Below are 72,089 nucleotides of genomic sequence, written 5' to 3'. Positions count from 1 at the left end.
GTTCGCCGTGACGTAACTAATAACGCTGATGTGGACATTTTTTCCTTGGTGTCAGCGCTTGTCAATACTACGATGTATCTTTGAATCATGTAACATGAATCAGTTTTGCAACATTGTTAAAGCTGATTCCATAATATTGAAAACGTTAAGGAAACACTAAATATCCATGGTTTAAAACCGTCAATTAATCGGATAATGATTTTTGTATTTTACTTTTTAAAAAAGCAGTTCACTTCCATTGAACTCTAGTCTAGGGCTCTAGGCTATATAACGAATGGGTAAATTTCAGCTACAGCGTTTTTGTTTTCATTTTTATGAGAAGTCATAGACATTGGAAAAGTGACTAGCAACCGTCGACGAATTTCATTAAAAAATGTATTCCTAATTTTGGTGATGAAAATATGGTGACCCTTCAAATATTCTTTTTACAAAACTGAGTTTCGACCAGGCAAGTCAGCTGCGCTGAGCTATACATCAACATTTATAGAAGATTGGAGAATGAGAAATAACATTTTTGAACGTTGGTGAACTAATTATGTGTTGCAAGTCGCACTGCGCGTGCTGTTTGTGTTATATTATAAACAACAATCATCATTCTCTGGTAACAGCTTGTATTGCTTCTAATTGTCTAGAAACACATCATTAACTCAAACAGTGTGAAATCTCCCACGCCTACACTGCTTTCTTTAAATGTTTAATTACAGTTTAAAAGCAAATTATTTGTCTTAGTTTATCATCAGATAGATTATGACGTTGCTGAAAGCGTGACGTCAGGTCAGTCATGGTTCAATGGTTATCACAAGGAGGTTGACAAAATGATTCACTATCGACCAAATTTTTACCTTTGTAAAGGCGTAGAATTTTGTAAAGAGACAACTTGGATAGAGGACAAAATCACGTTTAATAGTGAGCTGAATGTACAGATTTGGCCCATATTTGCTTATAGGATATTTAGCGTCCAAAGAGAGGCATGTGTGTAGGTGGCCAATAGGCTTCTTGGGGCTAAGCATATATTTCAATCTGCCACAAACTCCAAATTCATGACGCTGTTCTATGTTACCCTAATTTCAAGCTCAAAACCTCGTGCGTACAATATTGCCGCGGAGAATCTCATGTAAGCTGTTTTTATTCTTCATGTTTAGACATTGAGTTACATAGTAGCTTTAGTTGAAATGAATCTCCATAATGTAACCTTATGCTTGGATATCTGCATGGGAAATGGCTTACCAATTTTCAAACGATTGGGAGTTTCGCTTTAACACGATCAAAGCAGCCAATTGCGTATTTGCCATTGGTTTCGTTATTCACATATCCGGGCTCAACTCAGGTTTGGTGACTCTCGTAGTTTTTGAATCGAATCCAACTGCATATGTGGCACAAAAATAAATATATATATATATACAACTGCAGACAGACTTATATCAAATATAGTTGTCGTAATTCGCTTTGTTTGGCTTTTTGCTTGGCATTGAGCTCTTTTTGTAGCATTAATAGTATTTATTGTAGAACTGCAGACACACTTATATGTATGGTGTGAAAGTTCATCCACTGCCCAGTGCCCAGTGGCCTTCGATACTTTTTCTTTTTTACGGCTAATTTGCATTTTAGTTTTGAGGTAGGCAATGTAAAAATTTTCTTTGTTAATGCTTCTGCTTGCCGACAATAGTCTTACGCTTATTCAAAGTACGCTATCTTTCATTTTTCCAAGGATTTTAAAATTTAGACTTTTTAGATCTCAGGAAAAAAACTACGATGGCACAAAATTATAAAAGCTGTTCAATCGGTAAAACTCCCGATTAGAAACTACTAACTTGGAAAATACCTATCAGGAAAATATCCATTCAGAAAATATCCCTTCTAGAAAAATAATACTTTTCAATTGGAATATATTCTGTATGGATTTTTATCTACATTTGTTTGATTTGGTTGAATTCACATGGCTCAAAAAACCAATTTCGTCAGAAGAAACTGTATCGTGAACAGGGCTGTGGATTTGGGTAAAAAATATGCGACTCTGATTCCTCGATTTATGACTGTTCGGCTCCGACTTTAGTGTTGCCAGATTTTTGGGGTATCAGATTTTTTTAAATTTTTGCCATTTTCAGTTTTTTTCAAAATTAATTTTACTTTACAAACGGCAAATTTCACAAAAACTGACAAAAACAAACACTTCAATTTTCTGACAAAGTGTCAAAGCACAGTACAGAGAACAAAAAATAACATTCTGAAACAAGATTGTGAAATTTTTTTTTTATTGTTTATTGTTTTGTATCAAGCCAGCCACTTTTTAACGACCCCGGACATGCCAAAATTCTTCTCCCTATACTCCACAGCCCTGATCGTGAGTCATCAGATAACGCTGACATTTGATTTTTGGTAGAGAAACGAGTTCCCTCACATAACAGCATTCTAACCAGCGAACCAGTTGGTTGCAGCGTTGAATCAACATAAAGTGAAGTAATTTGCAGATTAGGTTGAAATGGCTCAATTTGTTAAAAACGACCAGAGATATAATTTCAATAGTAATCACATTTGCCAATACTGTAATTAATTGATAATGAAAGTATAAAATTTATTGACTACCTTCAAATAAAACTCTTTTATGTTTTCATGGCTGACATTGAGTGACCTAGCTTATAGGTTATCAATTCTGACAAACAAAATAAACTCTAGCAACAGGGGACATTCTCGATGACCTCTGAAAACACTCCTTGCGGAAGTGTTCTTGAAACATGACTTGGAAACTAAAAACTTTATTGTTTCTATTTGACTGCTGAGTTGACAAAAATGTAATGCTGCAAAGACGTTTTTGTAAATCTAGCCGTAACGTTTCGCGGCCGATCGTGTGAAAATACGTCTTGATTCGGATTTAAAAAGTAAAAGTCCTATCGAGGTTTGTCTTTCACAGGAGTGTGGATATTTAATATCACACGAATGCCAAGATGGTCCATTCCCACGCCCCAATCGCCGAAGTTCGTCCAACGAAGTGATACATTATCCACTCGGGTAGATTTAAACTTTGAAAAACACGTTTAATCTTCGACAATCTTGAGTTCTTATCTCTACAGCTGTAAGCTTACCTACGTCAAGATACGAAGCAATCACTGCCTAGAAAATACTTACATTTCCAATGGATCATTTGCTCATTCTGATAAAATCCTTTTTCAGAATTCTGCTGATGTGACTCTTAAAAATTTATTCAACACTAGAGATGCAAATATAACTATACACTACAGTATTTGTATACACTCAATAAATACATACAACGAGAAATTACGAATGGTTATGACAATCGTTTATGTATTAATACCGGAACAACGAATGTCTCTTGCATGCGGCAACAAGTAAAATGGCAAATCAGGAAAGCATTCTTCTAGCGTTCAAAAACTCAAAATTCAATTTCACGATCATCTGAAGCATTTAGCTCAAACATCATGGAACTAAATTGTTTTGAGTATACAACTGACGGGCACATGCTAAAATGGTGGAGTTTGTTTCAACTCCAGGGGGTCCGTATAATAGTAAACGAGGCCACCTGTCTTCATTCATGAAACGCTAGATAGTTTTCAAAATATCTTCATGAGATATAAGCTTTCAAGCTTTTTAGATTTTTTTTTTAAACTCCAAATTCAAACGTGGCGTGTTGTCAAAAACTTTTTACGGAGCCTAATTGAACACTTGTAACATGGTTGTTCTATGGCAGGCAACTGTATCACTGGGTCCACTTGCCAATATAAGTCATTAATTACTGGACATAACTAACACTAAAAAGTAACGCATTTTAAATAAACTTACAACACTTGGTGGCAGAAGGTTAGCAGATACAGTACTACAAATGTATTTTACATCAAGATCTATTTGCGGAAAAATTAAAATACAATAAACCTCTTGACAAAGTTTATTAGAACTACAAATGAAATGGAATTTCTCCATGCAGAAAAGTTTCCAAGACCACATCGACTGCTTGCAGACTCAACACTGCCCACTTGTGACGATCCTTTCAACGACTCTGCTGAAAATAAAGGTAATGTTACTCTCGGAACATTGCACGTGTTAATGTATTGTGCTAGTGGCCGCAATTTTTGACAGGGCATGTAGGTTATTAACGTGCTACTGCGACTGTTTATCGATATCTTCCGTAGAGACTATGATTAAGTCTAACAAAAACGATCAAGATTTCATGTTCAAAAATGTGTGCATCAAATGCTAACTTTGTTAACTGAATACTGAAAAGTTTGGGGGTTCATCAGAACAATTATCGCTTCTAGCACTAGTAGCAACGTTCATCTGATGAAAGTAAAAGCAATGACAAGCAGGCTGATTTATTCCTTCACACACGTTTTGCGCACCATGACAATGCAAACTTGTTTGTTTTGTTTTTCAAAAATTTTGTTTCTGACCAGTTAGTTCTGTGATCTTCTTTTAGCTTTTAGCTTCGTTATTGTCTTGACACGCAGCCTTCATTTGTATTTGAACATAGTTGGAAACGTTCTTGTAATTTAATTTTGTCTCGAAGTTTTGTTGGTCTCCACTGCTTTGAATTAATGTTTAATGTTGGAATTTTTTACATAATATAACGTGGAAAGTAACCGCTCACAGGTCTTTTGGCCAACCTTTACGATAATGTGTGTTTCATTTTTTTCTTGCCTTCAACCGGTTCATAACTTTGTAAATTTTATATCGTTTGTTTTTCGCTCTGAGAATGCATATTGTCATGGTGCGTGAAACGTCAGTGAAGCAATACGTCAACTTCTTTGTCGTTGCTTTTACTTTCACTTTCATCAGATGAACGTTGCAACTAGTGCTAGAGACTTTGTTAACTGATAATGCTTTTTGTTATTTTTTTTTTTCTGAAAAAAAGGCGATGATTTGCATTCACACAAAACTGTATTTCAAACTAATAAAGGATAAAATAGTCTGCGGCGTGCTTTGGCGAAGTGGCGTCCATGTGCAAAGAATACACACTGAACACTTGCAAGTGGCAGCTTAGTGTGAAGCAGTTTTTGATTGAAAACCTACAGTAGATCAAATGTTTTCGCCTAACATCTCAGTTTTATGAATTGCTTTTTAACAGTAAATAGCGAAAATTAATGCAAAACAAACAAGTGAAGAAATATATTTCTAACAGCGCTTCAAAACCACAAGAAAAAATAAATGCTTAAACCCACAAAAATATTATAAAATAATGATGAAACCACATAAAATAAGAGTAGCTACATTTTTTTAAGTTTTTGGCTAACCCATGGAATTAGTTTGATGATAAGCGCAAGGATCGCGCTCCAACGAGATGTCATCAATAGCTATGTCACTTTGAAATCCATTGTCTTCAGTCATGATCGCTTCAAACATAATCTAAAAGCAACATGAGACAGTGAAACAACCTTCAAATGCTGTCGTTATTGAAAATGTTGGCTGGTTTTGAATCTTTATCCTCGGACTGACAAAGCTTCTGATAGGTTATTCCTGGTAGTTTCGCATACTTGCAGAGGCTTTTGACGCAGGGCCAGTTACCGACATTGATGGAGTGCTGAAGTTTCCGATTGTTGTTGAAGTGTTCTAGTCTGTAAACTATTCCATTTACTTTGGAGCCGCTGAATGGAGACTAGATGTCGCTAAAGAAAGTACGATCAGCCTAAATATTGAAAAAAATTGTTGAAATTCTTCTGTTTCACAAATTAATAAATGTCAACTTGTTTGGTTGGGACACAGAAAACGACTTAAACCTACTTTTTAATGATAGTGTTTTATGTTAATTGATGAATAGCAAACAAATAAAACAAAGACGGTACTAAAAATAATAAAAAGAACAAAACACAACCCAAGGAACAGAGAAAATTGAACTAAAATCGGCAGTGGTGAATATTTTTTATTGACGTTATTTACAACCAATTGTTGCAAAAAATATTATTTTTCCGAAAGACCTACGTTTTTTTATATTTTTACTCAAATTGCGTTTAATTAACGGAATATTATGCTGCAGTTGGCGCCTGCTGAGGAAACTTACCTGATAGTCAAATTGTGGAGCTAGATTGATCATGGCTGGCAACCAAGAGTCTCCTTGTTCTTTTTCTTTCATCCATAGCAAAACATCTTTTCCTGATTTTTCCCATAGCCAAACCTTTAGCGTCCCTTCAAAATCATCAAATCATACTTGATATTGTTCAACACGTCATTCCCCATTCAAAATATTAATTTGCTTCAACGTCTGCAAATGCTAAATGTTATTTAGATGTAGATCTATCACTGGAGTACCTACTCACCTATGTCACGACCCTTCATATGATAGAAGAACTTTAAACAACGCTGTTGAAATTCCTTATGTGGAAATGTAGGGCTAATAAGTTGTGCCCTGTCTCCCACATTTACATGTGACGATTCGATGTACATATATCCACCTGAAAAATAAAATTGTATTTTACCAGTTATTTTTGGCTTTGATATTACACTCTGCTACGTTTGAACATGTCGGGTAAATCATTTGTTCTTTTTAAAAACCCAGGTTGTGATGTTTTCCTGACACAGTAGCAACCTATGTTTGGCTTATGATGGGCTTCCATTATCCAGGACACACATACGTGTTGCTCCAGGCATGATATGAGCTCCAGTTTGTTCCTCAGTGCCACCATCGCAGGAAGAGAAAATCACTAGACCCTACTTTCTATTTGTTTGTGATTTAAACGCGTCAGTGATCGACTGCCCAAATGGGTGTCTTTCTTCAGGTTAATAGGCATATTCCTTTGGAGGGATGTAGAATTTGAAATGAAAAAGATGCCTTAGATTGTACATCCGTTGATACAACACCATAGTCGGTAGTAACAAGGTGTCGGTTACAATACTTAATTATCATTAAATGAATGGTTTTGTATAGTTTTAGTCATTATCGTAGTGGAGGAGCAATAAAGTACCAGTCAATGACTGACACAAACCCTGCGTCAATGGATAGAAATATGTGGAAAGACCACGTAAGCTATTTAGCTGAGGTTTAAAATGAAATTAGGCAATTAGGCTAGTTGCGTGTACATCGCCGCTACGAGCGTAAATGATATCAATACGAAGCAACGACTGAATACATAAGTTTATTTTCACCACACTTTTGCTTAAAGAATTTTTAGTTACTCGTCTTTTTCCCGTTGGTATGATCAACATCGGGTCCTGTGTTTTCGGTTTTTTTGAGTTGTGTTTTTGGTCCATTCAGCGTCCAATCTATTTCATCATTTGTAGATTGCACAAAGTTGCAATGTGTTGTTTCCTCAAAAGTGCAGACGAATATATTCTCTGGAATTTAAAAGTAAGTTATAAGCCAGAAATGCATCTATGAAAGAAGCAAGAAGATTCCGAAGCTAATTGCCTCGCTTGACAATAAGGTTCATTTGTTTTGAGAAATGCATAAAATACTTCAATGTACAACATCTTATAAAATTCAGTATCTATTTATTTACTCTTTACTGCATTTAAATAAACTATTCTTAAAAATTGAAGAAAAAAATGGTAAAAGACTAAAGACTGAACATACTGTAAATAATGTAAGGACTGTTTAGACTTGAGACATCAGTCCATCGCTTATGTTATTAAAGTTGCCTAGTAAAGAAGCAAGCATTTTGACTTACCAAGACCAAACAGCGCTAAATTGACTTGTCCATCTGCTGGCTCTGAAAGCAATGATAAAGCAATTGTTCTTAGGAAGGCTATTGCAACAGCTGCATCATTTTAATACCGTTTTGGTCATTAAAGTTTGCAGTAGCGTTAATAGGGGAGTCCAGGGGGGTAGTTTTAGACCCAGGCCGGGATGATTTCAGGGCCCTATAACCTTTCCACGGGGCCTGAGAACTTAAAGAAACCACATTTTCTTCCAACCGTTGGATGTAGTGAGTTTTTCTCAGAAGTGTCATTTTTTGTAGCTTGAGAATCTTATTCGTACTGGACCCAAATTATCATCTCAAAGACCCTGCATATTTGTTTGTTCATCAAACACGCACACAGAGCAACACGTTCCAGGGTAAAGTAATAACTAATATGCCAGTGCTACTTTTGTTGTAGTAGGCTACAGTAGATCAGTCTTGACGTCTCCGATTAGGAGGCAAGGTAACGACCTCATGATCTACAAGTCAGTGGCCACCGCATAATCAATTGCTTGCCAAAGATTTCCTTTCTCACTGGACACATGATGAATAAGGCTTGTTCGATTTTGCATAATCGCTAAAATCGTTTTAGGACTTGCAATGAGCTTACATTAACTGCTTTTAGTATTGGTGGTATATACTGTACAGACCATAAATTAAAAATGCACACGCATTTCCTCGGCTTGTTCGTAATTGCCAATACAGTGGAAATATCAGATTAAAAATTAGTCTTAAAACATCATCCTCTTTTTGATTCTTTTATCAAATTTACTTAATTACAAAAATTTAATGTAATTTACTTAAAAAATTTACTTAAAAATTTACTTAAAAAACAAAAATGTTAATGTAATTTACAAAAATTACATTAACAAATGAAAACGTCTTGTTTGGCACGGTGAGAGCGAACATTAGAAAGTTGTAAAGAAACACTGCGAGTTGCTTCAAAAGTTCACACAATACTTGGAAACACAAGAGCAATATAGAAACAATGCATCAAACATTTTAAAACAGTCTTTTACTTTTTGATTTGATTTGAATAGTTCTTGTTGATTTGCTGCCTTCCATAAATGCCGTCACAGGCAATATCTCCACTTCATATCTCCCAACCACCAGGTTGTTTATAGAATATGTAATCAATTCACCAGGCTTTGGTCCGCCTGTGAAGTCGCAAAACAGAGCTAACAACTCATAAAGCTAACAAGTTATAAAAAAATACATTAAATGAAAACACACGACTTTGAAGCAGAACAACTGTATCTTTGCTTCTTCGAACCACAAGTTATTTATGTGAAAACATAACAACTTAGACTACACAGCCCATTGGGTACAAATATAAGTTTGTGCATATACAAACAGTAGGCTAAAGTAGGGCTTTTTAAACTAAAGGTTGCGACTCCAAACTGGGTTACAAATCGTAATTGTGGGGTAGCCAAACAAATTAAAAATGGCCATACAGTGGGAAGTTTACACTAGAGACTGTCCTCAAAGAGCAGCATAGAAAATTATTTTCCGAAATGGGGTCGCAAAATTAAAAAAATTGAGAAGCCCTGGGCTAAAACATCACTTTTCTATTAGAGCCGGTTTATAGTATGTTCACTTGCAGGCAGGCTGTTAGTAGTATAGGTATATTTGTAATCGAAACATGACTTGCAAACGGTGAAGTGAAAGTTTTTCTTAATCTTACTTGGGATACGAACTGTGCCATTCGTCCACTTTAAACTAGTTTCAAGCTGGCGCCATCTTACTCTGTAAAAAAAAACAATTATTCACTCAAATAAAATTTTAGTTGTGATTATAATTCAGTCATGAATGCATTAAAAGTAAGTCATGTTAGTTGCCTCTTTTCGTTTGAACATTTTTTACCAAGGGTTGAGAGGCCACGGGAGAGGCTTGGAGGAGCAATCGTCCTGTCGAAATTTTATCTTGCCTTTTTTCCTCAAAAAAATAGGTTTTATTAATATTGCAACGTTTTAATACCATTGTGGTTCATGTTGAATGGCGTTTGCCTCCTAATTTTTCTTTCTACACTGCTTTGCTTGTCTTGCTAAAAAAAACATCGTTACATGCTCTCGAGCGGTGTCGAACTAGCGCTTTTTCGGACGTCGCACCTGGGCTCTCACCACTTGGCGATGCACTGTGAGCGTCGAGGAAACGCTTTCACCACTGATTCTATTTGAATAAGGCACTAATGATGCTCTACAGTTGTAGAGCGAAATTCATATGCCATAAATAGGACTATGCTGATTCTCCATGCATTTTTAATAATAAAATACTGATTTGATACTTGATGGACAATCGCTGGCCTGCTGCTTCTTGGTCAGAAGACCCCCTGTCCTTAATGGAACTCAATAAATACTTTCACCACTGAGCTATAGTCTACTCAAAGTAAATCAATCATTTGTATTGGTTTTGGTTTTGAAGCGTTCTCCTCGGACTGACAAAACCTTGATAGGCAATTCCTGGTAGTTTTTCGCATACTTGTAGAGGCTTTTGACACTAAGGCCAGTTACCGAGATTGACAGAGTGAAGCTTTCGATTGTTAAAGTGTTGTTGCCGGAGAATTATTTCATCCAATAGGTGCCGCTGAATGGAGAGCAGTCCTTAGAATGCGTTGCTCAAGCGCACACCCCGAGAGTCGAACCCAGCACCGCTTGATCATGAAGCTTCTTCATTCACGAAGTCACGCGCTAACCAACTGAGCTATCGTGGCGTATTGAGTGGCAGGGGTTGACAGTTGCACCCGATTAATGTAAAACAAACGTGATTTGACTTACTAAAGGCCTATACAACATTTTGATCAGAGCAAAGTTAAAACACATCAGAGTATAGACACTAAACAGAGCCTTCTTAAAAAAACGACTTAAAGGCCCAAGTCTGAATCTCTCGATCTAAAGCAAAAAGACAAAAAGATAAGAATAACAAATGCAATGAAACTAGCAAAGCGTTTAATGCAAAATTTGACGATTTGTAAACACATTTTCATGAATAAAATGTAGGTTTTGTATAAAAGAAATAAAATGCATATATTCCAAGTAATGCAATAAAATAACAAAACAGCAAGAGTGAAAACTTTAATTTTGGTATTAAACTACATACTACGTTTGTTTTCAAAGATTTTACTTACATGTATTGTAAAACAGGATCAACAGCTTTGGGGAGTTTTTGTGTCCATGACAACGAATAAGAATACACGTTTGGTGCTTCTTTGTCATAATGTTGTGACGCGTCATCATCAAGGTAGTAAATCTCTGGAGGGAACGCAGCACCAGTGACATTGATGACGCAATGACTCGTTCCAACTTTATTTGTAACCAAGCACATGTAAATCCCATAGTGGCTATCATTCATAATTGGAACGTACAATTGTCCACCTGTCTTGTGCTTTATTTCTGTGCCATCTTTGGTCCATTGGTAACTGATATAACTGTGAAGAAACAAAACGTATTGTAGGCTAGATCAAGTTAAAAAAATCTGTAATTTCAAACATTTGTTTGCTAAGTGATTTTCATAAAATAAAAAGATTCTGGTATCAAAATATTTCTGGAAGTGGCTGCTACAACATAGATGCGGTAACTTGTTGCAAATTAAATACAAACATTTAAGAAAAATGTTTTTATTAAACTTTTTATCAATCGTAATCTAGTCCAGATTGTCTATTGTATTGATTGAAATCTCTATTGCATTTGCCATATTTATTTTTATTCAAAGTAGTTTGCGCTTCACCTGTCACTCATCGAGTCCACCACAAAGCAAGTCAGGTTCAGTGTTGCCCTTATTGGTTTTCGCATTAAAACATACGTTGGCTCAACAGTTGGTGGATCTGTGAACATGGAAATGAGGCTGTTAGGAACCCAGGCTTGCTGGTAGCTACTTTCCAATTTAAGAACTCGTCTTAAGGGCTTAAAACCTTTTAGTAGTAGGCTACCATTGGATTATCTGAAGTGCACTGTGCCGTTTGAAATCACTCCATTGGTTGTAAACTTCAATTTTAAGAAGAATTTTTGTACATACCGCAAAAAAATTTACAATTAAACTTACATTCAACCTTCACATCAATGTAGGCATCCGATTGCTCCCTTGAACGTTTACTATATCCATTAAATCGTGCAGCAGAACATATATACATCCCAGCATCTTCTCTTTTAACGTTTGCCAATACGAGACGGCCAGTCTGAAATTAACAAGTAAGTTCCTGTCCAAAAAATACAATTCCATCCTTTAAATTTATTCTAACGTATTGGGTGTTAATTTACAGTACGCGGGTACTTGTGTAATCGTTGTAGAATTTAATTCATTCGCTGCAGTGCCAGATTATATCACAACAACCATAGCATAGAATCCATAGATAGTCCATGGTCGGACTCACTTGTACCGAAAACAAACAAAAATCTTTGAAAGGAAAGTGAGTAATTTGTTTAAAACGTTAACGTGGTTGCTCTGTTGCTCAGCTGGAAGTGGCTCTTTTTGTGTCGCTTCAATGGTTAGCATCTTTGCAGCGACGTGAAAAGAGACGCTTTTGAAAGCTGGTTTTATCTCTTATTAAATCAGCAAGCTGTTGTAATTACATTTTCAGATAACGACTGTAGTAATCTACACTTAAAGCGAGATTTCATTGTTATAGTGCTGTCAAGCGCTTTGTTTTATGATATCATGTTAAAAATGTCCAAATGTTAAGATTGGTTTACCTGGCATCACAGCATAGGCCTACTGCCTGTTGATACGGTAGCCACTTTAACAAGTCGAAATTCTGCCACTAAACTTGACTAGAATGAAACCGCCAACCAATCATAAGCTACGGTTTAAATGGCGTAAAAAATGGCGAAAAGAAGATGATATAAAGCAAATTAAGTGACGGATTTTTTGTCAGCTGGTTGGCTTAGGGGTTAAGGTTAAGGCTAGAAAGTAGTCATTTCATTGACGCGGGTTCGATTCCTACCACTGCTATTGCTCTTTTTCTTCTGTAATTACCAAATAAAGTTCAAAACCAGCATTAACTCTCTGGATGAGTGCTAGAAGGGTCACAATTGGACGGTAGCCTCTTATAACATGTTCTGTTTGGTTGACGGTTGCATTGTAGTCATTCGCAGTGGCAGAATTTCGACTTGTTAAAGTGGCTACCTGTTGATACAATCAATGTGCATATACGAAAATAAATGTTGGATTATCTTTCGCTTTAATTTATTTTAGTTCATTTTGATGACCGATTTACTGCACCCTTAGACTAAACATTAGGTCTATACTGACTTCTCTCTTTTCAGTGGGACAGTGATTCGTTATAGAGCTAGACCGATAAATCATTATAGGGATACAAAACAAGAAGGAAAATTTGTCACAATGCAAATCGGAGAAGAGAATGTTTTTTTGCAAAATGATTTCAGAGCTAAAACAGTTTACTAGAAATATTAACCGTGCTGAATTCTTCATCTTTTCCACTTGGCATGGACACATTATCTCCTCTTGAGAAGAGAAAGGTTGGCCGTGGCAGTTCACATGATGTGCACTCCAATGTGACATTTGATCCTTCCACAGCAACCCTTTCTTGTGGTTCTGGAGCAATTATTCTAGGTGGAGCTAAAAAAAAACTATTAATTATTAATTTTGTGTATGTACATCAGTTTTGTAATTTCAATTTATGTAAATAAACCTCAGTCGGTTGATTACTTGATAAGGGCTAACATGAGTATGGCCGAAAACGTTTGTAATTTTTAGTTTATTTCATTGTTATAATATTATGTTAAATGCCGTGTGGTTGTTAGGTTTTATTCGTCTATTTTTAAATGAGGCTACCAATAGGCCCACGCAGATTTCCTGCTTTCAGAAGTAGCCTAACTAACCTATTTTGACACCTTGAAAAATCTACTCCAAGACTTTAGCTTATTTCAATTTTTGCAATTCTAAAACATATTTCACAGATATTTTTTATGACATCTTTTAGGATGCCCTATAAACACACCTTCTCAAGTTATAAACAAAATTGTTGTGACTTTGCCAAATCTTTGTATTTATTATATTATTTCGGTCTCCAGCATGCTTTAAAAGTCTTGTTATGTCGCTTTTACTATTTTTCTAAACCCCTACTATGTCATGGCAAGTTATACTTTTCGCTTTGACTATGTCACCAACAAAAAAAGCCTACAAATTTGACTAGCACATTACAAGAAACCATTTTTCGTTGATTAAATTGAGCCAGTTGCACTAACATCAGCATGGATAACATAACAATTAATGGGCACTGTACGTAAAATGGGTCAGACAATCCTTTCTTTTTTGCTTCAGCTTCTAGCATCAAAACCTTGTTTTACTACATTTTTATCTTGCAAACTACAGTAGCCTAAAACTTTATACACACCCACCTGAGTCTTGGCTCAGTGAGATCTTGGAAAAAACTTCGATAGATTTATTCCGAAACCCTGATATAGTCGCAACACAAACGTATACTCCATAATCGTCAGTGGTTAAATCCAGTATCTCCAGACGACTGAGAAACAGAAACGTACGGATTGTCTATTTGTTTTATAAAGTTTTTTTCTCTGTTCAACAGTACCAACAAAGTTATTGAGCAAAAACCAATACGTAAGCGTCATGAATGATCTTCACTGAATAAAAGTGAGATTTTATGGAGAAAAGTAGGAAAAAATACCAAGAAGAGACGTCGAATCAATCGCCAGTTTTAACTACAAAACTTTCTACTAGAAGACTTTATTAAACTTGTATTACGTCTATCGTGTACAAAGAGTCTACGCTAGGCCTAAAGATCATTATTGTTTTTCTGGATATCTCGAGACACGCCCAGGTGTCCTTTCTTTTAATTTATCATCTGCCTCACCTTGATAGCGCTGGAATCGTATATCCCGGTCTCACTTCTTCGTATTTTACTTTTCTTACAGTTACCCGTTTGCTCACATCCTCGCAAACTTCCACTCGTTTGTTTTGACTGCTCTGCATGCACCAAAGAAAGAAGTGCGTTTTATAAATGCGTTACAATGCGCGTTTTATTTTACCCCACACCCCCAGTACGCTATAGCTGAGTTGGCCTACTATCAAACATAGTGAGCCAGTAAGTAAAAATTCAATTTCACATCTACAATGCAGAATAACAAATTACAATGTGCGTTTTATTTTACCGCACACCCCCAGTAGGCTATAGCTGAGTTGGCCTACTATCAAACATAGTGAGCCAGTAAGTAAAAATTCAACTTCACATCTACAATGCAGAATAACAAATTTGAATATAATCTGTAACTGTAATATAACCGATAAGAAATTATGTTTTCTAGAACGTTTTTTCTTCCCAGGTTTGTCTGTCTCGTCATATGATACAAGCAGGGCTGGATTTCAGCCGGAGCGGTCCGGAGCGCCGCTTCGGAAGCTCGATCAAAAAATTGACTTCTCCGGAACGGCGTTCCGGAAGCTCAAATATTTTATACTCTTATTATGCTTTGCCCTGTTCAGTAAAAGTATATCCATAATTCTTGATGAGTCGACCACGTTAAATCGGGTATTCACTCTGATAATATATCTTCGTACCAGTCTTGACGGAAGCGAACCTGTGAATGTATTTGTGGATCTTGTTGAGCTCGCTTGTCTTACGGCGAATGGCATCTTTGATTCCCTGAAAAGCTGCCTAAAATCATATGGCATGTCTACAATATTTTTATCTTCTTGTTTGATTGGTGTTGTATGTGATGGCGCGGCTGTGATGATAGGTCGCAAAAATGATGTAGCAAAATGGCTTCGTGATTAATTTCCAGACATTGTGGTGTGGTATTGTGCAACCATAGATTGGAACTATCGGTTCTTCATGCTGTAAAATCAGTCAGTAATTTGAATCGATTTCGATCTTTTATGGACAAACGCTATAGCCTTTACCACGCTTCTCCTAACAATAGCAGGGAATTGGGTGAATGTGCAGCAGCTGTTGAAGTGCAGTTGTTGAAAATCGTAAGGGTAGGCCTACTGGACACACGTTGGGTAGCCTCGAGTTTCCGCACAGTTTGTGCCGTCTGGATTGATTTCCCAGCACTTGTCAAATTTTTCAAAAAGGGGGCTATTAGCGACACAAGAGATTCTCAGGAACGTGCGAAATATCTAGGACTCTTATCGAAGATAACATCCATGGATTTCTTGTTGGACTTGGCTTTGATGTACGATTACTCGCAAAAATTATCCGAAATAGTCTAAGCCTTGAACTGTAAAACAGAGCATGTGGGCTACTATTTGAGATGCAGATAACAAAATTAATAATCTTGCGAAATTATTTGAAAAACGAAGGAACGAACCCGGACGACATTATGGCATTGCTAAAGATGCTAAAGAAAACTTAGAGTTCAAAGGTGTAGAATTACATGTAAACAATTGCAGAAATAGCCCGCTAATCAATCCCTGCATCTTCTACGCTGTAAATCAAAAAGTGTAGTTTTAACCACTTCTAGGGGTGGTCTAAAAATTCCACTTCTACTTTTTCATTCCCACTCCATAGCCTATTGGGAAAGATGGTCATTTCCACCCTACCAAAGGGTGGTATTTTCTACCCAACAGAGAAGGGTGTATAATCACTTACGAAATTCCATCCAAGATCGCTTGTTGAATTCAACAGACTTGTCATTTATTAACAGCTGAAAAATACTTGATTCAACTATTTGGCCAGAGGACACAGTAATGACACACGGAGACAACGAAATCATTGAAGTGGCAAAGAGATTGCGCTTAGATGAACGCGAAGCTGCTGTGAGAGGGCTTCGTGAATATATAACTACGAAAAGAAGATCCCAGAGTCTTCAAAATTTGATAACGTCACTATAATCCCTTCCAATTTCATCGAGCGAGTGTGAGCGCGGATTTTCACAAATGAACCTCATACTGACATCTGACCGTGCTTCTCTACACACTGCTGTAACTGTTTCAAGTTTACTCTTTATACGAATGATCCGTCTTCCACTGAGAAATTTTTAACCAGCGAAAGTATGTTGGATCCTGATTACGCCATGGACGTAACCCGGCAATTGAGACCCGAAGTCGCCAGAGGTTTTATGATTTTGAATACGATAAGTGTCTTAAAAATTGTAGGCTATAACTTGAAAAATCAAAAATCAAAAGTGGAAAAAACTAAAAACAAATTTTTTTCTTTTTTTTTCTAGGCTATAACTTGTATTTTTTTTGTATTATTGTTTCATTAAAATATGACTATTTGCATTGAACAACGCTATACCATCTATAAACCATGATACTTACTTTAGCAACGTTTTAGGTACATCAAGTGTGTTGTTTCAAAGTCTTATAAAGACATATTTCTGAATTTCTTCTACGGCACCTAGCGCATTTGGAAAGTAAAAAACTGGCGCTCCGGAAGCTAATCTTCTGGAAATCCACCACTGGATACAAGTGTTCAGTACGTAACGAGTTAGAAGCCATCAACGATTTAACTGGTGATTTTTCAGTTCAAACCCCCCCCCTCCCCCAAATGATTTCAATGTTGTGGCAGGTTTGTCTGCCCTGATAGCTCAGCATTTAAACAAGCGTCTGACTGTGTGAAAGCGCATGGCAACATCAGAAACTCTAGTTGAAGAAGCAGGCCTGTTGTCTGGCTGTGAGTTTCAGTATCGAATTTCAAAGATAATCTTACATTTACTTACAATCTTATACCAAGAGTATTGAAGTTCCGAAGACGGCTCTCCATCTGCATAACATGTTAACCGAATGTCTGTATTCTCAGCAACTTTTCTGTCTGTTCTCAATGGAGTTATCCAATATGTCATTGAAGTTAGCCCTTGAAACAAAATAGTACCGTAGTTAAACTTAAGATAGATTCAATTGAATTAAAAAAAAAGTTGATAACAGATTGATTTATCAGCATGTTTTAAGACAAATTTCCATCTTTCTCTTCAAAAGAATATATTATTCTCATAAAAACGTTTAACTTATCATCAACATCAATCGAAAAAGATCAGTTTTATTCTCGATGGACCGGGCTTAAGTTAAGGATTCAAAGCCTCTGCTGGCACACAAAATTTATAGGATTAGTTTCACAAAAGCTCTCTCAGTCAGAGAATAATCACTTTCTCAATCCATTATTGAACTCATTGCCTTTTCTTATGTGAAAAAAATTGATTTTATTTGCAACGTTTGATCAATTACAAATAACTTACTTCTAATGGTGATTTCTACTTTCTTCTGTGTTGAAACACCAACTCTATTGTTTCCCACACAAAAATAGTTTCCACTGTCAACAAAGCTCGCATTGGAAATGACAAGTACATTTCTACACAGAAATAACGCTTACTCAGCACTTTTGCTGTGAAATTGGTAAATCAGCATTAGACCATTTATTTCTTCAGCAAAAAAATCTACTTTTTGCTAACCAATAAAGAGGTCTCGGTGCATAAAATTGATAAGATTAAAAGTTAAAAAATATCGGCAACACTGTTGCTTTTTAACTCTGTCTTACAGCAGGTATTATAATAAATTTTCTTATGAAGGGTTTTTCTTTAATTGTCGCTTCAATAAAGCAGCAGTCAAACTCCTGACGTTGTGTACGAAGAAACGGCAAATTTAAAATCAAAAACGGCAAAAAAACGATATTGCTCTCGGGTGTGTGCATTTAAGCAGCGCACTTTAAAGACAGTTTTCCCATTCAGTGGCAACAGGTAGACAGAATGATTAACAAATAACAACAAGAAACTTCACTCTGTCAGTTCCAGTGAGTGGGCCTGTGTCGGTGGCTGCAAGCCTCTACAAATATGCGAAACGGTCAGGATCAATCTTCCGAAGATGCTTTTTCAGGCCGATTATTCCCCCAATCAGTCACAAACAATTAACCAAATCAGTTGGTTTGACTAACAAACGCAACAATGGTGTTTTGTTTCTCGGCAGTCGAGTGTAGCAAGAACTCAGCGATAGACACGTGTTTCACCCATGAGGCTGGGCTCATCAGTACCGCATCACTAGGTGCTGACACCAGGAAGATCGCTGCTTCTCAAGCTGTTTTGAACATGCAGTAGCCCACAGTAAGTAGCAACTATAGACAACAATGAGGTTAAACAAAAACCTGTTTATAACTGGTCCTCTTTTCGAAGAACCATCCTCTTTCACCCACGTGATTTGTGGGATAGGAAAACCCCCTTTTGCGGCACATTTTATGTAGATTGTGTCACCTTTGTTTGCCACAAAGCTTAATGATGCATTCACGGATATTCGAGCTGGCGCTAATGAATTGAACATAAATGTGTCAAAACTGGTAAAGTAGTTCGATTCAAGATTGCATGGCCAGAGGAAAAAATCAACAAAAATACGTTTTGCAATTAGGCTAGAGCTAAAATACAATAATCACATGTAGGGTTGTTTTATACGTAGCCTATATGGTTATAATTACATCAAGTTGCACCAGAGGTTTGAGATACCGGTAACGATTTTTTTAAGCAATATTTATTGTCTACCATACTACCAATTTCAATATTGACTAAGTTTACCAATGTTTTTGGTGTAATTAAAACTGTCTTTTGTGTAATGATTCGGAACTGAAATAATCGTTTGATCAAGCTCAGTTCTGCATTCATAGTTTCCGTAATCGCTTTTCTTGGGGTTTTTGATTTGTAAAACAGAAGTGGAAACACCAGGTTTGTAAGGAAAAATCCGTAGTATAGATAGACCTGCGATACAAAAACAAGACATGAGCTAGGCTAATATCGTTCAGTCTAGATTATTTATTTTTTATCAAATTGATAACGGTAGCACACGTTAAAAAAAAATGTTTGAGATAAAAATTCACACTGGAATAAGATATGACTTCCCTAACGTTTTGCAAAACTTGAGACAATTGCTATTTATCTGCTCAAATTGAAAACAATTTTGCAGTTGGCTTAGCTCTGAATTGCGCTTTGCAATTTGTTAAAACTTGCCTTTTAGCTTATAATGTAGCAGCCTAACTTATAGAACCGGTAGCAAAAACAATTTTTTCAAACATTGTCTATCGATATAAAGGCTTTCTAACCAGCATGGGGCTTCCTGTAGTGAATCACTTTCTTGTTTCTTAACCATGTGAACGATGCTGGTGGGTTGCTGAAAACATCACATTGCAGATAAACTGTGTTGCGTAGCCAGATGCTTGCAGAAAGAAGATCACTTGCAGGCGACACTCGAATAGTCAAAACAGGCTTGTCCAAGTCTAATAAACGTGCAGTAATTTTTATAAACAATTAAGTTTTCGTATTTTCTCCCATGACGGAGACAGGACATATAATAATTAGCCTAGTTGTTGTTGTTTCGTATGACGCTGTAAGTCCAAGCAGTTTTCATTTAGCCAATCCATGAGGACGTTATTGCATTGGTAGGCTGTGACTGTGAGGTATCCTACTTGAAGCTTCGTTACTGGGCACTCCAATATGAGATGGTCTGTAAACTGATTTGCGGCATTGTATGCTGTTTTGGGCTATTTGGTTGAGTTGTCATTCTCTATCGGTAAAAGTTGTCATTTGCTTTAGATTGTTTTGTTCTTATACGGTTTGCAGTGGACCATAATTTTGTGGTAGCCATGTCAAAGCCATTTTAGTAACTTTGTATTTCAGCCAGATTATTTTTGTCTACGGCGAAATTTTGCTTCTAAATTTAAAAGCTTAGTTAAAAACCTGTTAACTTAACTTCAGATGTAGCTTGCCAAATCAGTAGTTTGTCGCAGTCGAGACAGAGTATAGCTAGAAGATTGTGCCCAAGGGCAAAGTATTGAAGAAGCGAGTTGAAGGGAGCACAAAACGAAGTAGCCTATAAAAGTGATTCTACTTTTGTGATTTAGCACAGGAAAATTGGGACTAGCTCAGTGGCCGAGTAATTATCGCGTTCGACTCAAGTGCTGGTAGGTCTGGGTTCCATTCCAGGCTGGGTCATTTCAAACACTTTTAAAACGGTAGGCTATCTTCTCTCGTGTTGTCTAGACTTTCCATACCGTGAGATGTTCTGTACAGCGAGCAATCCTTGGTTATGTGGGCTGCCGTTTGCATTTCACCACACTCACAGTCACAGGCAGCACTCTCTGCCAAGCCCCAATGCAACATGTCTGCTCTATACTGTCCAACACCATTGAGAAAACGGTACTGATGGTATTCTTTCTTGCATAACGTAGTGACGATATGTTGGGTACGTAATAGTGTGATGATGATATTGTAAATGTGATACAAAATCAAAATTCCTTATCGCTAAAGGACCTTAGTAGTTGTAAAGCGACAATAAATAAATAAACCATAATAATTCTATAAAGAAGAATGTAAGCTTCAAACTAAAAGCTTTTAAAGGGGTATTAAAGGAAAAACCTGACTTGGCGATTTTCCACGTTCTTTGTGTTTAACATGCTACCATAAAACGATTTTCAATAAAATTTTGCCCCATTGCGGTCTGACCACCATTGTGCGCGTGCTTTTGTCAGAGCTTTCAAAACGAGATTGGCCTGAGCAACGAAGCGTGCGACTGTAAAGAACGTCATAAAGTCTACGTCATAAAGTCTAGCAATCAACCGATCACGCAATAATTGTTACTGCGGGCGATTTGACTGTAGGCTATGTATGTATTTACATCAAAACAGCACATTTTAACATCAAAACAGCAGACAGTTTGCTCAAAACATCAGATTGGTAACGTGGCTTTTGTTATTGCTGGACTTTATGACGTATTCTTGAGCTGTGTTTGCACGTTTTGGTCATTTTGAAAAAAATGAAAATAAATGAAACACTGGACTTTGGGCCTTGCCAGCGCCATTGAAAACAAATTTTTTTGGGTAATTGTTTTTGAAATGTATTCTTGAATGTTCAGTTTACTCATTTTAATGCTTAATTCCGGTTTGAAATTTTCCTTTAGTATGCCTTTAAGCTCTGTGCAACCAAACTTCAAACTATACTTTGCTGAATAAAAGTTAAGTCATATACTTTAGGCCTTCTGTGCAGCTTCATTTTTTCCACAATATGCTTTTTCTGATCATTAGTTTTGGTCGGTTTGAATGTATTTTATATTCTTTGTGGTCGGTTTCCTTACCAAATATCTATTATGTTGTAACGTCAAGCTATGTTGTTCAGATTATGAAGTACGGTTATTCAGTGCTTATCGTAACTTATCGTTTTAGTCGGTTAAACCAGCTAGTTTTTCTCTGATTGCAACTATGATATGTTTAAAATCTTGATAAGGATCCCCATGCAGCCGAAAACGTATGCTTTTTATTTACAGTGTATTTGATATGTTACATTAAAATGATGTTACAACCTACGATGTAACTTGGTTTTAGTCAATATCTTTTTGGAATAATAAATATGAGTTGCCAAACCTTTTGCTAGGCCATAATTTGTTTATTGTGAAGTCGTGATAAGCGATTATTTTGTAGGCCTCAATTTATTAGTCCACTTTTAACTCCAACTTACTTAAGTAAATATAAAAAATTAAATGATCTCTTTGGTTAAAAATCTTTTTTTTTCGGATTTACTCACATACTACATTGATGCGTTTTGTCGCAAAAGCAGGGTTTCCAACGCCATTTGCCGCTTTGCACGTGACACGTCCTCCTTCCAACCGACTGATGTTTGAAATGATCAAAGTTGAATTGTAAATGTCCAGGTTTCTTCTGCTAGACAAATTTTATGTCTTATAAAAGTTAAGCTAATAAAGAGCAAAATGCTTAGTAGGCCTGGTTAATCTGATCAATAACCTATATAAAAAGCCCAAATTGTAGATAAGGCTTTCTAAACTCATGTTCAGCAAACATTTCGACAACACTATAGCCTACTATCTTCATCTTCAGTGCTATAAATTTAATTGTGATCAATATTCAATTATAGCACTGAAGATGAAGATAGTAGGCTGTAGGTTTTGCAACGTTTGCTCAACAAGAGTTTAGTATTTACATTTTGGGCTCTTTATTTTTTATAAGCTGTAATTGTTTGTGAAAAAGCGTAGCTATTGTCAACTTTAAAAATCTGTTTCAAATAGCCTATGGTGAGATAGAAAAGCCAAGAGTGAAATTTTTTTATAAGTTATTATTTGTAAAAAAGCGTAGCCCATTTTTAACTTTAAAAATCTGTTTCATATAGCCTATGGTGAAATAGAAAAGCCAAGAGTGAAAATTTGTTCACTTTGTGTTTAGATTTTAAGTTTTCAACTTTCACCTTGATAGCTCTCCTCCGTAAACAGTCCATCGGATATTTGGTTTTGGGTGACCTTTAGCTAGACATTTCATCGTCAAAGTTGTTGATTCGTTGACTGCGTAACCGTTGCTGCCATTTTCAATAACCTCAACCGTTGGAGAACCTAAAGTATAATAATCAACAATCATTGTCCTTCTTTGACTTAGTACGTGTAGCCTTGCGACTTTCAATCTAAGCACAATACAAGCATAGATCAGAGGGGTCTTAACCAAGGATGCACGCACCACTAAGGGGTGTAAGACCTGTTCTCAGGGGTGCGAAGATGCTGAATTGTTTGGATTAGTTAATAAATGACGTAAGAAGCGATGCTCGCTTACCGGACTTCATCAAGCATTTTGAAATTAGGCAACTATCACTTTTCAGCCAAGTCAAAGAAGGGGTGTGAAAACTAGTTGTTAATTTCAAGGTGGTGCCAAAAAGGCAAAAGGTTAAGAATCGCTGACATAGGTACACAGGTGTCAGGCATCAACACCCTAAATTTCCGCCTAATTCGAATCTAGTTCTTTAAATATAAAACACTCCATAAGGTATTAGCCTCAAATGTTGTAAGTTTCCAGTTAATTGGCTTGTCACGATCATGCTCATAAAGTTTACTACATCAAGTGCGAACAGTAACAGACTAGGACATTTTGCGTTTGTATTTGCTTGGTTTCATTTATCTGATAATCATCTGATCGGTTATTATTTATCTGTTATTTATCTATTAGTTATCTGATCATTATTTGATCGGTTTCATTATCTAAAATTATCTGGCCTAGCGATCCTACAAACGAAACAGTTCAATGTTTTTTTCAACACGAAATTTGCTTCGTTTTAGATTCAAATTTCTTTCGGTATTTCGTATTTAGCTTTGTGTTGTATCAATATCAAGTATTTGATTTTTTTCTATCAAGAAACATACGTTTTCACATTTAGAGCATTGCATCGCATTGACAATTGACATATCTTAATTACGTACCATATACCTTATAGCTTATCATTCAGTGCTGTGAAGTAGGCTAAATCAGGCTGATGAGCGATTGGTAACATGAAGATAACGTTAATCAATAAAATATCAACATTAGCCTATACTTTATGGGCATGGCTTATTGCCTGATTTATTTTGGTCTATCTTAGTTTACTTTGTTTAGAATTTGAAATGTATTGGCATATTTCGTCGACATTAAAGCAGCCAAAGATTCCTTCCAGCTCAGTGCATTAATTATGGATGAAATCTTCATGGCATGAATTAGCAGTTTCTGTCTTTTCAAAAAAACAATAATTGAAAAAAAAAAACAGTTCTATAATGACAGGCGAAATTCTTCACAGTTGGTAATTCGAAGTATTTTTCCATAAAATCAATGCTTTTCATATCGAACCGAAAAGATCACACAAATAATTAATACTTCCAAAATCAATGAGTTCAAGACTCCATTACAAGAAATGTGCATCATCAAAGATTACTTTTTACTCGAGAGGATAAATTAGCAAAAAAGTCGGAAATATTCTTCATGCCTAATTACAGTTGGTCTGCAATGGATTTTTTAGTAATTGTGTCTTCAGAGATGTGCAAGATTGAAAATAGTCACAAGTTCATCTGATAATGACGGAATAGCTGCAGCATTTCTCGTCATGTTGTGCTCGTCGTTGTTTGTTTGTATCATATTCCATTTGTTTTGATTGTGTTGACAAAGGTTGAGAGAAAACTTTCCCTTTTAGCAGTTTAGTTTGACTTTTTTAACAGTTTGTTTTGCAATTGCGTTCAGGGCCGTGTAAGCACCATCTCGCCCCCCGAAATCCACTGGTGGGCTCCTATGTTTAGTGATGGCTCTTACATATAGAACAAAAAGTGTTACGTCATAGTGGAAAACTCTTTCAATATAAGAAAAAAATTTTACATTTATAATTTCAGCAAACCGTAAACAACCCCACTCTCTAATATTTTTTAGAACACAAAAAGTACAAAATGTCGACAATAGAGGATATGAAAAGTTGGGAAAAAACCAGTGTTTTAACACAGCAAAATATATAAGACGTAGGCCTATGGACAATGCTAAACGTAATGTCCGAAAAAAAGCAAAGCACTAGCCTATAAAGGGTGGGAGGGGCAAATTCAAACCCCCGCAAAATTTACAAATATTATCTTGTTTTGGTCACTTTTTTAGGCATTTTTGGCGCAATTATGTTTTTCTTTTCTTTTTTATCAAAATGCGCACACTGTGTGTAATTATAGGTCACTTTGTGCGTAACCAAAATAATGTATAGCCTAATTTGGGTAGAAGGTTTAGTTACGAGCAAAGCGAGCAAGAAACTTTTTGCAAAAATGGAAGTAAAATTATATATTAAATGTTTAAAACGTTTAATATGTTCAAGCCAAACAATGCCGCACGAATTAATTATGCGTGGGCCCTTAGACGGAGGTGGGACTCCAGCTGGGGATTTAGGAAGCAGTAAATATAGCCTTGCATGATATTAAGCTATTGATTACTATCGAGCTTTAGCAGCATCTTTTCTGTTTTTCAAACAGACTAAAATCAGTGGGCCGCTAAACAGCCGTGGACCTTTTCCCCCGGTCGGAGTTACAAGGGGCGGTTAACACGGCTCTGATTAGAATATTGGATTCAACAGGCACCCCTTACAAGAAAACGAATAAAAAAGACAGTTGGTAAGTTTTTTAATCTTTATTCTCTGTCTGACAAAGCCTTAATACAGGGGTCGGCAACCTACGGCCTGCGGGCCAAATCCGGCCCGCCAAGGAAAATCATCCGGCCCACAGCCGCTTTACAAAATATAGTATTACAGCCTATGACCCGCCTAGTGATGTACTATTTTATGACCGAATCACCAATTTTTAATTAATGTGATTGTAACATGGGCTATGCTTCATTTTCTCCGCTTTTTTGGTGACTTTCATATCGTTCATGATTTGAATCGTCATAACACCCGACAAACCTTTGAACATAGGCTACCTTTTGACTCTTGCACGCTGGCTCAGTCGAGACGATATGCTAAAAAGAGTGTACACGTTGAAGGAACATGAAAGAAATAGCAACGTTCCTTGACAATAAGACCACCAAGTTTGTTTTTTAAAGAAATTTTAAACAGTTTCCATCGTAATTCGAGAAAGACCTTTAGTCTACCAGTGGTTATTGCCAACGGCGTCCTTTAAAAACTTATAAACACTCACGGCGCCCTGTATGATCAAGCCAAATTTGCAAGTATTTTAAAGGAACAAGAAATCGTATAAAATTATGTATGGTCTAATACAAAAAAAAATGTCAGAGTTTCAAAGTCACTAAAAAACATTTAATGGAAACTGTGGGCTTGCTTGATTGACTGATTGATTGATTGATTGACTGAATTTTTATCCTCGGACTGGGAAAGCTTCTTGCAGAGCTTAATCCTGGCAGTTTCGCATACTTGTAGAGGCTTTGAATCGCTGACGCAGGCCCGGTCACCGAGATTGACAGAGTGAAGTTTCCGATTGTTGAAGTCTTGTTGCCGGGGAACTATTCCATCCATTAGATGCCGCTGAATGGAGAGCAGTCCTTAACGTGCGTTGCTCAAGCGCACACCCCGAGAGTCGAACCAGCGCCGCTTGATCTTGAAGCCGTTCCAGAAGTGACGCGCTAACCAATTGAGCTATCGGGGCGGACGATTTCTTCAGTTTAATAAGCTTTTCAATTAACGGCTTGCTTCTCTTAGCACATTTCATGAAACTGCGATCCATACGTAGCTCAATCGTTACTAAAACTGGCTTCACTTACGTAATGAAAGTATAAAACAAATAAAAATGAGTCGAATCGAAGGGACATAGCCTAGTTATGCTGATTTTTGTGCATTGCTATCAGCAGTGTTTGGCGCGATAACTCATTTTTCAGTTAAGCGATAACGATAATCGATAAACGAAAAATGCCTAAAGCGATAACGATAAACGATAAATCAAAAAAAAGTTAAGTGATAACGATAAACGATAAATTATCGCCGATAATGTCCGATAACGATAATTTTTTTTCTTGATTAGCGCTGCCCCACCCCACCCCATGCAGCACGAACTGTTTTCATCAACATGACAAAAAATCGAACATAATGTACTGTAAAGAGACAAAACTTTTTGTAAGTTATGCATGAATAGAATCGCAACAGCGGCAGTAGGTATCGAATCTTCAACCTCTTGATCCAGAATCAAACCACTGAGGTAACTGTCGTGCTTATAATTATACCTTCAGATACCAGTTGGATGCTTTTATCAATTGAGTTACACTGCCGCTTACGTGCTGTAGGCAAAATAATTAAATCAAATGAAAATACCATAAAAAATTCCAAACTTTGTATTTTGCTTTCTACGGGCTGTTTACAGCAAAGTCAGCAATAATTAAAAAAAATTCCAAAAAACGCAAAATGCTTGAAAATTTATCAGTGATCTTAAGCGTTATTGGTAGTAAAAATGTGCATACTGTGAAATCCATCAAACTTGTCAAATTAGTCGTGTTTGTTCAAGAACAATAAGATAATTATCGTAATTTACTGATAATTTCAGATAAATTTTTCTGTTTTCTTTGTGAACACCATCATTAAAGCAATGGCAGAACGTTGAGTTGTTGAGATAAGAATTACAATATAGACACTGTATTATTAGTGGGAATAAAAATATTTGATTGAGCGTTGGCTATGTCGCATAGGTAAATCGTCGTCGTATCCAGGCTTACGCCCGGTGGTTGAAGATTTAGATTAAGTGGACGGGAAGGCAAGGAAGCCAATCTTCATGTCCACCTTCAGGCATGCCTTTAAGTGTCCTGCCCTTACGATTGCCGTTCCAGCGCTCTCACCACTCGGCTATGCAGCATAGGTAAATGGGAAAGGTTATACTGTATTTAGCATAATTTTACCACGCAACTCGATACGCAACTGTATGCTCATGAGCGGTGTCGAGCCGGCGCCCTTTCGATTGCCGTTCCAGCGCTCTCACTACTCGGCTATGCAGCATAGGTAAATGAGAAAGGTAGGCTAGCCTATTTAGCATAATTTTACCACGCAACTCGATGCGCCTTTGTCATGCAAAAACTACTACAAGATGCAAAAAGTATGATGTTGGTCTGCATGTCAAATGCTTCAAGCAATATCATATTCTGCAATGACTTGTTTCAGTGATGGTGGCGCGAAAAACCATGTTTCCGATGTAAAAGCGGCCTCGTATTGCGGCACTTTCATAAACCACTTGCCAATTTCTTTCGCTTCGCTTCAAAGAAATCTGTACCGCCTGTGCGCTTACATTTTAATTGTAAAATTCACTCGCGATTGCCGATTGCAGCAAAACAACAAGAGACTTGTTGCATGCATTTCATTGCATTGCAATTTGCAACTCTAAAAATTATTGTGTTGTCAGGGCCGTCGCTGCAAGGGGCGTGCCTCTCCCATGACAACGACCTGTGCACACACACTTCAGGCACTGAAGAAGAACTGGTTTTAATTTTAGTTTCATGAACTAGGTGGCTAGTAAAAATATTACTTTTCATGTTCTTTCCACTTGTGTGTTGATCCGAAATAAAATTTATCGGCGATTTATCGGCGATAATCAAGTATTGCCTTTGGCGATAACGATAAACGATAACTGAAAAAATAATTAAGCGATAACGTTAAGCGATAAAAATTTATCGCCGATAATGCCCATCACTGGCTATCAGCTGATTTAGAAATTTTAACTTGAGAGTTTTCAATAGCCTATCAAGAAAGCGTGCGCTTTTTTGTTGTTTACGAAATGTGCTACGGAGACTACGTAGGCTAATAGCTTAGTCTACATATGCAAACGGTGACTTGCAGGCCTAAATGTTTCGGCCACTTAGAAAGACCAGACTTTTTATATGCCAGAAATGTGACCCATTTGACACTTTCAGAATTAAGAGGAATTGCTGTAGCTTACATTTTTTGCACGGTATAGTCTAAGTTTTTAATTTTATAGTTAGGCTACCCATGCAATTGAGTTTTTATTTTTATACTATAGCTTACTTACGATAAGCAGATTGAGTTACTAGAGTTACAGCTTGAACGGTTCTTTTGCTTTCCAAATAGGCATAAAAGACCAACATGCTTACTTTTAACCAAAACCATGTTGCAAATGTATTTTTTAACATATTGACGTTACGGACTACAGTATCACAAAAAAAAAATTAAAAGGATTTTACAAAACAAAATTATAATTTTTACTCTTCTGGCCTTGTGCTAACTATAGCCTTGACATAAACATTTTATTAACGCCTGAGTTTTCTTTAAATATTGAGTAGCTTCCCTTCCTTTTACTTAAAGTGTCATTCTCGTAACAGGTAGTTTCATCATAATAAATTGACTTGGCAATCCCTTCAGAAAGTCCATATCATCTAACTTAGCCTACTTTCAGACTTAGCCTACTTCCAGGGATATCTAAAGAAGGGGATACAATTCAATTCAATTCAATTTATTTTTCTTTGTCGGAAAACAGCAGCAATGATAAAGTTCCAAATAGTGAACGGGAACAAAACCAACAAAAGGAAAAGGTGGCAAAACTATAAAAGTTTAAAACGTGCATGCGATGCAAATTTAAAGGTTACGTACACGAAAGTAAATTAAGCACGGCCACCAAACCTAAATATACGACATACGAAGGCTTTTAATACGTCTGACAATAGAAGGACTTTTGTTTATCGTAAATAATTTCTGTTTACCGTAAAATGACAATTGGCACCGGTAGTAGTTTAATAACTCTTGTTATGATAACCTGCAATGCGATTTTAGCATCAGCCCTGGATACTCACTGCATGCTCATGATTACTTGTTGATTCAACTACCTATATACTTGCTTTACATCTAGCCTACAAAAACGGCTTTGTTAAGAAAAACGGCTTTTTGGTAACTTTTCAACTGTCTTTCCAAACAAGTATTCTTTAAATAAGCTCCGTGTAACATTTTCTATCAAACCTGCACAAGATTATTAAACAATAGGATAAACTTGTATTTTGGAAAACTATAAAATTTATACAAAGGCACACATTTGATTTCATGCAATGTTTAAGCATTATTTCGTGACAACTTATCATCATTGTTCTTTCTTTCTCTTTACATTGCCCTATCACTGCCAGCAAATTGACCAGTTTGAATCACGGTTGCTTCTCCAGTCCTTCTTCATTTGAATTACTGTTGCTTTTTTCTTATTTTCAAAAGGCAACATAAATTCCACAATTTTCAACATTGGCAACTGGCAAGGTCTTTTTTCTTTCGTTCAGAATTCAGATTCAGCCTTCTGGCTTGTCTCTCGTTGTTAAAAGAGTTGCTCATAAATTTTCAAGACAGTTTTGATGTGCTTGCTTTTATTCATTGCGTAGTGATGGGGGTATTTGTACGGGGATGGGTACGCAGTGTTCGGCGATTGCACCCACAAAATTAGATTATACGAACAGGCCAAGTTTTAATATTAGAGAAAGAGAGAGAAACCTTTTATTTTGTCTGTTGCAACAATAGTACGGTACAATTATACGCAATACGAATAAAATAGTACCATAGCTATCTAAATACCACAACAGACAGGAAGCAGCGAAAGACTATATCAGTCATCGAGTCAGCTGCTTCCCAGTTCTTAATGTGACAAATGTCAAGCATCGGCAAATTACGTTGAAACAAGATAGGCTGATGTTCAGTAATATTAATGAAAGAAAAGAAATCATGTGCTGCTGTGATCCTCAAGTGAAGTCCTGTGGTGTTATTCAAATATAAACTTTATTCCGGGTGATTAAAAATAGGAAAAACTTTTGAAATCAATAAACTCTTGTAGCAAGGGCGTTTAAACTTCAGTGCAACCAAGAAAAGTTCAAGCCAATAAATAGTAGGCTACAAGGCTACGAGTAAAAACATTTTCAGTAACAGTATTACAAAACAAAAATAATCACAATTTAAAAAAAGGTATAGGCCTATTGTTTTGTCATAAAAGAAATGGCTGAGTGACTCTCAGTGTGATCTGTTAGGCTGCATGAAACTAGCGCAATGTGACCGTATAATTTGACAAAGAAATTGAAGAGAATGTAAATGAGAAATAATTGAGTGTAACCGAATAACACAATAGGTCAATAATGTTTTCTTCAGACGAAATTTAACAAATCAAATCCAGGCAACGTATCATTACTAAGTTTGAGCCCAAAATAACAATTTTTGTCACTATTCCACTGACATAAAGCAACAAAATTTAAATTCAATTAAAAAAAAATCAAACACTTCGCATTGAAATAAAAGCAAGAAAAAAAAGCATTTTTGTCGATTTAAGTGCGATTGATCCAAACTTGTCTGGCAGCCCTGCTTAAAAACTGACTAGGCTTGATTGCTGGCCAACGTTCGATTTTTATGTGAAAAACTAAGTAATTTATCATTATAAACTCTTGCGCTGGTTTAATTAAATTGATTTATACCGATACAACGCACACTAATCCAGAAAAGTTTAAAAAACAACTGAATTTAAAACAAAAAAATTTAGGACAAACTTTGAACAGATTTGATAGTGGGCAGCAAACAAGATGTTACACAATAGAATGTAAAACAATTAATCCACATGGCTTACTAATCGTTGTTTGATAAATTTTCTACCGTACTGTACTTCAATTGCTTCACTGGATAATAATTTACTTTCCTCATCTCTATTCTTTCAAAGTTGAGGCTGGCGAGTCAATTGCTCGTTTGCTAGATGCGGCAACCGCAGACTTGAATTCTTGATATGGGTTTCTTTGAATTGTTCTGTCTTTGCGAATTCTTTATCAAGTTCGAAAATTTTTGGACTGAAATGACCACAATTAAATTCCTTTCTTAATTTGTCTAAAATGAGCTATTCTCCAGGCCTAAGTTTTTCTTTAATCCAATTTATATATTTAGACCTGGAGAGCAAAATCTTTGCTGCTTACTTTGTAAAAGCGCGGGAAAAAAAGCTTACAGTAAGAAAAGAAAGGCCCAGGGAAAATTCTACAAGTGAGAAGGAAAACGATAAACCCACTTGTTCTTCATCACTTTCGCTCACATGAAACGCAAAAACAAACCTAAGGAAAAAAGCCTAGTGAAACGTTTGACTCTTCAAGCGCAGGTCGTTGGTCTGAAAAATACGCACCAGCACGCATGCGCAGTAAAAGCGACGTAAAGATTAAAACAAAGGCATGGAACGGCTGTATTTACGGCGCCGTAAATGTAGCCACTTCCTTAAAACTTGCCTGAATGGAATCTTACCTAACTCTAACCCTTACCTTAACCCTTAAGTTTAATCCTAACTCTGGCAACACCTGATTGCAAGTTGCAACCATGGCATTAAGTGTGGAAAAATAGCCACTTCCAATTTTAAACAGCCTTCTAAACCATAGATATGGTTCAAGATAAAGTAATTAAGCATGACGATTGACATTAAAACTGATGTGTTCGCCATGAGACCTAATTTATCCACCGAGATAGCTGCTCAGACCGGACACGTTTGTCCGCTGTCAGCAAAATCGAATTTTGAGGCCTGCAACCTATTTGGTCGCTTGAAAAGATCGAGAAAAATTTTGAATTGTTTGCGCTAACTTCAATCAGCGACTTCGGCTCTGGAGACTTCTGGAGACAAAATAGGTTGCACCCTTTGTGACCATCGATGTACAGTAATTGCGCTCATTTCACAAATTTGTGAATATTTTGTAATTGAAAATAATTTGACAGAAAAAAATTTAACAGTTTCTTAATATTTATCTATAATGTTGTCACGACTTGTGTTAGTTTTATCTTTTTACGCACACTATGTGACTTGTTTTTTAGTTTTTAAATTACATTTTTAGAAAAAATCTGTTTTTTATAAAAAAAAAAATGGCATCCTGACTTTCAAGCGCCTTAAAAATAAATATGTCAACAAGAATTGCTTTTATCAGAATCCGTGTGTTGTTGCTGTCATTGCATTATTTACCGGCATTTTTTACAGACTGTTTTTTAGGCGGATCACGCAGAATTATTTCGGCAGAATGCCAGTGGTGTTTGAACGGATTTTGGAATTAAAAGAGCAATCACAAAATGCGCCTTTATAATTTTAATACACACAACAACACCATCATAAACTATTACATGCTTAAGAGTATGAAAATATCTTTCTAATAAATAAGGCAGTGGCTATTTGACCGGCTCCTGTCTTTGAATCTGAAACACTATTTGACCGGTCATGACGTCACTATATAGGCACTTTTTTCTTTTTCAAAGCAAAAGACAAGAAGTAATGCGTCGTTCGGCAAACACGGTCACATCCTCTTATGACGAACGCAAAATTACCCAGAGAAATTCTCAAATTCAAGAAAATTAAAAACTCTGACTTTATTACTCATATTTGAAAAGACACAAAAAATTGGGCTGTAGGCTACTCAAATTAAAAATTGACCACAAAAATGCAGCAGCCTAACAATTGAGTCACTTCGGGTCAAAATTTAGTTAAAAATTAAAAAAAAAAAGCGCTTCAGCGGGGCAACACTAAAAGGCGGAAATGCGGAAACAAGCCGAAATAACTTTGGAATTAAAACAGTCATAGTATTTAATGATCTCACAATTGCTTCTAAATAATATCTTTCAATGATATTTCAACATAAGAAAATGTTCGGTATTGAGTTGTGGCTAAAAATCGCATTTGCGCCTTTTTCCTATTTCAATAAATTCCATTAAATTTCGAAATTTACTCCAATAACTGTGGAATTAAAACAGTCAAAGTATTTAATGACCTCACAATTGCTTCTAAACAATATCTTTCAATGATATTTCAACATAAAAGTAGGTTCGGTGGTGTGTTGTTGTTAAAAATCGCATTTCCGCCTTTTTCCATGTTGCAACATTTCACTCTTTCATGATAAAGTTATCGCTATGTTAAACAATATGGACGCCAAGATTGTATTTCCGCGTTTTCTACATCGGCATTAAATTGCTACTTCTGCGGACAATACGCCATTTCACGCCCGGCTTATTTCCGTGTTCCGCATTTTAGTGTTGCCGCTTCAGCGTAGTATCGAACTCATTCCCTTTGGAACACCAGCTCGAGACGTATCCTACGCGCCACCGAATCAGTTGAACATAATTGTCGACTTTAGAACTTATATAGGCACTCTTCTCGTCTTTTGCTTTGAAAGAGAAAAAGAAAAAAGTGACGTCATGACCGGTCAAATAGTGTTTCAGATTCAAAGACCGGAGCCGGTCAAATAGCCATTGCCAATAAAATAAGTGTTACTGTTTAAGTTAACAAATACAATTTTTAGAGGTGCTTAAAAAAATGGTCGCAAATTTGCACATGGACTATTATGTAATTGTATGGCGCCAGACTAGGTTGGGAGACATATGCATTTAGTTTATTGTTCATATGATGGTTCCATTTGTTTTTGCAATATCTAACTAAATAATTGGATTTCATTTGAGTTTTGGTCATTTAGCTTTACTTACGTTTAAGAACTGTTGATGCACATCTAACCTTTCCACACTTTCTTGTCCTCATCTAACATCTTTCCACATGTTCTTTCCATCATCTAACCTTTCCACATTTCAATGATTAATTCAAGGGGGGTTTGTTTGAGTTGTATATTTTTTTTACAGGTAAAAATAATTAAAATCCCATCTTATTTTTTAATTGTAGTTTTAAATGGATTACACAAGAGATCCATGTCCTTGGAGAATATTAGATGACTGTGGAGGAGCATTTTGTCTTGGTTTTATTGGTGGTGGACTATTTTCAATGGTAGGTGGTGCCAGAAATGCCCCGAAAGGTGTCACTAACCGATTAATGGGTGCAATGGCTAATGCAAGGATAAAGGCTCCAAGAACTGCAGGAAGTTTTGGTGTATGGGGATTTACTTTTTCTATGTGTGACTGTTCACTTGTTGCATTAAGAAGAAAGGAAGACCCTTGGAACTCAATAATGAGCGGTGCTGGTACTGGTTTTATTTTAGCAATTCGTCAAGGAATGTGGCCAGCGGTTGGATCTGCTGCTGTTGGAGGTGTACTATTGGCACTTATTGAAGGCGTAGGAATTGCCCTAAACAGATTTCAAGCACCAATGTACAAACCACAAGCGCCTCAGTTTGAAGAGAACAATGAACTTTCTCCTGTTGGTGGGACTTTACCAGCGTATCAATAACCAGTTTTGCGTTATCTTATTTATAAAAACGTCTCTACTATTTTTTTTTTCTATCTTGTTAATTTTTCTTCTGCTAAGTATTTGTCTGTCAATTGAGAAAATGTTTCTCTGTTGATCAGTTTTAAATTTCATTGGTAAATATCACTGGCTTTTGTGTATATGAAATTGTAAATGGAAAACCCTTTGACAGTTTTGTCTGGAATTTGATCATTGCAGTAATCGTTCAAAATCTAAAACTAGCCAATTATATCCTTTTTTGCAACTGAATTTATATGCTGTATTAGCTAACAGAGCATATCTTTATGCCGTGGTCAGTTTGGCAAATGACAGATTGCGATAATAATGTGTTACAACTTGCATGGTTTTTCATCCCACTCACCACCATTGAAGTTTCTATTCATGGCACTGGTTAAGATAACTTTGTTTTCATGTTTCATCGTGAAATTAAGCTTGAAATAAATCTCATTCTTTGTAAGGAACCTGGTTTGTCTGATGTTTTGAAACTGGGTCTCATTTTCGCTGTTTTTATCCTGCTTAAATATTTCCATTTAACTCTTTGTTGGTTGTCATTGGATCCTGCCAAGATACATCTTATAATGAAAACTACCCAATACATCCCTGCAGAGGGATCAGAAAAAAATGTCCTTTCAGCCATGGGCTGTATCCAAGTGGCGTGATCCCCCCACGTATTGGAGTGGTTTGGAATAACTAAGACGATTTTAGCCCACTGTATAAAAATCACCCCCCGAATTCTGAAAGTGGATAGAGCCCCTGCCAGTGTTGTACGTTGACGCTGAGGCTAGCGCCGTCAATTTATTTTTCAGTTGACGGAAGTGATAGCGCGCGCCGTCAACTATTTTGCCGATTTTAAGCGTCAAGCGCTATGCGTCATTTTTTATTTTCATGGAAAAAAATGAAAAATCTCTTTTCACAATTAGAGTTTCACCTATGGTTTCACAATGTATTCTGGCCAGCGCGACTCATCCGAATTACCGGCTTTTGCGTTGGTTGGAATGGCTCCCTGGAATACACGCGGAAGAAGTTCGCCAAATGATGATCAGTCTAGGGCCATTTTTATTTTGACCTAAAAAAAAAATTTTTTGACTTTATTTTTATCAAATTTTGACTTTATTTTGACCTAACGAAATTGCTTATTTGTAAAGGTCACATTTCTTCCTTGAATTGATACTAGTTATCCAAACATAATATTTTGTCGATCTCAGACCCAAACGTAATATTTTGTCGAAAAGTCAAGGTTTTTATGGATTATAAAAAGTGCGTCGTGTTTTTCGCCGATAGGAAAATCTCCACAAATCTGTCTAACTTTTGCTGAAGACGATTTAGCTTGGCTATTCCTAAAATCCAAACTGTTGATTTTCGAAAAGACTACGTTTGTGAAGATGGAGCTTTTTATAAAAAATATTTAAATACGTAACAATGAATAAACAATGGGCAATTTACGATAAAAGGTACTGCTGATCCGTCGGCATTGTGACATATTTCCTGCTTTTATAGGTTAATATGGTTTAATTGTGTCGCAGTTCCTGATTTACAATGCTTCCACGAGGATTTTGACAAAAATTACTTTCAAGAAACACAAAAAGTTTGTCAAAAGCCATAATTTGACAAATTTTGACTTTATTGAAAATTTTGACTTTATTGTCAATTTTGACTTTATTTTGACCTATAAACTTCTTAGAAACAGTCCCCTAGGTGCTAAAAATAACTTTATTCTTGGATTCGTGGATAGACGAGGTCCTTAAAAATTTTTGACTTTTGCGGGCCCTCGTGATCACCCATGTATTGAGAACGAGAGATCAGAGACAGAAAGCGAAAAATCCATGATCGGCTTCGCGGAACGTTGAAGATACTTTATTTCAAGAGCTTTGTGCCTCTGAAAAGAGCGATGTTGGTGCAGTGAACCTGGTTAAAAGATTTATACATGCTAAACTATCACAGCACGTTAGGAACAGTGATACCTTTCCGAGTAAACGTTTTCAATTTATTTTTGAAATACAACACACCAATACCAACCAGCGCTGCTGTGGAACGCATGTTTTCACTTGGAAAGGACAATAGCTTAGGCTATGCGTCCCAAACGCAGCAAATTGTCAGACAAACGTTTTGAAATGCTTGCTTTTTCTGTAAGGAAATAACTAATAGGCTAAGCAGCTAATTACAATACAGTCTCAAAACATAATATCTGCTCTTTATTTTTAGCTATTGTTAGCCTAAACTTGGTTGAAATATTTCCGTTTTATGAGACGCTGGCAAAAAATAGCGCTAGAAATTAGCGCTGACGCTGACGCCGTCAATTTCTTTAAGAGCTTACGCAGTACTTTACGCCGTAAAGTTTTTAGGCAATTCGCGCTGACGCCGTCAATTTATTTCAATGACGCGTACAACACTGGCCCCTGCTTTCAGCAAACCAACGTTTTCTCTCTACACGTTATTTAATGCAATGTTCTAATGAGGATGATTCTTGCAACAGTAGGGTCATTTGCGAATCTTATTCTTTTGGCTTTACCAATGCTGGTATGCGATCTCGTGCACAAACTCAATAATACTTTTATTATGAGGTAAAGTGGGTGCAACGTTGCAAAAGGTAAATACATACAACTTGTTCATGACGTAAGTACAGGGCCGGATTTAGACCATGAGAGGCCCTAGGCTATTCCATCTGTGAGGCCCCTCCCTATTTTTGAGCTCAGAATTTCTCTCTAAACAACTTCACATGTCATTGCTTAATGTTAAAAATATGAGTGCATTAAACTCTTTGTTCTTTTCATTTTCCACATTCATGGGTGCAAATTTTTAATTAAAAGAATAAAAATTTAGTTAAGGCAGTTTTGCTTTTAATTTTAATTTCTTTGATCAAACAACCGTTACAATAATTGTAAAGTTTATTTACGAGCAGTGGCGTAGCCAGGAATTTTGAAAGGGGGGGGGGGGTTGACGGCGTGTTTGCCTAAAACGACACCCAGCAGTGGGGGTCTGGGGAACCTCCCCCACAATATTTTTAAAAATTACTTTGAATTTGGTGCATTCTGATAGCATTTTCAACAAAAATGTGGGTATGACTATTCCTGTAAGATGGTACTGTCCGGTGGCATAGCAAAAGGATAAGATAATGTTTTCTTCGGCATTTTTCGAAAATAAAGCTAAGTCTCTATGCTTTTTTGTTGCTAATTCCTGGCTGAGATATTTGAATGTTTGGTATTGGCAAAACTCGCTCTTTTAATGCAGTTTCTTTTAAAACTAGGCAAACTTTGTTTTAGAGACTGAAAGCATCATTCTCAATATCGTGGCGGTCACACGCGTGCCAAAGGGGGTTGAAACCCCCCCCCCCCCCCTTGGCTACGCCACTGTTTACGAGAACATAAGAAATAGTTACAGCCATCAAATAGAGTAAGACTAGGCTACCAATTTTTTTTTCTAGCTTTTGTCAAAGCGAAATCATGCAAAAGTTCATCAAAATTCATCTGTTTAAGTTTGTCACTCTCAATGTACAGAATGCTCAATTGCTCAGTGCAGACAACTTTTCTTGAGACATTGTCGATCTCAGTTTATTTTTGATGCTTTTGAGCCTTGAGAAAGATCTCTCTCCTGAGCAGTCAGTGACCATTAAGCTTAGAAACAGTCTTGATATTGCTTCCACATTACGAAAGGTAGTGTTAATTTTTTCCTTGCACATAATTTCATAAAGGTTTCCATGAGACAAGGAAATAGATTGCTTTTCTGTACCGGTAAGCCCTTGGTTTTGTCTCACGTACAAATGAAAATGTAGAAGTTCATCAGTAAGTTTCGGGACTCGGGTCAACATCTTCCGGATACGCTTCTTTTAGAAGTTTTAAACCTTGGTTGTCCATTTCCATTTTCACTTTTAGCCAAAACTCTGGTGGGCTAAGGTTATCACTATCATGGAGAGCATTGCACGCTTGAGGCAAAGCTCCCTATTCTTCTTGCAAATCATCTAAATCTTCTTCGTTAACAACAGAAGGAAAGTTGATTCTGCCACTCTCAAAATTAAAAGAAAACCACTAGATTATTTCAAAATCCACTAGATCTAGTGGAAAACCACTAGGAGTGGCAGCCCTGATGTCAACTACCGTACTGTACTGTTTTTTGCAGAGAAGACTGCGGTGCTTTAACATAGAAGCTTCCAGTAGAAAGCGCGTAATAATTGCCTTTATTATGATGCAAACGAGTAACGACGTAATAATGACTGTTTGCACGTGGTTGAAACCAGTTGTGTATAGAATTTTCTACTCTGAAAAGGTTGATATGTATATAGGTACTTTAGGTTGGGTTTAACTTTAAACTTGTCAAGTTTTTAAAAGAATTACAAACTTTGAAACCGAATTTCGAGGCCCCTGGACGTTGAGGCCCTAGGCTTCAGCCTGCCTAGCCTATTGGTAAATCCGGCCCTGCGTAAGTAGGCAACGTGTCACATGCGTAACGTGCAGGATTGGAAGTCGTTAGTCAAAAAGCAATGACTATTTCACTATTCGATAGTGCCCAAAAAAGCAATGACTTTCCGTTATCGATACTTAAAAAAAGCAACGAATAGCAATTACTAAAAATTGACTCGCTAAAAAAAGCCCAAAAACAAGCAACCCGCAAACTCAAAAAAAGGTACCAAAACTCGAAAAAAAAAACAATCCCAAACTTGCGGGAAAACCGCAAGGTTTGCAACACTGTTAACGGCTCTCACTGGAATGGTTTTTCATAACTGTGTCGCCGAAAAATTTTCCTTAATCCTTTAAAGTTCGAAAACCGAAAGGGGACTAGGTCGGATAGTAATCCGAAAACCAAATCTCGTAAATTCGTTTTGACGACAAAGTAAGTGAACAACAAAAAATGATTCAGCAGTTCTCCTAATAGTCCGGCAGCCCGTGACGTTTTTGTAACATCATAAGGTACAAAAGGTTTGAGTGTTTTATCAACCTTGCCCCACTGTGGGATGTTCAGAAACCCACATCCGAGGTTTCACTGCTGGGGCGTTTGGGGGCTACGGCCCGGTGAAAAAACCATTTTGGGGGTCAAAAAAACATCATAAGGTACAAGAACAAAACCTACGCCAGAGTTTATGCCTTCACTTGTAGACTTTGGAACAAGTCGATCTGGGTGCCCCAGGTGGGGCATTCCCGAATAAGGGACCCCCAAAGTTGGGGCAAAATACGTAAAAATAACATCATAAGGTACAAAGATGGAACTTCTTTCATCAGTTGGGGCATGTTCCACTGAGTTCGAAACAACTTTTCTTATGGCCCCAAGGTGGGGCTTGACCTCATTTTGGGGGTATAACCCCTAAAATTCACAAAATTAACATCATAAGGTACATGGATGAAACCAAGTGTAGGTGATAGTACCTCACTTACGGACTTCAGAACATTAAAATTTGGTCGCTCCAAGTGGGGCATTCCCGAATAAGGGGCCCCCAAAGTTGGGGCAAAATATGTAAAAATAACATCATAAGGTACAAAGATGGAACTTCTTTCATCAGTTAGGGCATGTTCCACTGAGTACGAAACAACTTTTCTTATGGCCCCAAGGTGGGGCTTAACCTCATTTTGGGGGTATAACCCCTAAAATTCACAAAATTAACATCATAAGGTACATGGATGAAACCAAGTGTAGGTGATAGTACCTCACTTACGGACTTCAGAACATTAAAATTTGGTCGCCCCAGGTGGGGCATTCCCGAATAAGGAGCCCCAACGCTGGGACAAAATACGTAAAAATAACATCATAAGGTAGGCTACAAAAATGGAACTTTTATCATCAGTTGGGACGCGTTCCACCGAGTTTGAAAAAACTTTTCTTGTGGCTCCAAGGTGGGGCTTAACCTCATTTTAGAATATACAACCCCAAATTCAAGGTTGTAGCCTATTTGGATGGAACCAAGTGTTTGCAAAACGTCAAAATTTGTTTTGCTTCACCTGAGGATTTTTCCTAGCACAAAGACTGATACCGGGTGCGAAAGTCATAATTCCTTAAGCAACTATAATTTAATATTTCACCGGTTAAAGACTGTAGTGTACAGTAGCATACGTACATGTGTTAGCAAGAGTACCTGTGTGCAGGCCCGGATTAAGGTCAAATGGGGCCCCTGTGCTAATGAATTTTATGGGGCCCTTACCAGCTTACGTGGAGCGTAATGGAAGTAAACTGGTTTCGCTTGCAGAGGAAACCGAGCTTAGGTAGGTTAGATAACTTTGAAATCGCACGTGATCAATGATTAAATAAGCATGTGCAAATTAAGTCAACAATGTTTACGTTATAATGGATGCAAAATCACACACATTAAATCAACGAAACCGTGCAAGGGAAAACATTGTAGCAAGGGACCACTGTTAGTAGGCTACTGTACTGCACACTACACTGCAAATTGCAATGAAAGATTATTCTGAATTTCCATTCTAAACTGCTCTTTCATTCACTACTAACTACCAATAGGGTTTAGAAAACTATTATAAAATTCAGTCGAACGACGTTTTTTTGGCTTTCTTTGCTGCAAAGTCTGTAAGGATAGCATCAAAATTAAGAAGTCGCAATTTATCACACTCTATGCTGAGAAGGCTCTGATTAGCCAACCGCTCTTGTGTCATTGTAGACCGAAGTACGTTTTTGATTCTTTTCAGCTTAGAGAATGATCTTTCTCCAGAACAGTTAGTGACCATGAAACAAAAAAACAACCTAAGAATTGTTTCTACATTAGGGAAAGCAGCTTCAACTTTGTCATTCTTTATTATCTGGCACATATTCAGGAAAATTTTGTTATTTTATTTATTTCATTTTTAGGAAAAGTGGGGCCCTTTGTCTGCGGGGCCCCTGTGCTTTAGCACACCCTAGCACAATGGTTAATCCAGGCCTGCATGTGTGTTACATACGATCTGGCTATTGCAAAACATTCCCTCATCATTCAAGAGCAAGAAAGTCCAAAATGTGACCGCTTGTTCATATTACTGGGTGGTTTCCACATTTCCATGGCGTTCTTTAAAGCTATGGGTAAGTACTTGGATGGTTCAGGTGGTCCATACATCCTAACAGAAGCTGGTATTCTTGCCGAAGGATCCCTTAACGGATTTCTGCTTGGTACTCATTACAATAGCTGCAAACGAATACACGTTCTTTTCGGAACAGCATTAGAAATCTTGCATTTTAATCAATTCTTGTTACAATGCCCTGCTCCTGAAAATCTGGACGAAGAACTATGTCGTTTATGTATTCGTCCATCCCAGTCAACGATTGGCTTTTTGGATGACGATGTTAAAGACTTTTTGAGTTCCTACCAAGAATTTTCAAGAAAAACCGAAACAGGAGAAAATGGCAAGACTGCCCAGTACTGGTATGGATACTTAAAACTTGTCAAGACGTACCTACTCTTTGCTCGGAGTATTCATTCTGCAAATCATCAGTTGTTTGTGCACTGCATAGGAGAGATGTCAAGCGTGTTCTTCATTTTCAACCAACCAAATTATGCAAGATGGATTTTGCGACTGCAGGATAACATGCTAAAAATGGAAGCAACTCACCCTGAAATAAGTGATCTGTTTGAACAAGGCATCTTGTCCGTAAAAAGAACTCAAATAAACTTCTGCGGATGTGCTGTTGATCAAACTTTGGAGCAAACAATCAATGCAGAATCTGCCAATCGACTCACTGGGATTTCGTCTTTCACCAATTCAATTGGTGCCAGACAGAGATGGGCACTTACCCACTTTATGCGCCGATCGATCCTTTACAACTTCTATGAAGATCTGGGGATGACATCAGCAAAGGAAGCCTCATTTGACCTTCGTCCTTCAAGCACCGATAGAGACCGCAAACATTTGGATAAACTAATGCAAAAAAATAAGCAGTACAGTTAATCCATTTAATGCAAGCTTCGATGTATCCTTTCTATTCAATTTTAGCACAGGAAAAGCAGTCGCTCCTGCCACTTCAAATTTTCTTTTGAATGTTTTTCAAAAAGGAACTGAGGATAGAAACAAATTTATAAGTCAATGCCACCAGGACGCTAGCACCTTCAACAAGCCAACACGTAGAAACAAAATCTGCAACTTTGCTTCTAAAACTGCCGTTGTGAAAAGCATAACCCGCGAAGGCAAATTTTCTAAGTTGAGAATGAAACGCAATTTGATGGAAAGGCTTCTATGTTCAGCAGTAGATCACAAGGTAGGGGAAGGTGGGGATGGTTCGGACACTTTTTTGAAATTTGGCCGTAAAAATTTTTTTAAACTTTTTTGAAGCTTAAATTTTATGTCAACCTATAGCTACGTCTTTCATGAAAAAAGGGTGCACAGCATAGATTTCTCAACATTTGTTTTCTTATTAATTTTCCTAAAATGCTGACATCACTAAATTGTTCGAACCTACCCCAATGAGGGGGTAGGTTCGGACAAGATATGGGGCTATATCGGACAAACCAAAATATGGTTGAAAATAGTCTTGAATAACATGTATTGTACCAATAATATTTACAAAGAAATCCTGCAATTGTTTCATGTTGAAGGCAATAACAAAATATCAAAAAAATTACAGAAGGTCTATAGCCTAGGGGATACCCCGGACACTTAGATTATTATGTCCGCGGTATCCCCATGATCACGTGTAGCAAACAATGGCGGATTTCTACTAGTACAAAATGCTCTGCTAGAAAACTCTTTTGCTGTAAAGAACCTGCTATCTACAACATATATACTACACTAAAGGTTAAAAGCTTTACTGCACAAACTTTTTTATAAAAGCTTACGACGTTCACTGAAAATATTACGTCTTTGAGAAAAAAATCTAAACATCTAAATTTGAACAACTGAAGTTCTTAAAGCAGTCCTAACGCAGGTGGCAACTTTCACCCAATGGTGAAAGTTGGCGTGCAAACTGCGTGGCGATGTGAAAAGTAAACCGGAAGTTGCTTGTCCGGGGTATCCCCTTGTCCGAACCATCCCCACCTTCCCCTAGACGTGGAATTGATGCTGTCTTACCCCCTCACACCAGTACCACTGTATTTGTGCCATATGGATGCAACGATGAAATCAACCCAAAAGTCAATGCTTTTGAAGGCTCTTGAAATCGATAGTATGTTTCTTCTTCACACTCTTGGAGATTTGCCGATGACGTTCGGAGGTGTTGCAAAGACGACTTTGAAGAAATTGTGCAGACACAGTGGGAAAACAATACACGTTGTTTTCGATAGAACTGTATCGCCTGTCCATGAAACTGTATCGATAGAACTGTATCGCCGTTGTTTTCAATAGAACTGTATCGAACTGTCCATGAAAGGTGCCGAGCGAGATCGCCGAGCAATTCATGGCTTCCGCGATCAGCAATACGTCATCGAAGGAGAGGCCATAAAACAACCTGTTAATTTTGCAGCCGCATGAGGAATGACAACTTTTGGCAAGCATTGGTGCATTTTCTTGTTAATTCTTGAAAATCAGATGAGTATTCCAGCTTTCTCGACTTAAGGTTCTTTTATGCTACACTTGATGAAAAATGTTATGTTTATCGAAAAGATGGCGAAAAAATGTTGTGTGGTGAAGAGGAGTCCTTGTTATGCTACCACGAAGAAGCAGATACGCGCCTAATGTATACCACATCGTCACCGCATGCCAAGATGTGAAAAATGTGGTAGTCCGCTCTAATGACACGAATGTTCTGATTATATTGTTGGGAAATTTGTCGTTTGTACAAAAAGACGTAACATATGGATGGAAGGTGGTGTAAAGGCAAACAACACTCTGAGATATATTGATGTATCAAAGCTTGGCAGTACTTTATCTCCAGACATGCTTCGGTCGCTTCCCGGTTTTCATTGCTTTACAGGCTGTGATCATACAGCTGCTTTTTCGGGTAAAGGGAAGGCTCGACCCCTTAATATATTGGAGAAAAATGTGCATGCTCAACATGCCTTTGCTGCTTTGGGGTATTCTAAAAATCTTGATGAAAACATTGAAAAAGGCATTGAAAAATTTGTGTGCCAGATGTGTGGATGTAAAAGTGGTCATTGCGTTAATGAATTACGATTTAAAAAATTCATTGAGACATACAAACCGAAAGGTTCCAATCCATTGCGACGACGGAAAGGTTCAGATGGAAGCAACTTTCCCCTGAGCAAAACTGTGCTCCATCAGAAAATACTCAGAGCGAATTACATTTGTGGCATTTGGAATCATGCTGCTGAAAAAGGAAGCTTTTTCCAGACACCACTTGAAAGCGGCTGGCGTTTGGAAGATGGTAAATTCACTGGTTTGGTTTCATGGAGATCCAGTTCCGTCCACGCTGGACAACGTTCTGCAAAGTGAGAAGGGTTTGGACCAACACGGAACAGAATCAGATCATGAAACAACAGAAACGGATGAATGCGACTTTTCTGACGACGAACCTGCAAACCTTTAATGAATAGATGTTTTTGCCTTTCTCCACCTCAAGCATAAATAAACTGTAGACTATAGCCTACATAAGCAACTTTTTACCTTTATTCTTGTAAACATGGGGATAGAGTATGATTTGAACTTGTATTAATTTTACGGTTTCCACCAGAACTTACGAAACCACATAGAACAAAGTGTTAAGATTGATCTTTTCACATGGCTGCAAACCGGGGCCAATGGTGCATAGCCTACCCGAGAGAGATTATGCAGGAGGCATGCTTTTTCAAGAAGCCCTTTGACTTGATGAACAGGCCATACGTTTTTAAATAGTTCAATGTGCATCTTTTCGTTCTACTAGTGTATAATTTAACGTTTCTTTCACACGCCGTTCCAGGTTTCGTTATTTTGTAGCGAGCAATTTTTCCATTCCTTTCAGCAGAAGTCACATGTTATTCGAGAAGTCCTCTCAGTTGTTTAAATAAGACCACATAGTGTGATTTGTTTCTGTTCAGTGTTTAGTCTGAGAGAAACTTAAATGTAGGTAGGCCTACGTACAATCAGGGGCGGATTAGCAAATTGAATTATCCCGGGAATTTAAAAATAATAACGGTCCACTTCTATCAAAATAGATTTAGCATAAAAATACTCGTTTCACAAACAATTTATTTCATTTCAGAAAAAGTCTTTCACTGGTAATATGATGTAGGCTATAAAGTTAGACATTGCACGTATTTGTATAGCAAGCTTAGATTTGTAACTTGAATCATTGTCAGTGTTATTTAAACAAAGAATAAGGATATAGCGCTACGACTATTTATATTTCAAAATGAAATTTTCTTTTGTACATAAAACAGGACAGTGACCCTCTGACCGACCAACCGGGAACGTTCTAGAATTCCCAGTAGGCTAATGATTAGCCGCCAATCCACCCCTGCGTAGAATATCTATTTTCATAGTGATAAATTTTAACCTAATAAGCAAATGTTATGCTGTGTAGATATTATATCTTACATGCTTCATTGATTTTCCAAAATATTTGCAGACGTTTTGAAATATACACGAGAGACACTTGGTTTTATACCTTATGATGTTAATTTTGTGAATTTTAGGGGTTATACCCCAAAATGAGGTTAAGCCCCACCTTGGAGCCATAAGAAAAGTTGTTTCGAACTCAGACGTGGAACATGCCCTAACTTATGAAAGAAGTTCCATCTTTGCACCTTATCATGTTATTTTTACAGGTAGTCTACGTATTTTGATTCAACTTTGGGAGCCCCTTATTCTGGAATGCTCCACCTGGGGCGACCAAATTTGAATGTTCTGAAATCCGTAAGTGAGGTACTATCACCTACACTTGGTTTCATCCATGTACCTTATGATGTTAATTTTGTGAATTTTAGGGGTTATACCCCCAAAATGAGGTTAAGCCCCACCTTGGGGCCATAAGAAAAGTTGTTTTGTACTCAGTGGAACATGCCCTAACTGATGAAAGAAGTTCCATCTTTGTACCTTATGATGTTATTTTTACGTATTTTGCCCCAACTTTGGGGGTCCCTTATTCGGGAATGCCCCACTTGGGGCGACCAAATTTTAATGTTCTGAAGTCCGTAAGTGAGGTACTATCACCTACACTTGGTTTCATCCATGTACCTTATGATGTTAATTTTGTGAATTTTAGGGGTTATACCCCCAAAATGAGGTTAAGCCCCACCTTGGGGCCATAAGAAAAGTCGTTTCGAACTCAGTGGAACATGCCCCAACTGATGAAAGAAGTTCCATCTTTGTACCTTATGATGTTATTTTTACGTATTTTGCCCCAACTTTGGGGGCCCCTTATTCGGGAATGCCCCACCTGGGGCACCCAGATCGACTTGTTCCAAAGTCTACAAGTGAAGGCATAAACTCTGGCGTAGGTTTTGTTCTTGTACCTTATGATGTTTTTTTGACCCCCAAAATGGGTTTTTCACCGGGCCGTAGCCCCCAAACGCTCCAGCAGTGAAACCTCGGATGTGGGTTTCTGAACATCCCACAGTGGGGCAATGTTGATAAAACACTCAAACCTTTTGTACCTTATGATGTTACAAAAACGTCACGGGCTGCCGGACTATAAATATCGATTAGTGAAAAACGAATAATGATTTCGTTGCTTGCATAAAAAAGCAGTGAATAACGCGCATTCGATATTTATTTTTAAAAGGAATGGGTATAAGCATTCGATATTCAGAAAGCAATGAATAACGCTATCGAATAGTGACAACTGGTCGTTACTTCCCACCCTGGTAACGTGCCAGATGATGCACAGTCGTGATCTTTGCAATCTCAGAAAGTTTGAGCCGGATTGAGTTTCATTTAAGCGAATTTTATGACAAAAAAGCTTGTTTTTAAAATTGTTTGTGAAATTTTGAGAGAGGAAACATTTTTTAACAAAGACAAATTTTCATGAATAGCTAGTAATAGTTATGTTGACACTATACCGTACTTCAGTTGTTTCAAAGTATGCAAATAATTAATAAATGGGAAACCGATCGTGGTAATTATGAGTTGTGACATTTAACGGGGCTATGTAGCCTATCCTTGCGGGGATACGTATCCTTGCCTGCGTCAGTGGTTCAATGTCTACGAGTAGGCTATGCAAAACTGCCAGAATCCAAAAATGAACCTCAGATACTTACTCAGTCCGAGGATGAAGATTCAAACCACTCGACCAGCTCAGTCAGGAAGGGCCACGGACCACTATACGTAGATCTTTTTACCGACCCAAATCATGTGTTGCATCGTTTCCGAAACAAAAAATAACTAAACAGCATTCGAACAGAAATATCACCCTTGGAAGAAATGGCTGAAGCTCTAGTGCTTGCGGACTGGAGTGGGCCGTTTCAATGGAGCCTTGCCGACTCACTATCTTGTGCATGTAGTTCAGACTATATACCACGTTATCTACCAAGGGTGTGCGATCGCACAGGACCCGCAATTTACGGACAGCACCATTTTACAATAATATTCATACGGTACCCAAATTTTTGTTTAACATGCTCTCAGAATCAGGGCCTCTGAGAGAAATTTTCACTAGGGGTACGAGAAATCATTTCGGGCCCCCCTCTCACTCCGGCCCCCTTTGTCTTGGGCAAAAAGTGTGATGTTTGCTTAGGCGTATTGCACACCACACAACATTTTACTGTAGAATTGGACATCTGTGCGCAATAATAGCATCAAGCTGCAATAGAAGTATTGTTTTGTGTTGTGCATATCATGTGATCTGTCCCTCGCCAATTTTTGTATCCTGCATTGAATTCGTGTGTCAGTTGTTGATGGTGCTGTTGAGAGGTGTCGCTTGTAGACTACATCTTTAATGTAAAATTTTTAAATTCATTGATTTATTTCTCTTAGATGTAGCTTATAATTATTTCTGAAGAGGACACTATGTGGTGTCGAAAACGTTGGATTTAGTAGTTTTTTCATGTAGGCTACATAACATCTTGTTAAAACATAATCCAGTTAATCATCTGACCAATCCTAACCTTTCTTCGTTAACTTTTGCATTCACCACATGCCCAGCACTAGCAGAGGTGAACGAGAGAAGTCACTTTTTTTTTATTCCCGCTCTGATCCTGCTCCGAAAGTAGAATATTCCTGTAAAATGGTGTTGTCCGGTAGCATAGCAAAAGGATAAGATCATGTTTTCTTCGGCATTTTTTGGAAAAAAAGCTAAGTCACTGTGTTTTTTTGTTGCTAATTCCTGGCTGAGATGTTTGAATGTTTGGTATTGGCAAAACTCGCTCTTTTAATGCAATTTTGTTTAAAATTAGGCAATTTTTTTTAGACTGAAAGCATCATTCTCAATATCGTGACGTCACACGCGTGCCAAAAAGGGGGTTGTAACCCCCAGCCCCCCCCCCCCTTGGCTACGCCACTGCCTCCGTACCCCCCTCTCATAGGCCTTGCTCAGAATGCACCAAATTCAAAGTAATTTTTCTGGGGGAGGCCCCCCAGATCCCCCGCCGCTGTGTGTCGCCTTCGGCGAACACGCCGTCAACCCCTCCCTCCTCTTTCAAAATACCTAGCTACGCTACTGAATTGGATCATTATCATTGGGGCTCGCAAAGCATATTCCGCGCAGGCCCGAAATACCCTAAGACCAGCAGTCCCAGCACTGTACCTATGTCGTGTATACCGACTTCAAGATAGATTGATTGAATCTTTATCCTCGGACTGGGAAACCGGTGGGAAAGCTTCTTTGAGAGCTTATTCCTGGCAGTTTCGCACACTTGTAGACAGTGGTGCCGAAGTTAGTTGAGATGGCCATCCCAACGTGAGCTGGGATGGCCTCAAAACAATAAGTTTACAAATAAAATAGATTGATACTTTTGATAGACTAATCATGAACAAAGCTGACGCCAATGAGACGGATTGGGTTTGTGTTTATTGCACAGTTTATCAATTCTCAAAGCTATGTGATGGGCAAACTCGTACATCAATCTATTTTTACAATTAAACACTCTCTTTAGACAAAATTTTAATAAGTTACTGTAGATTTGCGTTTTTACGTGTTTATAATCGTCCTATTATTATCTTATTTATTTACCTACAGTCTTTAAGCTACTTGTAGTAATTTATACAATTTTTTTCTATGATTTTTCTGTAATTTCCTGTGCTAAAATCTTTTAATATTTTGATTAAATCTTAGTACGGTATTGCATTATTAATTTTTACAACTGACTACATTGGAATGTGTGCCAGGCCAGAGAGTAGCATGATAAATTTAATAAATGTTAAAAAGACAAAAATAAAGCGCCTTCAATTCAAACGATTATTTGTTTTTTATTGCTTTGAAAAAAAAGTAGGTCTTACCGAGATTTGAACTCGGATCGCAGGATTCAGAGTCCTGAGTGCTAACCGTTACACCATAAGACCAGCTATCAAACATTGTCTGATTTGCAGTTCTAAATCCAAACAGCGCATGGGGTTGTAAAATCAAAAAAGTACATGAAATTTGAAGCAGTTTTATTTTTGTCGAAAGAGCATAATATATTTGCGTTGTTTTTTAACACGCCAGGGGTATGCAATCTTAAAATTATCGCTCTATCCACGTAACCTCACATCAAAGCATGCTTGATATGTGGAAGACATAACCAGTTGATGTTTAAGACATAACCAATAAACCATGATAAGACATAACACATAATTTCGTTGTTTTGTTTTGGATATGGACAACTTTGTCTGACGCAAATAAATAATAATAATAACCATCAGTGACGTAGCTAGGGGGGGGGGGGCGGACCGCCCCGGGCGGCACGTCTGGGGGCGGCACTTTCAGACTACGATTTTTAATTTTTCTTATAATCTGATAAAAAACGCATTTCATTTTCACATGTTTATTCTTGAAGGGGCGGCGAAATCTGAATCCGCCCCGGGCGGCACATTCCCTATAGCTACGCCACTGATAATAACCTTCCTTGGGTAAAATTATTATTGTTGTTATTTAGCCTATTTGCGTCAGACAAGGCTGTAGCTGTCCAGTGTCCATATCTAAAACAAAGCAACGAAATAATACACAAACTAAATATCTAGGCTACTGTTACAAATTTACATACAATGAGCGTTGGAAGAATTGAAAGTATTCAGTATTCAGAACGATAAAAACAATCAGATGACCAGTGCCGGTCTTTGGGGTGTGCAAACCGTGCGATCGCACAGGGCCCGCAATTTACTTAGAAAATGCAGTAATTTCTGTAATTTCCAATGGAAAAATTTCGATTCACACGCAAGTACCGGTATCCTTGAAGTCAGTTGCGGCTTTAGGGTGAGGCATGTGCTGAAATTGTCGCGTCGGGCCACCTTCACAAAACATGATCTTGTCTTTTTGCTATGCCACCGGACAGCACCATTTTACACTTACAGTAATATTCAATGAACATTGGGAACATGGGCTCCGTTAGAGGGGGGTCGCGGGGGTGATTACCCCCCACTAATCGGAGTGGGGGGTAACTAATGCAAAATTTCCCCCCCCCCCCAGTAATGAAGAGATAAAAATTTCATTTTAATAAATTGTTTAGTTTCGTGTTTTATTTTCATGTTTTTATTTTGTTGCACAACTTTTGAGGTGTTTGCTTGGAAACTGACTCGCAAGACAACGCGAAGTCATCTATGGCCAAACTATGTATCCTGTCAAAAATATACGCATCACAATGAGCTTTGTGTGACGTCTTAGTTTTTCACTGCTGCAAACTGTTTAATTTTGCTTTTACCACTCAAGAACGAAACCACTACAGTTGCATTGTTTTAATGTCTTAATACTTTCGGTTGTTGTAAAAGTTTATGCATTTTAGCTTTTATTTTTTTCTGAATTGAATGTAGGCCTAGAGCCCTAGACCCTTATCGTGTTATAGCCTATTCATGCAATTGTAAATTAAGTTATAGAAACCTTTGACCTTAACGGTTTTGATCTTTTAAATCTAACCATTTAGCGCAGTGGTCTTCAACCTTTTTTACAAAATCGCCCCTTTGTTGAAAGTGCGGGTCCAAATCGCCCCCTCAAACGAGGCCTCAAAATTAACGGCGGCCGTGGCCGCCGAAGGGTTCAGAAACGGCCACCGAAAGTAAGCTCTGCTCGGCCGCAGGTAACTCGAGTAGGATACAAGTAACTATCGAGGGCTTTGTATGCGTATTGCGAAAGCAAAACTCGTTTTCTTCTAATTACCATCAGAGATTCGGCTCGTTAACTCGTTGCGATACCTTTATTACGTAAATAAACAATCAAAACAATGAAATGCTGCAGCGAAAGAAGAACGCCCAGCACTACTGCACTTAGCGAACCGCGGAGACAAGGCAGTTTAGTTTCACTGCAATGATTTGAGTTCCGCCTCCCGTGAAAACCATTCGCAGCAGCTCACAGAATAAACACGCAAGAATATCGTGCGTTTGTAAAACGTTTTTCGCCTGGAATTAACGCGAAGCGCTGCAGCGATACCTTCATGTCGCTAAAAATTTACATACAAAACTTGAAATGTCCCAACAATATAAATACGCAAAAGCAAGCACATTTTATTGAAATACAACAGCTCGTGGAAGCTAATTAATGCGACCCTTGCGCCTGGTGCTTATTTGCAAGACTAGTAATAGCTGGGTGCAAGCCAGTCAGCTTAAGTCGAATTGCATTTCTTCCAGTCTTGTTCATGTCAAGTTGGTTATCGATAATTGCGCTCGGCCTTACCAATCGCCCCCCTAAACAGTAAAATCGCCCCCCAATTTCAAAAATTGTCCAAATCGCCCCCGCAATGGCCAAAATCGCCCCCCGGGGGGCGATATCGCCCCCGTTGAAGAACACTGATTAAGCGTGTGCAAAATTTGGAGGACTTGAGCCAAGGAAGAATACAGAGAAAAATTTTTGCGTATGTCCCAACCTTTTCCAGTTAAAATTGTCTAAAAACCTCAAAAAATGATAAAGAGCTTTTGCTCGCGATTTCAGATTTCGTTGAAATAATTTTTTGATTTTAAATCGTGCTAAAAGGCAAAAATTTTGCGCCTTCGGCGCGAAACACGCCGCCTACGACGCTGCATAAGTATAACTGAAGCTTTCAGTAATGCGAAGGAGGGTCTGGGTGGCGACCTCCCAGAAGTAAGTTATATGTGATGCGATAATCCAATAAGCCCCTTGTCGATGTCAAAATATCGTTCCTGCCCCTGCTTAAATTACCCCTCCCCCCCACTCTCAAGAAGTATCCGGAGCCCCTGATTGGAAATGAATATTATTCATACCCAAATTTTTGTTGAACATGGTCTCAGAATGCACCAAATTCAAAGTAATTTTTCAAAGTTTTGAATTAGATCATTGTCATTGGGGCTCGCAAAGCATATTCTGCACAGGGCCCGAAATACCCTAAGAGTAAGACCGGCACTGAGATGACATCAGGTCTGAATAAAGCCATTTGAGGAGTGTAGCCTATGCAACGGTTGATAAACAAAACATGTTTTTCCTCAATAAATAAAAGCATCAAACGTTGTTATATTTATTCATTACTTGATATTCAGGGCACTGACATAACGAGGTAAATTGCGCAATATTCTGAGAATCATTGTAAGCGACACGTAATCGTTTTATAAGCTTCTGGAAGATCTAAACTTGTTCCACAACTGGGGTGCGTAAAACGACATAGGGCCTACAGTAAGAGCGAAATACAATGTTTTTTTACAGCTGGTGAGCATTTAGCAAAGTGAGATTTTGCATTGTTTGCAGCACAGTAGCTTACTGAGAGCGTACCTGCCTTGAAGCATTAATTGCATACGAGAAAGAACCAGGCCCGTAACTAGCTTGGAGCAGCAGGGGGGGCAAAAAGTATTCTAGAGGGGGCCCAACTTTTACCTTCCGTATCATGTACGAAAACGACGTTTGTACACAATGTGGGTATATTTACGCAAGAACATTCATCGTAGGCTTAATACAACGTTTATATTAGAATAATTTATCATAGAAACAGACAAACAGTCAGTGGCGTAGCCAGGAATTTTGAAAGGTTTTTTTTTTGACGGCCGGCGGCCGAAGCCCGACGGCGATACCCAAAGGCGACACCCAGCAGCGGGGGGGTCTGGGGGGCGACCCCCAGAAATTTTTGAAAAAATTACTTTGAATTTGGTGCATTCTGAGAGCAATTTCAACAAAAATGTGGGTATGAATATTCCTGTAAAATGGTGCTGTCCGGTGGTATAGCAAAAGGATAAGATCATGTTTTCTAGGCCATTTTTCAGTAATAAAGCTAAGTCTCTATGTTTTCTTGTTGCTAATTCCTGGCTGAGATATTTGAATGTTTGGTATTGGCAAAACTCGCTCTTTTAATGCAGTTTCGTTTAAAATTATGAAAACTTTGTTTTAGAGACAACATTCTACTCTGATTCTACCACACCATTAAACACACAATTTTTACAATTAAACAACACAAAAAATTAAGTATAAAACTGAAAAGTCAGCGATAGAGCAAATTAACATAATTTTTTCCAGGGGGTGCCAACGTTTTTGCAGGGGGGGCTTCGCCCCCCCTGCGCCCCTCCTAGTTACGGGCCTGGAAAGAACTCTCAATAAATACACCCAGGTATTTTACAGAGTCTGTGAAGAGAATTTCAGATTTACCTAGATGTAGCAGAGGAGCACGTGAAAGATATAATATATCCGTGAACATACCAAATGACTTTTTAGAATAATTCTTTCAATTGTTGAAAGTAATTTCATGTTCAACAGCATACTTGTGGCCAGGGCCGGTTTTAGGCCGATTTGACCGATTAGATCAAATTGGGCCCCGCACCTTGAAGGGGCCCCGCGCTAGATGGGGTCTTTCTGTATTACGAGGTTTAAAATACTACTGAAACGTAAAATAAAAATTGAAATAATATTCTTTCTCATATCAATTTGTTATGCATCGTAACTAAATCAAAGTTATATTTCTGTGTCTGCCTGTTACGTCATAATGAATATGGTTGCTTGCTTGCAATCATTCGCAGAGTTGCCAGATTGGGCTACTTATCAAGCCATTTTGCTACTTTTTGTGTCAAAAATCTGGCTAAAAACTAAAGGTTAATTGCCTAATTTTCCTTTTTTGCTATTAAAAGTAAAACAACATATCGTAAATAAACATCCACATTACCTTTAATTTGTTTTATAGCAAGTAATAAATGTCTATCTTTGTAGTTTGTATGTATTTTATGATATATAAACACCCATAAATTTTGCTATAAAGAGTAGGGGCCCCGTCATCACATTTCTAATTGGGCCCCGCGGTTCCTAGCACCGGGCCTGCTTGTGGCACACATCTAACAAATTTTGTAAGCCACACAAACTAAGCGAAAATGCAGCAAATGTCATCAGCAAACATACCGTAATATGATTTAAACAAGAGTTGCCGACATCGCAACCAACTTTTGTTTTATTGAGCTCATAAGAAAGTTGATCAATAAGTTATAATTATACCGGTACGGCAAAAAGATCGTGGCTTAATCTCCTACCTTGTCTGATTCCGTTGGACACTATAAATGATTGGGACAGGTGACCTCCCCACCTCATTGGCATGGTTTGTTTACTATACCAGTATTCCAATAAACGAACCAAATACATATAGGCACGTTAGCCTACGCGTGATAACAACGCCACCTAGAGGTTACCTCTGGCTCTAGGTGGCGTTGGTGATAAGTGTTTTAAACAATAAATGATGATTGACTTTGTAGAAGGCTATTGAAGCATAGTGAACAATTTTGAAGCATCCAAAAAGACAGAATATACAGGAGTGTCATGACTGATATAACAGGACACTGCTTGTTTTAATAAAAAAACACTCATGTCAGTAGCCTACTATGATCAAACTTTAAACCCAAATTGATTGTCATTGGTAAAATTGAAATTCCGCAGGATGATGTTGTTGTTTTTGTTTGTTTTGTTATTGCTTCATGCCACAAATCGTAGCCTAACAATTTCGTGAGTCCTGCATGGCCTGGTGCGTTGCGAGTAAAATGGCTTCGCCAGTGGTAGGATTTCTTCGTGGGGCTTTCTTTGCCTGCCTTGCTACCGCATGAGCTAAACGCATCATGATGTGTTCCCCTCACGATCATCAGCACTCTTGATAACGCACCACGGTCGATCTTCATAGAACGTGTCTTTGTATACAAATCTTGAAAATACATGATAATAGCTATATGGTCTGATAAAGCTATAGCCTGGATATTTGTTGTTTGTGTTTGTAATTTCCTCTTATTTATTTATTTCCTATTCGAACCAGATTTGACCTGGATTTACAAAATTAAGAAATCAGTTTAATCCTTCGTTTTTGCAAACTTTCTAGATGTTTCAATTTCTTCAAGACACGCAGATAACTGTAATTAATCCGGTAATAAGCGAATACAAACTGCTTATGCTTCCTTGCATGAAAATGCCATCATTAAACAACACAATATGCATGATGCAATTGTGTTCAATATAATCATGAGGGATTTTGGCCCAGGGGCACTGTCAAATTTGGCCCTCCTGAAAAAAGTTTGGACACTCCTGCACTACGTCAGTTCAAATCAGAAATTTGGTAGCTTCTATGACCAAGAGCATGTCAGACACTTTAGACTTTAGAGATTGCACAATTTCGTCAGACAAAACAGAAGATGCCATGGACAAAATTAGATGGAAAAAAGTGAAGATATAATTACTGCACGGGAAAAAAATCAGTCATCTCCATTAGCGGAGACTAACAAATAAATCGTAAGGCTTTGTTCACTATGTTTCAATCACTTTCGGCTTGAGTAGACAAGAACAGTCACGTGATTGAGATGCGTTTATTGTCAGAAGCACCATCTCAAAAAATATTAGAAATATGAAGATACCGCAGATAGCAAAATCCGTCACTTTTACACTGATTCAGACGTTGAATCAATGCAAAAATGATGAATTTTTGCTGTTTGGGACGGCACATATACAACACGATACCTGTCTCCGCTATGTGTTGCGTATAGTCAAAATTCCAATTCAATCAGGTTGCAATCGTCAAGATGCATCGAATTGTTTGCAATAAGGAAAGTTAAAAAAACTTAGCTCCATTGCGGTGGTCAGTGATTTTTCAAGTTTACAAAATGGAATTTGGATTGTCGCTACATTATGGGATAATTGGCGCTGATATTTTGATTAGTTTTAATGCAACTACAAAATATATCAAAACTAAAGTTTAATACAGTACAAAAAAATTGTTTGGGAGTGAAATGTCTCCTCACAGGGTCATAAAATTAAAGTTAAGTGGGGGCAACTCAACAAAACCTTTAAACTAAACTGTCAAAATGCAACAACAGACAAAACGCTTTGCGAATGAAATGACATGAAAACAACATCAACAAACCAGACAGCAAAATCCGTCATTTTTACATTAATTCAATGTCTACAGACGCTGAATCAATGTAAAAATGACGGATTTTGTCTTCTGGGAATCCACTAACGCGGCAGAAAATTTTATTAAAAATAACAATTTTCCAGAAGGCAGTAACGACGCTCTTTAAGTCTACTAAATGGATTAAGAACAGCAAGTGAATTGGAAAGCTTTAGGCTCGAGAACAATGAAAACTTTATCTTCTCACCTCCCGACGCTAAGTAACTGAATGTGGAATCTTCTTTAATTTTTATCACCAGAAAAAAGTAGTTTTCACAAGTTGTTACAGCAAGTGAAATCAATATTGCAGAAACAGACAGTAGCCAATGCTGTCCTTTACGCTATTTTTTTATGCAAATTTGTGTGACCAAAAATCAAAAGATGTAATATGATGTTTTTATTAAACTCATAAAGAAATTATATTCTTCGAAAGAAAAATGATTCAAAATTGATGTTCACACAAACTTGCCGTAGTATAATGTTGATACTGAAACGATCAAAATTAATTTCCTTCTGTAGTAACATTGTTTCAGTGTTCAAGTATTTGAAAAAACAAACTAATCAGTCCCTGGTTTACTTCAATTGCATTGGCAGGCAAATAAAACCGATCCGCAGCGAGTTTCTTTCACTTAAACACCAGGAGCACGTTGTTGCAATGAAGACAAAAAAATGTGACATTAAATATGTGCATACATTGGGATGGAGTCAGGAAAATTGAAAACAAACACAACTTGTCTCGACATTTTTCCAGTGTCACAAGACATCGTAGTTGTCAGCATGATACTGACGGTACATCATCAGTAACAACCGCACAAAGGGCAAGTGATGCAAAAAACAGAACATGGCTGGCAGTTGCCGAAGCTAGCGAAGAGAAGAAAACTGCATTTCTATAGTAACAGCATCGGAGAGCAGCATAATTTTGAAATGAGTTAATTTTGCAAAACCGAGTATTTTTAAAGAATTCAAAGTCTTTGAACGCGAAATCCACGAAAATAGCTTGGTTTTGCTGGAGAGGAAAATACATTTATAATAAGCCTTTTCCATAATGTTGGCAAAAAAAACTCATCCCAAATGTTTCAAGTCGTCATCACACTTGCACTGTATGAATTTTAACGTTGATGATTGTATCAGAGCGAGAATATCTATTAATTTAAGTTTATGGCTGGTAAACCTCGAAAGATTGTTGACAATGATTGAGTGCAGAAAAGTTACCATGCTCGGAAACCCGATTCTAGTTAGTGTTTCACTGATAGCAGTCTAGAATAAGCGCATGGTACACCTTTACGATTAATTTACAGTTGCCACAGAAGTTTGTTTCGAGACGAAGAGTCATCATCATCTTACCAGAGGGGCCATGATAAAAGATGTTTTCAATAGTTTGTGAATTTCAAAACTTGAGCCGGACCTTTGACACGTGACAACAGGAAAAACACCAACACATGGTAACACGAGGGGTTGTTTACTTGATTGGTGCTCTAGACAAATTGATTGGCGATTTTAGAAGGCCAGCAAGTCGGAGGAGTGACCCAGCTGCTCGTTTTATCTCCTCCTCTTCGTCGGTTGTTTCCCCATGGCTACTCACAAGTCTCTTGCGTCTGCTACTGGAAATCACATCATTTTTGCTATCCTGACCCACTAACCTATGACCCGACGAGCGCGTATGATAGTACGAAATATTTTCTTTTCTGTAACTACGTTGTTGGAATCGACGGTTACGCGAGGACCGCTTCACTTTGGGTGAATCTTTCCCGCTATCAACATCACTAATTGAATTTTTATTGTTGACATTTGTTTTAGGCTTGGCCACAAGCGATGAACTCGAAGAGTTGCTTTCAAGGTCACAGTGTCTCTTGCTTCCACGAGGCTTTGCTGGCAATTTTATCAATTTTTTCTTACAACGGCGCGGTTTTTTTGCAGGTATATCAGACATAGATTTCGATGCTCTCTTTTTTGAACTTTTTTGCTTCTCTGCCAACACAACTTTGCCTTTTTTTCTTTTTACTTTTTTCTCCGTTTTCACAACATAGTCTTTCATGCTCCCAAATCCACTATCAATGAGACTCTGATCGGCATCTTTGTCCTCCTCATCAATCACAATCTCGTTCATGATGTCTTGTACCATCTCAACGTCATCCAGCTCATCATCTGTAAAACCACCGGTTTCAAACTCGTACGCTGCATCCGGAGCTGATTTTTCGCTGTCGGGAGTACAACATCGGCTTCCTTCCTTCTTCATCTTCTTGCTGGGAGGCAGAGCGCTGTAGCAATGATCTTGGTCGGACCCGCGAGTTACCACCAGTTCGCGGGCATTTGATTCACGGCTTTCACTTTGCTCTGCAACCCTGAATATAAATTTCATGAAATAGAAACTAAGTCATAACTAAAGAACTTCAAACACGATTTTCGCCACACATCAGAACTCTAACCGCGTGCTATTTTATGGATGGATAAGATGACAATATAAGCAAAAGCAACCATAGCAGTAATTCACAAAAGCTTCGCAAAAATATCAAGTTCTTATCAACTGGCGGCAAGCCAAAACACGAACGTTTACGTTTTGCCTAATGTGGAGACAGTGGTTTCTTCCATAGCAGTCACACCATGATATCCCATAACAAACACAAGTTTCAACAACTGCTTGACGACTTACGCGGCCTCTTGGTCAACCATCCATTTTGCATCCCGGAGTATTTCTTCCAAAGTGTGACTGATCGACTCGGAACTTTTGGAAGAGGTGTTTTCTGTTGAAAAAGGTATTTGTGACTTAAAACATCGATGTCTGATACATTCTTGACGTCACGTGCGAAATTTAATACTAAGAACGTTATAATAATGTGTGAAAGTTAACTAGAACATGACCACATTTTGCCAAATTGTTTTTTTAAGCAATGCAGTGTGAAGTAACTTCAAGTTTATTAAGGAGAAGTTTAGTTACAGTGGATTACTTTCAAAAGCTAATACAAGCCTAAACCTACCATTGCTACGCAATTCCATTAAGTTCAGCGCTGCTGATGTCATGTCTGCATCTGAAACATAAAAACACAGCTAACAATCATTGTCGAGTGAAGACAAAATGCTTAAACAGAGGAAAGAGGATATTCACTATTCTTTTCAAACATGCCTTCGGTGGTTTTAGTTCGTTTCTTTGTTTATTTTTTGTATCTAAGCTGATGCTTGCTCGAACATTAGGGTTAAGAATTACAAGACAAGGAACGCCAATCCTTGTGTACAGTGTTTTTTTTTAAGGTGCTTCGGGGGACCGAAACGGTCCCCCAAATTTCTCCAGCGGTTTCCCAAAATTTGGACTTGAAACTACAGTAGAAAAGTAATGGTTGTTTCTCGCTATGTCTTGTAGATAATACGAATATAGCCTACGACCAATAGTTCACGTCCGGAAAAAAGAATAAGTGGAGGTACAGCAAACAGCGGAATCAAAGAGTTATTCACAAAAGAAGTGCACCTTCGATACTCGTCAATGTTTATTTCTGATATGATCAGTTTTTACGTGTGGAAACATAACAAGCAGAAGCCAACAAGCACACTTTGTTTGATTGTGCAGCAAACTTGTTAGGCGGCCGTATTGGGCAGGCTGTTTGGTCGCTGACACAATCATTTAAGCCAGTGGTTCCCAAACTTTTTTGAGCGCGACCCAAATCTGAGTTTGGTGAACATCTCGCGACCCAAGACACAGACAACCTATATAAACAATTTTACCACTCCACTGTTTTTGCAATCTTTGCCTGCTATAAACAAGACACAGACAACCAGTTGAAGGATGGTCTACTGTAGCTCCTCTTGCTCAGAGTCTAAGTAAAAGTGCTAGATTCGTTGTTGAGTCAAACCGGCTTGGCTCCAGTGCCTCTTCTCGGTGCTTAAAAATGCGCTCATTTTTTACATGCGTCGGATGGCTCTTTAACTTGATCTTCTTTAAGGATTCGTTTGACAACATTTTACAACACAGCCTACTGTACAATGTACATAGCGGCTTGCCAGCAGCACCTGGGTCGCAGATAAAAATGAACTTTAAATAAAAAAAATAGTTTAGAAATCTTAAATTGTCAACTTAAAGAATAATTTACGTGCACTGTGATTTATTGATGGAAGTGACTTGAATGCCGGTAAAACTGCTTGCCATAATTGATTTTGATAAGAGAAGCCAAATAAAAGCGTGTGATGCTCAATAGAAGAAAAAAAAGCTTATTTATAAATTAATTTACAACAGTCCGATTTTGGCAGATTTAGATCGTCTCTGCACGACCCATTTTCTGACTCTTTGCGACCCATGTTTGGGTCGCGACCCATAGTTTGGGAACCACTGATTTAAGCTGTGCCTTGTCGAATAATTCATTTTATGTTGCGTTGATTGTATGTAGTTATGGCTATTTTTTGGTATTTAAATGAAACACTTGCGGTCTTTTAAAACTACTTAGCGCCTAGCGGTCACCCAAACCAAACCTTAAAAAAACCTGCTCGTGTACACTTTAGGCATGGTATTAAGTGTTCTGTCAGAGACACAACCGTATGCTGTTGAGTGGTGTCGAACCGACGACCTTTCGACCGTCGTACCAGGGCTCTCAGCCAACTGTCTTACATCTATTCAACAAGTCGCTTCCAGCGTCCACCCCAGACAGCAAATCAACCCTTTTTTTTATAAGAATTGTTCAAAGTAGACAATGCAGACGTTGAAGTAACGTAAATAAAAAATGATTTACAGACCGCCTAGATCTAGGCATCCCAGACATTTGATATGGGCGTAACAAAACAGTCAACGGGTACACAAAGCACACGTGACGCGCTGTAATACGGCGGGAAAATATATTCACGTAAACGGCAACATTTCCAACAATGGGAAATAAATGTGCAAAAATCTCAGGTGTTTGGAACGTCCAAAAAAATGCGATAAACAGCAAATTTTACGATTAGTTTCTGATGGTTAGTGTTTCGGTGACTAGTGTTTTACTCTGGTTTTGCTTGCTCAAATGAACAGGAAAAAAACATTGTTCTACGTTAGAAAAGCGACAAATGAAGATTTTAAAAAGCTCCAAGAGATCAATCACGTTGAAGAAAACGTCACTTTAAAATTTTACGGTTGGTTGAGCATGTCTAGATGTGTTGTCTTCAGCAACCTTTCTCAATTTCCAGCTATGAAACCCTTCATTTTACAACGCGTTTAACAGTCGTCTGCAGACGTTAAATCAACGTGAAATGGAGGAATTTTGCAATCTAGATTTACTCTTAGCTACATAAACCTTTGGTTTAACTTTTAGTTGAAAATAAAGCGATTAGGTGTCTACGTTGCGTGAAAAAAACAACACTGCCGTTATCAAATGTGGTCCATAAGAATACAAAAGCCCAATGCATACCTCACACATTCAGAAACACAGAACAAGACTGTTCACCAGGCATTTAGTTATAAAATATTTTCTTGCATTCTAACGGCTAGGCTACCAAAAGGTCTTGAAAATGATATGCAACTTTTTCCACGACGTGACGAAACGTCGAAAGTATCTTACGCATTCATGTAAATTGAGCAGAATGAGCACTAAGCTACAAAGCACGTGCATTTTCCTTCAGCAGTGCGTTGTTGTTCAATACTCAGCAATGTCTCAATTGAAAATCAGGTTTAAGACATAAACGGTGGCCAAGTAATTGCCTGTTATTATGATGATTCTTTGTGCTTCTGATGTTTACCATAGAAACAATGTAAATAAAGATATTAACTTGGATGCTTATCCAGAAGAACAGGACACGAGTTCATTGTGGCAACTAAATTCATGGGATTTACAAAAGAATAAAAAGCTTAACCAACTACCCATCAGTGTCATAGGATATAAATAGCTTTTTATAACGACGGAAAGAGAGGGAATTTTAAAAACTTTTTTTCTCTAGGTAAACTTTACGTTGACAAGCAAATCTTGTTTGCTAAGCATTACGTTGCAGATAGTAAACCACAGTTTTAGTGCTGAACATTTATAATTAATCAAGCTACGTTCGGTTTTATGTAAAATGAAATAGAAAAGCAGGCTTCCAAAACAGACGCTAGGTAACTACGGACGTTCGATACAAATTAATCTTTGGTCGAAGCAAAACAACAATTGAATCCATAAAATTCATTCAAAATGAAACAAATTCTGCATCAACGTCATAGATAATTATCTACTGCAACTGCTCAATATTAACCGATTATAATCGAAAATAAACAAAATTATGACGAAAAACTTTGCAGTCGAACAAAAATTCATTTCGACAACATTTTTGTTCAGCCAATCTTTTGGGACATCGACAGCAAAAATTGTCGATTGAAGTTTTGCTCTCTGCAGCAAGATAACTCTGCACTCTGCAGTCGCAGTTTTTTTTGCTAATTTGCACTATTCCAAAATCATATGCAACTGCGCAGCTGAAAGTACTAGCGGAACAAACATATGTTAAGGTAAAATCAACAAAATAAGACGAAGTACCTTGAGACGCTTAGAGCAAGCAACTTCAGCTTAGCATCGACATACTATGATGAGCAAGCGTTACGTTGCTAGGTAACAGGTAATTTAGCAACGGAGTGTAGTAAGGTCGAAGCCCAAGGCTACTGCGAGCTTGCAAGCAACCAAGGCTGCAAATTAGTCTTTTTTTCATTGACTTAACGTCTGTAGGCATTGAATCAATAAAAAATACTGATTTGGTGAGTGGGAAGATATTTAAGACTGTGCTAATCAGGTGATGATATGGAATGGTTCCTCAACGGTTTTCAAGTTAACCCTTAACTTGAATTTGTCGGGTGATAAGGTTGATTGACCACGGTGAACGGTACAAAAAATGACGAGGCATCGAAAACAATATAAATTTCCATTGGGCGACGTATAGTCAATAGTCATTGTAGCACAAAAAATGAGGTAACCTATTGATTTTAGACCAAGCGCCAAAAGTTGGATGCAATACAGTACAGTTACACGATTAACTGTAAAAAATATTAACCGATCCTATCGGACTAATGGGTTTACAGTGACCTTGAAGCATGAAAAGGTTATGGTCGCCTAAACAAATGAGGTAGCAGCAACGCAAACACGAAGCAACTAAACAACGTCGAAAAAACGCAATATTAACACAATTTGCTAACGGGTAATCGGGCATATGGTACTCGTAATGCCACATTAGTTACCAATCAAAACTAGTGTCAACAAACCGATCACTTTGTGATAACAAAGAGGATTTTAACAACCTTCAAGTGATCCTTGTTGGGTTCATACATCCATGCAATGACCACTACAAAGGATATCGATAATTTAAAGCTGACAGAAGTTTTAACGCTGCAGTAACTATACCATTGCAGTGATTATTTAGTTTTACTGGGTGCACAGATCAAACAAATGTTTATGTTAAACGAAAATCAAAATTACAACAAATATGTCCATCCGCAAGCGAATAATTTTACATAAAAGATGGAACGCTTGAAATTTGTTTCATCATGTTCTAAGCCAGTGTGTTCGTAAGAAATCGCACTTACAGAAAGTCAAAAACTCAGAAGAAACAAAATTTTCTGGCTATATTGCAAAAATTAATTCCAAATTTGAATCACTTAACAACATCACCAACAAGTCCAACATCTGAGCGAAATCTTGAGTTTGACACCAGCTATCAAAACCGATTTGTATTTAGAATATATAATACCCATTACCCATGGCTGTTAGGAATCTTGGACTGTTTCGCACTCAAGCACGAGAAATCCAGCATTCAAAATCCGAGATTACAAGTATGACGTCAGCGACAACATCGCCAGATTCAGCAACAGTGCCACATCTCCATGACAACCGATAATGAAACGCCGAGATGGATGGGAAATAAAAAGGCTTTAGCAGAATTGTGATATCTTAACGTCATACAGACGCCATGCAACGGTCTAAAAGCTTCTTGCTGAAATGCTTTTCGTATACAGACAGAACCAGCGAACCGCCGGAGACCGCCCCAGACAACAAAATTAGTTGCAAAAAAGATAGTTTCATGCTTATTTCACCTCAAATACAGTACTACTTTTTGCCAATGAAGTGCCTCTCACTTACAGTACATGCTGGCATAACTCAATAAAGCAATGCACTAGGGCTGTTTAACTATGAGGCCTTCTTGCATTAATGAGTTTTAGTGTAGTACAAAGTGGCATTACTTGATTTTTCTGTACAGAAATATCCACTGTGTTTTCAATTTATCCTTGGAAATTTCCTTCACAATCACATCCTTAAGTCCTAATTTGAAGTTTGTTTGAAGTACCTTGTAGTACTTTGGTTCATTTTTTTAATTTTCTGATAAAAATTGGACAAATATGATGCTCTGGGTTTTTTTATGGGTTTTTTTAAGTGGGCTTTTTTTTAAAAACCCACCCGGGTTTTTTTGGGTCGGGTAAAATACCGACAACCCTGGCCACACTGCAATCGACGGCATGCCTTTTAAGTATCTTGCCAAAGACACAGCCACATGCTTTTGAGGGGTGTCGAACCGCCGGCCTTTCAAACGTCGAATCATGGCAATCATAACTCGGCTATGCAGCATATATCGGCTTTCACACAGCAACAGGTCAAAATCTGTTACATGGCCACGCTTCTTCATAACAAAACTACTAATCACTCGTGAATCTCATAGGCAAAAAACATCTTGAAATAAAAGATCAGAAAAAGACGACAAAATATATCAAAATGCCCAAGTCAACATAGCCTGTCGAACGCATTAAAAAAAAACGCTGACATTTCTCAAATTGGATATTAAAACCGCCAATATGGCAATCCTGTTTGTTGCCAAGATGAGGCCTAGCGTTTAGATTCAAGTCCAAATGTTATTATAGCGACGTCCATGCTGCAGGTTAAGACGAATCTGACACAAACTATTAATACTACTTCACGCGCTGTTTCATTGATAGAAAAACATCGTGGCTGGACGTCATGCATGGGCTTTTCGTTTGTTTATTAAAGACAAGTATCGCTTTTTTGCAATATACGCAACTGTTGTTTCTTTTACTCGTTGTCTGTACAAACATTCATTACAACTAGAATTTTCGATAAATCACTGTAAAACGGACCCATGGATGCAAAATATAAAAAGAAACAAAAATACGTACCTGCCAAAAGGGTCGTGGAAGACAAAGTTGGGCTCCAGGTTGGGACTCTCCCCGAAAGAGTTCTGTTTAAACAAAAGAAAAAAAATCACAACGCGCAACTTTAATTAAGAGAAGCTTAAGCTAACTTAATTACATCAGCAACACCACTAAATCCTTCAGTGACTTAAGTTTCGTGTGTTCTACTTCCATTTGAGTCGATTGGCAATGTGTAGTTGTTTCATGCTTGCTAATTGTACTGATGTAGTGTAATGTTTACTCAAGGAAAGCGACCAACCATTGTCAAGATGTTAATCATAAATTTTAAAGATTATTATTTTTAACTTGTACAAGGTGGTTAATTTATAACTACAACTGGAATCATTAAATAGTCATACCCAGTCAATTTTAAGAAACAAAGGGAGAAAATATGGAATCTAATTAAAACCAATTCACTGCGTACCAGTATTAAATATATGAGCTTTCACGAATCTCCTGGATAAAACACAAGATTGTGAATAGGCTGCTACACGCAAATTAGAGTTTTTACAATGATACAATGTTTCCACACGTTAACTGCCATGTAAAAATTTATTAGGGGGTAATGTGGTTGAGAGCACTAATCGAATCGTCGCTATTCTGAGCCAGTGAGACGTTGAACTGTCATCAACAAAAGAAACCCAATAAAAGTATCCCGTTTAAGTCGGTCAGCCACCACCATGGTGTGAAACATACAGACAACAAAATCCGTCATTTTGCAATGATTCAACGTCTGCGGACGTTGAATTCAATCAATGGAAACATGAGGGATTTTGCTATCTGGAAAAATATACTGATATAAGAAATGAAAAAAAATATATAATTGTAGTTGTCTTCATACCCAGGCAAGAGATGTCCAAGACTACTGAGCGAAAGGGGCTGCTTGGTCTCGGTTGGGTACAGGTATGGATAATAGGGGCTTCTCTTCAACGCCTGCACTAGGTTTGGACGGTATGCAGTGTCAATGCACCATAGCGAACCTTTTGTGCTATCCTGAAATAGAAAAACAATCAAGCCTTTATTCAGTTTAATATGGCTAGATAATTTGTTTCTTTTTTTTTAATACGCGATTATTGTTAAGGTGCATTGGCCACACGCTGTGACGTATAAAGGTTACAAACATACCCTACCCTTGGTATAGAATTCTAAATGAATGTTAACTAGAAACGTTAGAAGACACAAGAAGTGCCCCCTGGAATGTCAGTCTAAAAATAAGCTATATAAATCGATTAGTCAATTTTCCAACTCGCAAAAGCTATCTTTTTTTCATAGATTAAACGTCTGCAGTTTTATTCAGTTGAATAAAATTTATACAAAAACACACAATCACGATCATTGACTCGTGATTTTAGAGAAGAAATAAAATGCAACTCACAAGATTTGACCTGCTTACCTTTCTACTTTCGGCCTTCTTGAAGCATCTGTTCAAAGAAAGATTGTGTCTTATAGAGTTCTTCCAACCAGACGGAGCAGTTTCAAAATAAGGAAAATGCTTGCATACCCACGAGTAGATGTCCTGCAACAACAGAGCGTTTTATGTTGTACCATCGTTGTAAGAAAATTAAGGAAGTACTATCATCTGTCATCGCTGTTGGTCTTCAAAACGCGGTCGCACTTACTTCGTTATCTTGGAAAGTGATTAATCTTTGCTAGCATGAACTTGATCAAATAAAAATATATCCACAAACAACAGATTAGTGAAAGATAAGTTTCCATTCTGGCCCAGTTAGAACCGGTGAAGTTTTTTACTTGCCAGATCAAGAACCACTAATTTGCCCAAGAAGCCTTTCTGACTGCTATCTTACCTTTACTGGAAGTCTCTTGAGGTAAGAATCTTCTATTGCCATGAAAATAAGACAACTGAAGGAATATGGAGGCTTGCCCATTGGATTGTACTTTTCGTCAGAAGGTGGTTGATATGACGAAGAATTCTAGAATGAAAAAGAAAGAACATTACATTTAGTTATAATGCAACTTTGCACCCACAAAAGCTTTTGCCGTCACCTTTTGCAATTATTTAATTCGTAAGCAGCAAGGAACATAATTCCTACCTGTTTAACTACTGGTGAAGAAGCAAGAAAAATCGATTTGCCAGAAGCAAGATTGTCGCTTTCAACCTCATCTCCACTCATTCCTATTCCAGGATCGTCTGGGTTGCACTTTCTGATGGCATTGTTCAACTCCTTGTTGAAACCGCACAACCATGTCAGAGAGGTCAAGTCATCATCTTCATCCAACAGCTGGTCGAAGTCTGAAAATTTACTCCCATTCATGGATAAACCGAATTTGCTAGAGTCTGTAGAACTAACAACACTGCTGGTGTCTTGATCACTGTTATGAGGAGAAGAATAGAGGGTGCCAGACATAGAAGTCATAAAGTTGCTTACACTCAACGACAGAGGAAGATCTGAATTGGTTTGACACTCTGCTGCAGAGTTTAAAACAGACTTTGAATGTACATTTGTAGGTGGCTGAAGCAAGTTCTTCCGGCGTTGCAAAGTGATTGGCACAAATGCTTTTGTGTTCTTTTTCACAACCATGTTGGACGGTTTTTTCTGACACTGGTTTGAAGACAGGGTCATTTGAAAAGTTGAGGACTGACAAGTCTTTGCCTGAAAATTGTTTGATTTAATTGCAGCTAATTTTTTCGTTGAAACGGAGACCTTCATTGGAATGACAATGCGATTGCCGATGGTTTTAAAAACTTCGCCTTTTAATGATGTTGAATTTCCATACTTATTCAGTAGCTTCAATATATTTGGCTTATTATCGATGGATGTAATTGCTTGGTTCAAGCTCTCAGTACCGGGTTCTGATTTTACATTCATTTTGAGAGGAACTGGTTTTTGTGATGGTAAACAAACAGTAGTGATAGCAGCACTTTTTAAAGCAGCACTATCGCCCGATTCAGGCACATGAATTAATTTGCCTTGCATGTTTACCTTTATCATCAACAAAACATTCTGTAAAAATGTAAAATTGCAAGAATTAAAATCACAGCTGATATGAAAAAAGCACTGAAAAAAGTTTCTAAAACTTTTTCTGCATGTGTATTGTGTAGTAATGGTAATTTCGGAAGCTCAGAATGGAAGTTTAGATCAAACAACATTATTGTTATGTCAATAATTAACAAAGCACCCAATAGCATCCTCTTTTCCTATTGATTGCAACATAAGCTTTTAAAACATGTATAACTTCCTCCCAGGAAGTATAAATTGGTACCGATGCATAAAATGTCAGGAAAACAATTGAAGTGTTTTTCATTCATTATTTGAGCATTCTTATATATCATACCAAGTCCATAGATGGATATCAGATACTTTTGAACAAGGGTACCCAGACCCAAAATTGTGAACCATAGTTTTAATCAGGAGACCTTGAACCGTTGATTCCATATGAGAATGTAAACTAAAACTAAACCAATAGATTGCTGTTGATACAAGTCAATTAGTTCTTGTTGAAAACATACGCGCCGACTTCTGGGGGGGCGGGGGGCGGCGCCCCCCGTAAATTTATGGTTGAGGGGCAACAAAAATGGTGATGACAAGTGGTGTTTCAAAGATAAAACACTTCGCGAAAGAGATTTAGATAATTTAAACGGACTTAAAGAATGCCGAAAGCAAGAAAAGCCTACGTTGCTCTTGCCCGTAAAACAGCAGCTGATCGCATGGCTACCTCATACGGTATGGAAATTTCGAAGTAGATGGTAGAGTAACTTGCACTGCTGGAATAGTCACGTAACTATTCACTGCAATATTAAGTAAACCAGCTAAATTAGACGCGCTATTTTCAACGAGGTCTTCCCGCTGTGAGACAAAAATGATTCAACAGAACGCATTGTTTTCTTCGCAATGTGTGAGAATTAAATCGAAAACCGATAAAAGAAAAGGTGTTTAATGGTCTTGGTCGCAGATATTGCCTGCATTAACGACGTCTCTTACCGCTATAATCACCTAGCTAACCTGACATCATTGTTTTATGCGGCCGCTAAGGTTTGACATCGACATGGAATGTTACGTAATAATAAGAACGATTATATCCTACACGCAAAAATATAAAAAATGATCTCCTCTTTCTGTTTTGTCTCGTGAGCTTTGCATATTGCTCAACAAGTGCATAAAGTTTAGACTTGACAAGAAATCATTGAATTTGAAAATTAAGTTTGAATCACTGCAAATAAACGTATTCAAAACTTTTACTTAGGCCGACGCGATTTCACACTCCATAATCTACGTCGACAATGATTTTTAGTGCGTTCATTTTAAAAATTGCCGAGCTGGAGACAACAGCTTGTCCGTGTTAGTTGAACTTGTTTTTCTGAGGTGAAAATCACTTGCGAACATCTCGACCTTTACTCGAGTATAGCCTACTGACAAGTACTGTATTCAATAAAAGACTATAAAGACTTTCGATAAAAAACAGAAGAGAAAATACTTCGCCGTTGTCAACGCTTTAAAAGTAAGTAATTAGCGAAACGAGGTTAATAAAACTGATACCGGGTTTTCACTCTGCTTGAGATCATGATTTTTTGCGTTTTATTTCGATAACTTCACTGTCTTGATCGTTGTTATTCACTCGCACGAAAAGGAAATGAATAGGCTTGTTTTCCAACAGTTCCAATTATGAGCTAACAATATCAAAATTTTTACGACTAGGCGTAAAAAATTTTACGTACTGCATGCGTAAAACTAACCCTTTCAAGCAGCGCTTCTAATAAATTCGGTTTGCGACTTATTTGTTAATATAAACAAGACACTAAGCTTAATCAAAGACTATTTTAATTGAGTAAAATAGCGTTATGGTTATGACGTCATCACCTTTCTCGCCCCCCACGGTTTTTTGAAAAGTCGGCGCCTATGGTTGAAAACCTTTATAAAGATTCTGTCAAAAAATAATGAGAGTAATGGAATGAATGCACTTGAACAATAGTTTCAAACTCTTAAACTTGCACTTTCAATGAAGGAATTATAATAAGAGGTTAAGCAGCGTAATCGCACCTTTGCAGACAGGAAACTTGACGACAGTGGAAAATCTTGCCGACAAAGTGTGAACTACAATGCAGAACTCTAAGCCCATTTATGTTTTCCGGCAATAAAGCATGGCTTACCAGAGCTTTTTCACCGCGGCCAAAATAAAAAATTAATTAAAAATTTGAGTTTTTAAGAATCCATTAATATTGTGTTTTTGCGTTCACTCAGGTAAAAACAACATAAACAAGGCGCTGAAAAATAATAGCAGTTGTATTTAAATGTACGGCTTCCCAAGTAGGTGTAGAGCTAGTCTTCAAGTTTTTATAGGTCGATGCTCAGACTTATTACATAACTTTTATCAGTTATATTTCTCATTGGCATGAGAGACTTTGACTTGTTTATGGAAAAAAAGGTAGCAAATGTGAGTGAAGATAAAAAAGCTCACATAAATACGTAGTGGAAAAAACTTCAAAATACAAACACCAGTGGAGAAAAAAAAAGTTTTAAATACCAACAATCAGCCCTCGAAATTAGCTTCCATCTACGACGGCAAAAACATTGCCGTCGCCAAATCAGCAAACCTTGAATTGCGGCGGCAATTGCCGTATGCTTTAATCAAACGAAATTTCATGCACTTCATCGTGTCACACGGCGGTAGCCCAGAGTATTACGCAAGCTACTGTATTTTATGCGCTGACAATGCTCTTGTAAACCGTAAAAAGTTTGCAACCTTACAAATACTGGCTTAATTGTTACGCAAAAGTTACTCTTTCATCGAATAATGGTTTTTTGGCAGTAAAGAAAAGTAATGCTTCCGATGATATGGCATCGCGTTCATGAAAGGGCAG

At 37.6% G+C, this 72,089-nt stretch overlaps 3 protein-coding genes and 1 non-coding gene across 4 annotated transcripts; 1 reads left to right on the top strand and 3 right to left on the bottom strand.

Annotated features, from left to right (window-relative positions):
* Positions 1 to 5,235: 5,235 nt before the first annotated feature.
* On the bottom strand, positions 5,236 to 22,920 carry LOC145784002 (MAM domain-containing glycosylphosphatidylinositol anchor protein 2-like). The gene is made up of 20 exons (XM_082595758.1): positions 22,754 to 22,920; positions 22,079 to 22,215; positions 19,606 to 19,779; positions 19,085 to 19,264; positions 18,664 to 18,820; positions 17,765 to 17,877; positions 17,252 to 17,385; positions 14,446 to 14,558; positions 13,973 to 14,097; positions 13,027 to 13,190; positions 11,658 to 11,790; positions 11,343 to 11,439; positions 10,744 to 11,043; positions 9,304 to 9,365; positions 8,639 to 8,776; positions 7,608 to 7,649; positions 7,117 to 7,275; positions 6,261 to 6,395; positions 6,005 to 6,129; positions 5,236 to 5,352 (listed from the first exon to the last, which is right to left on the bottom strand). Exons 1-20 carry the CDS (start codon positions 22,918 to 22,920, stop codon positions 5,236 to 5,238), a joined length of 2,772 nt encoding a protein of 923 aa, XP_082451884.1.
* An 11,444-nt stretch (positions 22,921 to 34,364) lies between these two features.
* Positions 34,365 to 35,380, top strand: LOC145784433 (mitochondrial import inner membrane translocase subunit Tim17-B-like). Its single transcript, XM_082596246.1, has one exon. It carries the CDS (start codon positions 34,407 to 34,409, stop codon positions 34,899 to 34,901), a length of 495 nt encoding a protein of 164 aa, XP_082452372.1. The 5' UTR covers positions 34,365 to 34,406; the 3' UTR covers positions 34,902 to 35,380.
* A 14,739-nt stretch (positions 35,381 to 50,119) lies between these two features.
* On the bottom strand, positions 50,120 to 50,191 carry Trnaq-cug (transfer RNA glutamine (anticodon CUG)). The gene has a single exon. It is a non-coding gene; the product is annotated as a tRNA-Gln (tRNA).
* Positions 50,192 to 56,573: 6,382 nt separating this feature from the next.
* LOC145784350 (uncharacterized) lies at positions 56,574 to 68,907 on the bottom strand. Its single transcript, XM_082596153.1, has 8 exons — positions 68,323 to 68,907; positions 68,077 to 68,202; positions 67,665 to 67,787; positions 67,113 to 67,264; positions 66,257 to 66,318; positions 60,138 to 60,188; positions 59,813 to 59,903; positions 56,574 to 59,504 (listed from the first exon to the last, which is right to left on the bottom strand). Exons 1-8 carry the CDS (start codon positions 68,851 to 68,853, stop codon positions 58,622 to 58,624), a joined length of 2,019 nt encoding a protein of 672 aa, XP_082452279.1. The 5' UTR covers positions 68,854 to 68,907; the 3' UTR covers positions 56,574 to 58,621.
* Positions 68,908 to 72,089: the final 3,182 nt, after the last annotated feature.

The sequence above is a fragment of the Aplidium turbinatum genome, chromosome 15, assembly GCF_918807975.1.
Source record: "Aplidium turbinatum chromosome 15, kaAplTurb1.1, whole genome shotgun sequence".
NCBI classification, from domain to species: Eukaryota; Metazoa; Chordata; class Ascidiacea; order Aplousobranchia; family Polyclinidae; genus Aplidium; species Aplidium turbinatum.
The sequence above is the reverse complement of the archived record's forward strand: the minus strand, read 5'-3'. Positions and strand labels throughout refer to the sequence as shown.

What these genes read in the sequence shown, in the direction of transcription:
- LOC145784350 (XM_082596153.1), bottom strand. Translation starts at nt 68,853, where the DNA reads ATGACCCTGTCTTCAAACCAGTGTCAGAAAAAACCGTCCAACATGGTT. An exon ending in CTTCACCAGTAGTTAAACAG is followed by an intron (nt 68,203 to 68,322) that starts GTAGGAATTATG and finishes TTTTCATTCTAG; the next exon opens with AATTCTTCGTCATATCAACC. An exon ending in ATGGTTGACCAAGAGGCCGC is followed by an intron (nt 59,505 to 59,812) that starts GTAAGTCGTCAA and finishes ATTTATATTCAG; the next exon opens with GGTTGCAGAGCAAAGTGAAA.
- LOC145784002 (XM_082595758.1), bottom strand. Translation starts at nt 22,920, where the DNA reads ATGATTGTTGATTATTATACTTTAGGTTCTCCAACGGTTGAGGTTATT. An exon ending in ACGATTCCAGCGCTATCAAG is followed by an intron (nt 14,098 to 14,445) that starts GTGAGGCAGATG and finishes TCTGTTTCTCAG; the next exon opens with TCGTCTGGAGATACTGGATT. An exon ending in CTCACTGAGCCAAGACTCAG is followed by an intron (nt 13,191 to 13,972) that starts GTGGGTGTGTAT and finishes GTTTTTTTTTAG; the next exon opens with CTCCACCTAGAATAATTGCT.
- LOC145784433 (XM_082596246.1), top strand. Translation starts at nt 34,407, where the DNA reads ATGGATTACACAAGAGATCCATGTCCTTGGAGAATATTAGATGACTGT.